A 72,089-nucleotide genomic window follows, 5' to 3' on the forward strand; every position below is an offset into this window, starting at 1 on the left:
AAAAGGGGGAAGCTGTGCAAATGTTTTTTTATGGTGAATGTGAGGGTGGTATTAGAAATGTTCTACTTAAGGGATCATTTTGCAAATCTATCTATTTAAACCCAGAACCTATAGAACTTAATCGAAAATCCTTTGATATACAGTATGCTGGGGCTTACATAGTCAAGTATGGCAAAAGGTTTTTTGTGTTCTGTATATATCTGTGGAACCGTGCTGTTATTGATATGAAGAATGGCCCAAAAGTGTTTATAAACTAGCCAAATCGACATTGTACAGTCCACTCCGATTTTGACTGAAGCTGGTGTTTTATTCTAATAAATGAACTGACTGTCTGACTGAGTTAAATCACAGGAGATATTTTCTGTCTGTCTGACTGTGTTAAATCACAGGGGATATTTTCTAAAAAGATCATTTAAGAACTGAGGAAGGTGATGTGGCGGCTTGGTGTGAGCTGTAGGCTGGGAACTCTCAACAAGGACCTATTCAAAGGCAACACCAACATTTTTTTTTTTTTTTCAGGCTTCAGTTTTATAGTGTGCATTTTAATAATAATGTGTTTTCTAATTGATACCATTAAGATCTCTAAAAATCATGTCACATTTACAATTGTTCTTAGATATACAGAGCTGCAGTCTCATTACAGGTTGCTATGATGTTTAAAGCAGGGGTTCTCAACCTTATTTTAATCACTCCCTACGTTAGCAATTTTTTTTCACTTGGAGCCCACCTGTACACCCCCTCCCCCCCAGTCAAAATAGCTAGAATTATAAATCACATATCAGAAATGAAAGAGTCACAGTGAAGTATGTGCCCAAATTCCAGTCCATCTTGTCCTGTGTACAGATGTCATCCTGTGCTTGGAACACCACACCAATAATTAAAACAAAAAAACACACATTCTGGTATCATTTTTGTAAATGTTAACTTCATTCTTTCTTTCAATTTTGATTTAACTTGACAGTAGTTTCTCTAAAGAAAAAATTGCCAAAATTGTTAAACATTTGTAGCAACACACTTTTCTCTGGCTGCATCTCTATTTTTAATAAGTAGTCTATTAGCCAGTACATCACCACACTGAGGACAAAGCTGAACTTTTTTTTTTGTTTTAAGACAGTGATGCTCCACAAACCAATCCATTTAATGTACTGAACAAGGGTGCAATGCAGCAGGACCAGAACTGTCACAGATTCTTAAACACAGTCACATGTCATTGTGTCTCATAAGTGCGGTTTTCCAGACTAAATGAGTGAAGGTATCATAAGTAAAATAAAAACAACAAAACATTTTTTAAAATTCACATTTAGACTTGTGTAAAATGTTATTTTGATTTGTTTTATTATTGGAACCCTCCCCTTGCCCTCCTAGAAGGCTGGATGCGACCCCACTGTGTGCTCACCAGCAGTTGAGAGGCGCTGGTGTAAAGAAACTCCCATATTGTTTTTCAGTTGTTCAGCCCCTGTCTTGGTTTTGTGTTGAAGTGTTTGTTGCTAACAGAATAATTCTGTAAACCAGTGCCAATCTTTCATTTGCTACATTGGTCTCAAATAAGTTGTTTTGAATAAAACACATTATAGCAAACATGTATTTTAATTTTAAAACATCTGATTTAACACTAGGTTTAAGGAAGTTCTCGGTTTCATTGCCTTACTCTCAAGAAGTTATTGTTTCACTTCCTAGTTTGTTTCATCTCTTCAGTGTCTCCTGGGTTAAAGCATGTAGCTGTCTGAAAGCATGTCAGGCAATATGGAAATGGCTAGTTTGTTAATGACAGGAAAGAAGCTGTTGAAGGTTTTGGGACAATGTAACCCTCCATGTGACCCAAGAAGTGCAACACTATCTAAAGCAGTGCCGGCTAACAGATTTATAAAGCATAGGGTCAGATAAGTTTTAAAATCAAAATACAGTGATTCTTTTTTATAAGATGTCATTTATACTATGGAACAGGTTGTAGCTCCATAATGCCATTCCACTACCTCTTTCATTCTCATTATATGACTGAACACAAATAGCACACTTGTAACTATGGCTGTTGTCTACCATGTAATAAAGGGGGAGCGCTGTATGTGTCTCCTTGAATGTGTTTCTTTCAAAACTACATTTGAGACCTATGTAATGAATAACTGCACACAACAGGTAGTGTATAAAAATGATTTTGTGAGCTGCAACAACGTCAACAGTGATTATGATACTAAATGTTGCTCAGAGCACATGTACATAACAACTAGGTTTTGCCAATTGTGTACTGAAAATACAGCCACTGCTATATGTAACAAATGGTGTACAATAATAAAAGAAGATGCAAGCTTTTTAAGATCGCTTCCTGCTTCTATTTTCTTAATCTACTCTTTGGTGAAGCAGTATCTAGTCTGTATACATTGTTGCACATACTTGTAAAAGGCAGGATTGTTTTTAGTGCACAGGTAGAACTTTGTAGTTAATTAGAAGCTTACTAGCTCTTCAAAGGCTGTTATGGCACATTTCTGATGTGGATCACGTGAATGGAAGTGTGTATCTTCTGCAGCGAGTGATAGAGCCTACGTGCAGATGTTTCAATGAGAGCTTTATAACTTCTGAATGCCTTGTTGGATTGATAGGAAATTTTGCATAGAACTTCATAATAATAGTGGGAGAATAGAACAGACATAGTTTCAGATTTCTATAACAAAGGTTTTCCCAAAAACATATAACAAACCTGTGGACTATGAACATTAACATTTCCAAGCATATTGTGTTCAGCAGACACCTCTCTATTAGTTACTGTTTTATTTTTCATACAAATGTATTTAAATACAATGATCAAGAACAAAAAAATTGAACAAATCATTATTGGGAATAATCAAAATTTCTTTGTAGATCTTAAACAGAAAAAATAGGTTTTGTTTGTGGCTTAAAAAAAAAAAAAAAAAAAAAAAAAAAGCCCAAACGAAGACTTCATATTAATAAATTCAAAGCTGGAAACTGAACCAATGAAAACAGGGTTGTCCTCCATCACAACCATTAAGCCACATTGTCTCTCAATAATTCACCCACTTTGCTGTTACAATGAGCAGAAGGACTAGGGTATTAATGTCACCCCAAGGAGAGAAAGCCCATCTTTACTGTAACCTGAAACACTGAAGCAGGTGTCCATGATGGCGTGTGACTGGTATAGCGAGTTGTTCTTTTTCGAAAGCTTTAAACAGAATCATCTCTATGAACCAGTGTACAGTCAGTGCATATATTATACATTAAGCTTGCATACATGACGTCAGTTACAGTAGATCACTGCGCAATTCCAAAAAAAAAAAAAATTATAACTGCACCCAAATGTGAAAAAGCAGGGAATACAAGTTGTTAATACAGTACTCGCTAAACAAACCCAGTGTGAACTAACTTGCTAATGAAGGCAAGAACCAATGAACATGTCATTAAAGAAACGGGTTTATTAATACCAAGGCATTGTACTTAAGGCAGTGGTTTCTTAACTGGCTAAAAATGAAACCAACCATGCTGTTCAATAGTTAAGCACCAGCTAAAGCTTTTATTTTTTAATTAACACTTTCAAAAGTGATTTTTACACGTTTAAAAATGTATAAGGAAAAAAAGCTTCATGTTGAGGGCTATGATGAGGCGCCATGCCTAGAGGTGATGGAGAAATTTGAGAAACCTAAACTAAACATTGTACACAATAATGCTGTCATTCCATCAAGGGCTTCTGCTCTTATGATAATGATGGACTTCCAGTATTGTAAGTACAGTGTTGGTCTATTTTATTCAGCTTGATTTTGGTGCTGCAATGAGAGAATGAGAGTTGTTTTACAAAGCTGACTGCAGTCTGATGTAGGAACTGAATGATAGTGTCAAACTCTTCATATAAATATAAAAGTTACCCATGTATAATGACCCACTACAACTGGAAAGTCTGATTTATTTAAGCTTCTTATACTTCATTACACATCGTATATACTGTGTTGCTATAGAATATGAGTCAGCTTTAACAACCAAGATTGATGTTAGTACTCCATGTGTCCTGCTTCTATAGCTACTATATGGTACCTTGGTCCTGGGTTTTAATTTAAAAAGCCACTCATGTGCTGTTTGCCTGATCAGTCATTTAGCAGCAGGCTGCTGTGATGTAAATGGTAGCCTTTGTGACATTATGTTTATTTAAACTGTAACGTGACTGGAAGATAACAGATAACAATGAAAGTGAATGGCAGAGATTCCACTTGTCACATATTTTTTGACAACTCATATAAGGGTTACTGGTCCAACCTTCTGTGCCTTATGAAAGTTTTTCATAGTAAAAGTATATCAAAGTGTAATGTAATAAAATCATGACAATTAATAGGTAAGCATTGTAAAGCACAGAGAGGTATAGTAAAGCATTTTTTTAAAAATGGCAAACCTTGGTAAACTCTTAAGCATGGGAAGCGAATGAGGAAACTGCAAAATCATGATACAAATGGAATTTTTAAAAGGAATAAATCTGCAGCCCACAAGCTACAGTGCCATTCCATCCTCCCCTTCCCTCTCGCCTCCTGCCCTCTTTTCTCCCTGTCCTCTTCTCTCCCTGTCCTCACACCCTTCCTCTTCCCTCTCCATCTCCCCTCCTGCCCTCTTCTCTCCCTGTCCTCATGCCCTCCCTCCTCTCCTTCCCTCTCCCCTCCTGCCCTCTTCTCTACCTGTCCTCATGCCCTCTCTCCTCCACTCCTTAATAATAATAATAATAATAATAATAATAATAATAATAATAATAATAGTACTAAGTATTGGGTTTGTTCTGAACACCACGCAGTATTTGCTCAAGTATAAAAGATGTTTCTAACCCACCTCTGTACAGTTTAAACATGCCTCAGTTTTTGCATTAGAATTCATGAATAGGTAGCAGGCTACTTTTTTATTTGGGTTAAAAAAAAGCTAAACAAATAGCAAAAACCAAGTACTTTGATTATTTCAACACAACTATGAAAATGACGGCAGCGCTAACAGAAGATTTTTTTGCTTTTTTTTTCGGTCCACCCACCCCCCCTGGGGTGGGGGTCGGGGTCGGGAATTCTCGAAGTTTTTGTCAAAACACCTGGTTCTGACAAAAATTGACACTCTGAGCCCCTCTCGGGTACTGTCAACTTTTCCATGACAGTCAAAAGGCACTGACACTGCTTTGTATGAACATTTTGAAGTCACTCACAAGCATACCCCTAATTCAATAAACATTATCCCACCCGGGGCCATTCTAAGTGACTGACTGAAGTTCCACATCTTACCAGCAGAGCCATGGTGTGTGGGGTTGGGGTTGGGGTTGGGGTGGGGGTGGGGGTGGGGGTGGGGGGGGGTGATGATATTCAGTGTTGTCTGTACTAGTGCATGAGAAGTCTTCACTGAATCACTGACTGCAGCTGTCCCAGAAGAGTGCTGGCAGTACCATGGTCACCCACAGGCCTGTGTTTGAGATTATAAATCAACCAGTCATTGTAAATAATTACTCAGAATTCCAGCACATCTTGTGTACAGATGTCACCCTGTTCATCATGCAAACAGCAATGTTGTAAAGTGAAAAAACTACAAAAAAGCACAATTGTTTTGTTGATTTATCATACATTCATAAGTTCTTATTACAGTATATAGCAGCACAAGGTGGCATCTGTAACAATAAGAGACCACCTGCACACCACTTATTAACTGATAGAGTGAAAACTGAGTTCTTGTTTCTTCTTTTAGAAATTGAAGAGATTTTAAACTGTGGGTCACGTTTCCTTTTGTATTGCTGGTACTCGAGAAAATCTGGCACTTACTAATTTAAAGATTCTTTGGCTGATCTAGCCTGTGTTACAGATGTCTGTGGCAGGTAACTAGAAAAAGAAACACAGCTTCTGAACTTAGGTCAAAGCACCTCACAGTGATTATAGCGAATAACAGATTTGCATCAGTTTTCCATGCCATGCACATCAATTCGCTATGTGTAGTATGAAAATATGTTCAAGGTTAAAAACATCTCAGTTAAGTTAGCTTTGACACTGCTGAGGTGAAATGACCTAGGAAGTGCAACATATTTGCTGGAAGGCAGGGCGGACAAACTGGGAACTTCCCTTAACCTAGTGTAGTAGCATATACCATGTTTAAAAAAATAAATTAAAACGTGGGTTTGCTGTAACATGGTTCTTTAAAGAAGACCTAATGTAAATGAAAGTGCATGGCTGGTGATAGTTATGCAATTCTTCTGCTATCTGCTATGGCTTGAAACACAGCCTGTGTGCTGCCCAGGATTTCCCTTGTCATCACAGATTGGTCTATTCAGAGAGTTAACAGCAATATTGATTCACCCTTGGGTGATTCCACACTCCATTGTACAGCTGCACCAGGAAGTCAAAAAAAGGACATTTACTGGCAGGAGAGAGCAGAGAGTGGAGAGCGGAGAAGTCTATTGACCTGCCTCTCACATATAACCTCTCTCTCTCTCTCTCTCTCTCTCTCTCTCTCTCTCTCTCGCCCAGACAGTTGAATTTAATTCAGTTACGCCTCACTGGCATGACCTTGAAACACTACCATGTTGACAAAAAATTTCAAAACGAGTAAAAGTATATTTAAAAAAAAAAAAAAAAGCGCTCACAGCTCAACTCCCTTTCTCATCTATGTTGGTGGCTCACTCCCTCTTCCCTCAATCGCTCTATTCCTCTGTCCCTCCCCCCTCTCCCTCTCGCCTCTCAGTCTGACTCTGCCTTCCAGTGTTATTAGCAGCTGATTCAGTCTGTTTGGCTGAGTTAGTGATTTGCTGTCCCTTCTTCTCTCTCTCTCTCTCTCTCCCTCTCTCTCTGTATATCTCTCAGTATCCGACTATGTTCACTTCCAAATCTACCTCCATCTCCCCATCAATGTCCATGGAGCAGACTGACACAGATGCGCTGGACATCAGCACCAAGGTGCAGCTCTATGGGGTGCTGTGGAAGAAGCCCTTCGGACGCCCGTCGACCAAGTGGTCAAAGAGGTACAGTATAGGAGAGCATGGGACAGGAGATGGACAGTACAGGGCTGGACAAGGCTTTCTGTGAGGCTGTGTGTTCGGATAAAAACTGGTTGTGAAGGTCAGAAGCATAAATAACCTTTTTGATTGGTAAATTAAATATCATTGGTTTGGTTATTTAAAGAGGAGCATACTTATAAATATTTTGTTCTATTTATATATATATATTTTTTGTTTTATATATATATATATATATATATATATATATATATATATATATATATATATATCAATTATTTTCTGTTTTGTATTTGTAATTAATTTAGAACAATTTGTAGATTTCATTTTTCACTTTGACATTATTGACTTTTTTTGTGTTGATCAGTGGCAAAAACTCCTAATTAAATCCATTTTGATTCCATGTTGTAACATAATAAAATGTGGAAAAGTCCAAGGGGGTGAATACTTTTGAGAGCCACTGTAATTCAATCTGTTAATATAACATTATTCAACGTGTTTCATTCTTTATGAAGCAAAACGAGCAAAGCAAGCTGAAATACTTAATTCTATAGGGTAAGATAAACTTTTTGGCTACCGATGTATTATATATTTTTGGCTACATATATATATATATATATATATATATATATATATATATATATATATATATATATATATATATATATATATATATGGGCTTCAGTGAGTTACAGGAAAATAATTTCATCCATGGTTTCTGTGATGTCATAAATTACAAGACCGAAGGGCGAATAATTTATAAACTGTCACAGAAACCCGAGATGGAATTGTTTTCCTGTAACTCTCTGAAGAGGCCCATTTATTATTATTATTAATGTTTATAATACATGGATACCTTTGTGATGCTAGCATTAAGAAGACGAGGTTCAGCAGTACAGTCGGTTTTTTTTTTTTAAAACTGAGTGTTTCATTGCTGTACAGCTTTATGTGATTGCCTTTACCTTGTTTTAATTTCCTGTTCCTCTTCAGTTTCTATGAGATACGAATGTACCAGCTTTACATCGTTTTTTTCTTTTAGTTTTTTTTTTCTTTAACGTGTTCTCATTTTTTTGATCATTAATGAACATTTCTGTACTGTGGGTCTTGTCGAGTGATTGAAAACTAGACATTTTGTGTTTGAATTGAAAGTGATGGTCTCCAGGAGTCAAATGGGTCAAGGTTCAAGTATATTTTCCTCTAGAGGAATTATCACTTTTTGACATCATTACTGTGGTATTATACTTTTTTTTCGAATGGCTCAGGATGTAAATATAGCCTTCATCCATATATATATATATATATATATATATATATATATATATATATATATATATATATATATATATATATATATATATATATAATTATAATCTTTTTTGTCTTCTGTTGAATTCTTTGCTGCAGTATCAGACTAGGCTTGTAACATGCAACTTTAGTATACTCTATTCTGATTACAGTGCCTCAGCTCTAACCACTAGACCACAATCCCTCCTTCCCTCCCAGTCCCTGAGCTCTAACCACTAGAACCGCACAGCCTCCCTCCTGGTATTTCACATATTCACTGTATTTCATATAGAATAATATATGGGAGACAAACAATACTGCTTGAAATTATTGGCTGCAAACCTACCATGCCATTAATTAGAAAGGCAGACAAGGGAGCCAGCTAGGCCAAAACAAACCTGCTCCATTTTAATTGAGAGGTGCATTCGCTTCTTCCCTTCCTGTGGAGAGCAGATCCAAGGTCTTGCGAGTGAAAATGGATTCCACAGATGGAAATACTGCAGACTGAAACACATCAGCAAGCACTCTCACAGGACGTGAATCTTATTATCTTGAGAGACAAGTGAGAGAGGAGCAGACATACTGTATCAAATTTAAACTGGATTCACTGTACAATCCCACCTCTCAAATTCGTTCAAACAGGCCAGCGATACTCTTTTAGCATTACCGGTGAAACTTCTACTCAAGCCAGTCAAGGGAAACACAAAATGTGGCCTTAATAGGGAGGTGGTCTTCCTACTGAGCAGATATAGCATTTCTGTTACAAATGAATACCACAGGATTTAACCAATTTATTTCCACTGATTAATACTTTATTGAACAGTTTTTTTTAATTTTTGTTGATATTATTATTTAAAAAAAAAAGTTTTTACTTTTCTAATTCACTGTTTATGTTTTTGATTATTATAGATAGATTGGTAATTGATAAATGAATAATGCACTATTTTATTAATTAGCTACCATGTTTCATCTTCTGTCTTCTTCAGATAGGATGGTAGAAATAGCCAGGTAGACTGATGTTGCTGTTAATGTTTGGAAGTTTGAAAGCTGCACAGTGACTTATGTTCTCAGAACACTGAGACACAGATAGTTCTGAGGGGGAGTTCCAGTCCTAAAAGGATGCATTATCTTCCAGATTAAATCCATAGGGAAATAAAGTCTTGTCTGTGAATCCAGAAGTTTTCCCTTTTATCTAACATGTTAGGATTGCACACTTCTTCATAGCAACCTTGTTTATGGTAGATTTTGCCAAAAATGTAATAAAACAAAAGCGTTAGGACACAGGCACCGCATTATATAAAATAATAGGAAATCACCTCTCAAACATGAGAAACAAAAACGAAAAGGAACCTCAAAAACATGAACATAACATGAATGACCTACAATGTGTAGTTTTAGAAGATCATGTACAATACAGAAGAATAAAGGAAAATATATTGATAAATACACTCAATACCATGATGCATGGAGGTTTAAATAGAACATAATAGTAGATTGTTACATCATTAACTATGCAGGAAATTACATCACAGGCACATTAATAGATTTAAACAGAAATACATGACTGTAGTTACCATGGCATCATAAGCCTAGAAGTGCCTCCATTGTTTGTTTTCAGACACACTTTCCGTTAACAATGGTATGTTAAACATACCGACACATTGGGAAGTTGGCATATCTTTTTTTGGCTCCAAAGCCCCAATTTAAACACTCTCTATAAACACTGTACATTCCTGCTGAAAGGTAACCCATGCACCATGCTCCCTTGAGGAAGCTGTCTACCATAGCAATGCTTTAGAAGCTGAGCATTCAGAAGCAACTAAATGCATGTATTTATTTAATGTTCCAACCAGTTTATTTAACCAAACCAAACCAAACAATGAAGGCTTTGTGAAAGACTGGAGGTGACTGCAAAACACCTCTTCTCCGTGTCCAAGCTGACAAAGTGGTATTGGCTTATCACATGATAACTAAGGGCTAGAATATTTTTTGAGGTACAATACCCTAATATAAACACAGGCCTGTGCAATGTTGCTTGGATTTTAGCAGCTCTGTAATACTCTTCCCAGCAGAATTTGGAATGCTGAGGTAGTTGATATTTTCTAAAGTTAGGCTCAAGGCCTTTTGTTTAGTTTATGATATTAGTTTGTAAGTTAGGCTGAAGGCCTTTTGTTTAAATTGAGTTTGTCTGGTTTTTTAGAGCTCAATTTTTCTGGCAAACAACTCTGAATATTTCAGGACTTAACACCGTGCCTGTGTTTTGTACCATTAACAGCTAATTTCACAGACCCAGATTAGCACTAGTCTTGAACTTCCTTACCTAAAGTAACATATAGTTAGATCAAGATTAGTACTAATCAGGGTTTGTGAAACCTGCCGTAACAGTTTATTTTCACTTTTTCAAAAAATATAGTTTTCATTTTGGTGTCTTGATAATTCTGTCTTATATAATGTATATAATGTACTTCCTGTGTTATAGTTAACTTGAACCCACCTGAGCCTTACTTTTGAGTTCTGTGCTGACCACATGTAACTATGAAGGTGCAGGTAGGAGCCTATTGGCTGCAACACAGAAAGTGAGATGAGGAAACAAGTACTTCTATTCGTAGGGTCATGTTTTATTTATAAGGTATTCTGTTAGTTTATTAATTGTTAACTAGTTTACTAACACATTACCAAATGTTATTCATATTTTGTTAATGGTTATTTAAGTTATTGTAACCTATTTGTAAACTAAGAAAGAAGACTAAAACAGTTCTGCTGATGACAGATTCCTGTTTAGGGACTGTGAACCTCATTATATCATTCAAATGACATTACATGTGTTTTGCATCACTTTTTATAGTGTTATATCTTATTTATTAGTTTTAAATAGGTTAGTACATACAGTATTAACAAACTATTAAACAACATGAACAACATGTGTTCAAATGTTAATAAACTTGTTGCAAACAGTAATATTCACATATACAGCTCTAAATGGCTTGGCACCACATTTCCTAATATAAAATATATATAAGCCTCTGCGTACTTTAAGGTCAGTTAATGCTGAAAAGCTGAGGAGAAAGTGTATTTAGTTGTAATGCCCCGAGATTGTGGAACTCATTTCCCTTTTTTTTATTTTTTATTTATCCTGCAGCTTTGATCAATATTTTTAAGTCAAGATTAAAGATTTATTTTTATAGCCTTTTTAACCAGACTTACAAATCTAATTGTTTTTTTTGTACCTTTTTTTTTGCTTATTTATGTATTATTTATGTGTTTTATCTATCAATAAATTTTATCCTGTTTTAATTAGAATAAATCTACATCCTTATAATAGAAATATATTATTTTATTATTATTATGTTTATTATTATTATTATTTATTATTATATTAGTATTATTATTAATAATATTTACTGATGATATTATTATTATTATTACTTTTCTTTATTGTTGCTATGTAATTTTTTACTGCTTGTTGATATTGCAATACTCCTTTTTGTTTTAACCTGTTTTGTTTTAACCAACATTTAAAGATACTGTGGTATGAAAGGCACTATATAAATAAAATACGTAAATAAATAAACAAATAATAAAAATAATAATAACATAATAAAAAGTTAATTTTAAAATAAAGCATGATTATTGAAAATAAAGCAATGAAAACAAAAAAATCAACAATAAAAACAATCCAAGAGCTGTGAGAAAGGTTATTATAGTGCTCCTTTATTGAGAGGAATTTTTTTTTAACTGACTAGTTAACTGGTAACACTTACAAATTATGGCGACATATTCATAATGAATTCTGACTGAATACCACAAGAATAACACCTGAGTATCTTATGCACTTCCTCTGAGTTCTGAAGTAATTCATTTTGAATTCAGCCCTATTCCTTCTTGTGGGTTGAATGAGTCTGTTGGTCTGTCTGTGTCTCCTGCAGGTTTTTCATCATCAAAGACAGCTTTCTCCTCTACTATGCGGAGAATGAGAAGAAGAACTTTGAGACAAACAAATATTTCAACATTCACCCCAAGGTGGGCTAAACCACTGGGAGCAAGGGACGGGTGGGGGGGTCAAGGAATTCTAAATAAGATACTATAATAATACAACACTATCACAGCTCTATTGCAATGTTAGGGTGCAGGGTAATGGCAGTGCTGGAGAGCTGAGAATGGAGTGTTTCGACTAGTTCTCATTATTAGGGTGCAGGGTAATGGCAGTGCTGGAGAGCTGAGAATGGAGTGTTTTGTGTTGTGATCACTATTAGGGTGAAGGGTAATGACAGTGCCGGAGAGCTGAGAATGGAGTGTTTCGACTAGTTCTCATTATTAGGGTGCAGGGTAATGACAGTGCCGGAGAGCTAATGGAGTGTTTCGACTTGTGGTCACTATTAGGGTGCAGGGTAATGGCAGTGCTGGAAAGTTGAGAATGGAGTGTTTCGACTTGTGGTCACTGTTAGGGTGCAGGGTAATGACAGTGCTGGAGAGCTGAGAATGGAGTGTTTTGGCTTGTGGTCACTATTAGGGTGCAGCGTAATGACAGTGCCGGAGAGCTGAGAATGGAGTGTTTCGACTAGTTCTCATTATTAGGGTGCAGGGTAATGACAGTGCCGGAGAGCTGAGAATGGAGTGTTTTGGCTTGTGGTCACTATTAGGGTGCAGCGTAATGACAGTGCCGGAGAGCTGAGAATGGAGTGTTTCGACTAGTTCTCATTATTAGGGTGCAGCGTAATGACAGTGCCGGAGAGCTGAGAATGGAGTGTTTCGACTTGCGGTCACTATTAGGGTGCAGGGTAATGACAGTGCCAGAGAGCTGAGAATGGAGTGTTATGGTGGTTTATCATTATGTACAACAACGCATTTTCACCCAAGTTAAACATAACCTAGTCTAATTTAAATACATGTAATAACTAAAATCACTTATTAAACAGAACCTTAAATGCATTGGGAGATATGTATTTAGGTACCTTGATTAAAAAAAAGAGGCATTTTCTCAATCTATGAAAAGCAAACCTGTTACAAATGAAAAGCCTGGGTGCAGTTGGAGGTGTGTGAGTGTAAGTGTGTGCAGTGATACCAGCCTGAGGCACTTTCTGCTCTGGAAGGGTCACAGCTCCAAGGACGGCTGGCATGTGCAGGCTGCTGATTTGTTAGCTCAGCAATCCTGCATCATAACCATCATTGCCATGACGACGCAAACACTCCATCACAAGAACTAACAGAGGCAGGAAAAAAAATATTATTGTGTGAATACATAAAATGAAACGTGTATGATGTTAAAAGTAGTTTAAAATAATGAGTTTATTAGCCTTTCTTTTTCTTTTTAAAAAGAATAGGAGTGTATGGGATGTAAACTGTGTGAGAGTTGAGTGCAACTATTCAGCAACAACCATGGGGAAGCAGAAGGCTCTCAGTGGTGACTTCGCAAGACATAGGGTACTTGTGCAGTGGCTGCATTGACCAACTGCAGTTTTCATCAAGACAGTTGTGTGGAAATTATTGTGACCAGCACACAGACATTCTGCAGTAGTCAAAAACACTGGAACATGCTTGTTCACATAGTTAGATAAAGCAACAACTTTTAGGTGTTTGTCTTTCTTAGTTTCTTATGTACTGGGATTTTGGAGTGAAAAGTTTCACAATTCCAGTGTTAATTTTTCCTTCTCTTCCCCTCTTCCCTCCCTCAATGTCTCTCCCCTTTCAGGGTGTGATTCCCCTGGGAGGGTGTCTTGTGGAGCCCAAAGAGCAGGCCAGCATGCCCTTTGCCATGACCATCTCCCATGAAGACTTCCATGTGAGTATTAAAATAATTAGTTCTTACAGTGGCACCAAGCATTATTCAGATAGTACAGCGCAGTTTTATACAGCACACTATACTGCGTTATACTGCTTCCGAAAAGACATTTTTTGAAGTGGTAATTTTCTATAAGATTTTTATATTTGCTAACTCCCTTCAGAAATTCATCTTTTAGTAGAAACCTGGCAAACTTTTCCAAAAAGTAGAACTTATAACCTACTTGCCCTGGTAGATTCAGTTAACAAAACAAATCAACCTGCAATTAAAATGTCAGCAAGTCCAGGTTACTTGTGTTAGTTTTTCTTTGAAAGGGAGATGTTCTGTTTATTAGAGACCTGTGCAAGGGGGTGGGATCTACCTGTCTATCTGCCTGTCTCTGTGCAGCCTCCCTCAAGTCTTCTTCACCTCTTTGTCTCCAGGGTAACATCGTTCTGGCTGCTGAGTCCGAGTCTGAGCAGACACAGTGGCTGGAACTACTGCAGGAGTCGGGCAAAGTGTAAGGGTCCTATCAGTACAGTTTTGTTACTCCGGGTCCTTAATTAAAAAGATTAGAATCAGCAACTTCAGGGGCACCTCATAAAATATGAGTCACTTTCTTATTAGCTTTACTATCATTATTACTGATCCCACTTGTATTGATTTGCAATCTTTTGAGTCTTCACAGCAGTAGCTGACAGATTTTTCTATGTATTAAAATATATATAGAAATACCTGCACTTTAACACGTTCTACAAAAGTCGAATCATATTTAAGTATATATCTTTATACGAACCTCTTTCCAGGGTGCGGAGGAGCTATTGCTAATGATCATCAATAACCTCAGTTATGTAAGAGACCCTGAATCATGATGACGTGGCAGCATCAATCCTGGAGAGCAGTGACACTGCAGTTTTCCGGAGCTCTCTGCAGGATGGGAGGGGAGGGATGAAAGGATCAGTTCATTCAGCTTTTCAAACTGGAGGGCAGGTTATAATGGTGAGGGGATATTTCAGTAGTTTGAAAGCCACTGAGGAAGTGCCCCACCCCCACCCCCAGCCATTATTGAATTATATACTCTCTGAATTAAGGTGAGATCAGCACATGCGGAGATCACATGATTGCCATTCACTTCATTCATAATCACTTGTTCAAAACGTGATCATCGCACATTATATAAGTAGTGTGAACAGGGTCAGTTATATCAGTATTTGTAAGCAGGGTAATTCTACTGCAAACATACTGTAACACCTGCCATGAGACCATGTTATAAGGAGTTTGAAACATTCTGGAATGATGTGTCTCAGAATCACTGCTGAGACTTTCTGTTTGTCTTGGATATCAAAGCCCCTGCTAACCAAGCACCTACTATCAGAGCTTTGTCATTATCAGGTTTGTAGTCCTGCACACGGGGACTTAAACTGACTGGAAACAGGGAGACATACAGAAAACATGCTAGGGATTTCAATTTGTATATGCAAATGCAGTGAGGTTTGCTGGTGTTCAGGCCCTGCAAAGTGAAAGATCTGGATAGATAGATTGATTTAAAAATATTTAAAGGTTAAGCTTTCATTGCACAGAATAAGCTGCTTAACATGGGCTTGAGACCCAGGGTTTGGTGTGTGTGTGTGTGTGTTTGTTCTGTTCAATGCATTAATTCTATCTTCATAAAACCATTTTTCCCAGCACAATTGAGCTGGGTCTGTGGTGTGTCTTTGTGAATGTGCGATTCACAGGTCTGTTTCTATTTGAATACTTTCCAGTCAACTGAAGATAGGGGAAATAGAAAGCCCTAAATGGATGATGACACTTGCACTGGCATGGACACAGGGCTTCATTGATTCAAAGCTATGAATAGCTGCAGAAGAGCACCACTGCTTCAAGGGTTAGTTCTATTCCAATGTACTGGATCAGAACTCCACTGGAGAGGAGGTGGTGCTTCACCGTGGAGCTGTCATGCGTCAGTGCAGGCTTGTAGCGTTGTAGCCCACGCCTCATCTGGGTGTTTTCTCCTTTTTCTTCTGCCCCCAGCACCTGGAATAATGCCCAGCTGGGGGAGGCCATGATTGAGAGTCTGGAGGCCCAGGGGCTGCAGCTCGCTAAAGGGAAGCAGGAGTATCTTGGTAAGGGAGCCAGCATTCCAATGGGACACATACTTCAATAGGAATACTTTCCTTTCTTAACCCTTTCAGCTCTATATAGTTTACATAGAGAATGCTATACAAATATAAAGGTAATAGCATGGTACAATGGCCAAGGAAAGAGGCTGAGATTATCTGCTGGATCTTTTCTTTAAATAACGTGGCATCATGCAGATATTGTTTTCTATTTACTATAATTCTTTTTGTTATTTGACGTAAAGTTCATGGGTAATTCTCTGCCAACATAACCTGACTGTGAATGTGTAATCTAGAGATTTAACCCTTTCAGTCCTTATATCAGCGCCATGTTAACATATGCCATCGGAAATCATGTTGAAACCTCAAGGGACTCCTAGGTCACAGGCAGTGTATAAATATATGTTTAAAAAAATTGTTGTCCTATTCTCATCTATACCAGATAGAGGTGTTCCTTATTTAATTACATAACTTAATTTCGCAGTCTTCAGCTCAACAGAAAAAATTCAGAACTGAATTGAGGAATTTAACCTATTGAGACCGAAGCCTCGTTTACAAGAGGGTCCTGGCAAGACGACACAAACAACAGCAGTCAGGAAAGACACACATTTGAGGTTTTGTGAAAAAGTAGATCACCATGACTTCATAGTATGCCGGTCTCCCTCGTAACTTCTAAAGAAGTTTCAACACAATTGGAATTGGATTCTTCAAGGGTTATAGAAAAACAACATCTACACTAGCAGAATCCCTTCTGTAAAAAAGCTTGTCTATTGAGCCCCCAGAGAATATTTATAGCACACAAACATTGAGAATGAATAGTAGATGTGTAATTGGACTGAGGGAGTGCTTTGTGTTTGGGTTTGTAGATAAATTGATGGAGGAGACTGAGGAGCTGTGTTTACAGAGGGAACAGAAGGAGGTGGGTAATACTGAGACAAAAACTTAGATGAAGATCATTCCTGTTTTATCAATGAAGGTGTGTGCCTTCTTCAGTGTACTAATGTACAATCAAATATCATTCTTTCTACAGTAGTTCTACCTGGACTCTAAAACCACAGTTTTGTACAGTGTGTTGACAAGTGGAATCTCTGCTATTCACTTTCAATGTGATTCCAAATCCTGCTATCCTGCGGTAACCTGACACAATACAGTGTACATAAACAAATGTCACACAAGGTCCCTTTCACAGCACAGTGCAGCATGCCACTGAATGACTGATTCCACTGAAATCAGACTCAAAACAGAACCACCACTTAGCAATTCTAAATTGATAAATACTGAAACATTTATTTTTGTCTTTCTAAATCATAAAATCCAGGAACTTTAAAAAAGGAAAATCTACAGCACTTGTCACATAATAGCTATAACGAGAGTAGAAACTGTTCTATTAACTGTGTGATATGCTGGGAGCAGTGTGTGGGTGTGACACAGGCTATGTTTGCAGGAACTTGAGCGGCTGAACCAGGTGCTGGGGAAGGAGAAGCAGCGCTTTGAGGAGGTGGTGCAGGAGCTGAAAACGGAGCGAGAGCAGATCAAATGGTAACTCCTCCCTATACCCCCTATAGAAGTTTACCATTCTATGTTTGCAAGATCATTTTGCAGTGTTCCCGTGCTTTTTGTTACACTATGCGAGCGGAGCCCTCCCTGTTACATTTGGCATAGTCGGCAGGATCATTCACTCAAGGCATGGATGCAGGGGTAGGAACACCAAACAAATTAAGCATTCACACATACTTTATGCCGTGATTAAACAATAATTCAATTGTGAATAAACAAAATAAACTATTATAATACACAATACATTATAATAATAATCAAAGTGATACTAAATGACAAACAATATTGTGTACGTGCAAAAAAAAAAACACATTAAAGTAACACCGTGTTACATCCTCCCCTACTTAAACTCAGTCATGTACCGATGACTGCCTTAAACCGCTGGTATGGTACTACTGACCATATTTCAGTAGACAGAGAACATACCATATTTATCAATATCTTTTGTGGCCTTCAGCCGGTTACTATCAGGAGGTGTACAGTCTTACGTCCGTCCATATCAAGAGGCATCACCATCTCTTGTGCTTTAATCACCGACAAAATAAAAAAATAAATAAAACACAACCCATCCCTTACAATATTGACCCTTTTAAATTCTTCCACTATACTCCCCTGCTGTTTGATAAGCACCCTCTACTAATGTATCACCAACACCAATAGCTCCAATTATAAACTAACAGGTGACAGAGATGCTTTAATATGCCTGTGTAACCGACCTTCTCTGATGACCTCATTAACCAACAACAATTGGGGTATAAATCTGTAGCGTTGCCCCCCATACAGGGGTATAGATCTGTAGTGGTGTCCCACACGCTGGGGTATAGATCTATATTGCTGTCCCACATGCTGGGGTATATAGCTGTAGTGCTGCCCCCCACGCTGGGGTATAGAGCTGTAACGTTGCTCCCCACATTGGGTATAGAACTGTAGCAGTGCCCCCCCATGCTATAGGGAGGGTGCCGCACTGGAAAAAAAAAGTAGGTTATTAAAGTGACCTTGCTTGTTGACTGCTGATGTTTTTTAATTCCACAGGGTGCGGAAGGGCAAATTTGAAGTTGTTCCTGCTTTTGTTGTTGTCCTTTTGCCACATTCGTACATCCTATGGTACTGTATTTCCCCACTATATATATATATATATATATATATATATATATATATATATATATATATATATATATATATATATATATATATATATATTTGATATTTTTTTTTGTAGTGAAAGCGCACACTAGGGCTGTCAGTTAAGACTCAAAATAGCAATCGATTAATTGGAAACACAAAATATAATCATTCTAGCAAATATCGATGATTGTACCATACATTGTACGTTATCATTTTAATATCATTGCAGTTTAGTAAAAGCGTGTGCACAGCAACTGAATGCGTGGGGTAATTACGCCTGGGTAGAGTCAAGAGAAAAAGAAAAAGAAAACACAACATTCGCAACAAGTCTAGCAGGTTTAACATACTACAGGAGTGTTACTAAAATATTTATTCCAAACAGATTACAGTACTTTGGAATGTAAGCTATATAAACTAGACACGAGTTTACAAAAGACGTAAAAATATTTATTTATTTATTTTTGTTTTAAATTCAGTCACAGCATTGCACTTTGTTAATACTGTCTACCACCTAACCTTCACTATCTGTGAAATGCAATGCGGAAATTCCGACCTAAAACAACAACAACAACAATAATAATAATAATAATAATAATAATAATAATAATAATAATAATAATAATAATAATAATAATAATAATAATTTATTTATTTACTTAGCACAAATTGCATACCCGATAATAGCCGATCCTTACTTCAAAATTGCATTTAACATCACTGATCATTTATTTATTTATTTTGAACGTTATTGAATATTGTTAAAGATTCATTATATAACAGTTAATTTTCAACTGCAATGTGGTGCAAGCTATATACATTTACAGGCTGTTTGCCAGGAATACAAGCCTGTCGTCCTACTCTGGATACAAGGTGTTGCGTTTTTTTGTTTGTTTTTTTGTTTTTTTTTAAATTTTCCACATTGAATGCAGAGGGGCATACTTACAAATAATTTTCAAAACTGATTCGTTGGTAGGATGGGACCAGGAAATCAAATGCTAGTTAACATGAGCAGGAAAACAAGAGCACACCTAATGTTTGTCTGGTAGAAATACTGTAAATAGCAAGGTAGGGCGTTTGTAGCAGCCCAAGTGCACACCCTTATTTGGAAAGAAAAGCATCTGTTCTGCTTCCAGCCATGTTTAGTGAGTAGGTGACTATCGTTTTCTACGATTATCGAATAATTGAAAATGTTAACGATACGATTATCACGAATATTCATAATCATGATATATTGTACTGTCGAAAAATAATTTCATCCCTACAGTCAAGTCGATCACTAAGAAGTGGAAAGTATACGTCACCACGCAGAATCTGCTTAGAGCAGGCCGTCCTCCAAACTGAGCAGCCGGGTATGAAGGGCATTGGTCAGAAAAGCCACCAAGAGGCCAATGACAACTCTGAAAGACCTACAGCGTAGCATTTTCCCTGAAATGGGAGAAACTGTCAATGTGTCAACAATAGCTGAGGTACTCCACAAATCTGGCCTGTATGGAAGAGAAGGAAGCCATTTCTGAAAAAAAACTCATTCAAAATCCCACTTGGAATTTGCAAAAAGGCATGTGGGAGACTCACAGATGTGGCAAAAGATTCTGTGGTTCGATGAAACAAAAATTGAACTATTTGGCCTAAATGGAAATCGTTATGTCTGGCGCAAACCCAACACAGCACATCACCTAGGTAACACCATCCCTACTGTGAAGCATGGTGGTGGCAGCATCATGCTATGAGGATGCTTTTCATCGGCAGGGACAGGGAAGCTTGTCAGGGTAGAGGGCTAAATGGATGGAGCTAAATACAGGCAAATCCTTCAGGAAAACATGTTTCAGTCTGCAAAAGACCTAAGACTGGAACGGAGATTCACCTTTCAGCAGGACAATGACCCCAAACACACAGCCAAAGCGACACTGGAGTGGCTTAAAAACAAGAAAGTGAATGTCCTAGAGTGGCCCAGTCAAAGCCTGGACTTGAATCTGATTGAGAATCTGTGGCAAGACTTGAAGATTGCTGTCTACCAACGATCCCCATCCAACTTGACAGAGTTTGAATAACTATGCTAAGAAGAATGGGCGAATATTGCATGATCCAGATGTGCAAACCTGGTAGAGACTTACCCTAAAAGACTCACAGCTGTAATTTTTGCCAAAGGTGGTTCTACCAAGTATTGACTCAGGAGGGTGAATACATAACTAACCAAGACACTTAAGTTTTTTTTTTTTTTTTCATTAACTGTTGTTTCACAATAATATTTCTCTTGCCTCTTGAAAGGGTTGAGTAGGTTGTTTAAATCAAAGAAAAAAAAAGCATCAAGATTTCAGGTTGTAACACAACAAACTGTAAAAACATCCAAGGGGGGGTGAATACTTACTATAGGCACTGTATATATATATATATATATATATATATATATATATATATATATATATATATATATATATATATATATATATATATAAATGCAGTGAAGGCAGAGTCTCTACGACAATACAAAAGTTCAGAATTCTTTCAGCGAAACTTTCTGTTTTAATGGCTTACCAAAACAGTTTCCATAGAGACATTCATGGTCACACTCTCATCATGTTGCTTCAAGATTTTTGACTCATTTCTATTTTTCATTAAAAATCTCTTTATTTCTTTAAAAACATGGTTGTAAAACAAAGAAATAAAGAGATTTTTGTTGAAGAATACAAATGAGCAGGAGTCAAGTATTTAATCCTTTTGAAGCAAAAAGAGAATATCTCTACGGAAAATCTTTTGGTAAGCCATCAAAACTGAAAGTTTGGGTGAAAGAATTTTGAACTTTTGAGACTCTACCTTCACTGCATGTAATTACCTTATACTGCTCCGCACCTCTTCAATATTAAGCTCTGTAGTGCACAAAGTGGCGTTATAGTGACGGTCAAAAAAAAAAAACACACAACCTTCTATGTTTGCAATAAATTCAAACTTTTTATTTTTTTTATTGTACAATTACAATTACTTTTGAGGAACGGTTTATAATTAAAAAAATAAAACTAATAAAAAAAATAAACACCCGTTTAGTGTCTAACAATTCCATGAAAAACAAAAAGGCGTACTATTATTTATTTATTAATTTTTTTTTACTGTACTGATCATTTGAACTTTGCTGTTTGTGGCACGACTGTAAGCCTGCTGAATACTATCCCCCATTTAACGATGACATCTATTTATTTCACAAAGCAATTTAAGCTCAACAGCATTCCTATTTAAGCATTTAAAAAAAAAAAAAAAAAAAAAAAAAACGTTGAATATGTACAGGCCATCACTTTTTTTAAAACGAAAAAAACTATTCTGCTGTTTACAAAACTGATTCTTTAGTTTAAGTCAGCCTTCATTTGTCTAAAACTTGCGCGTAAGCAAAAAACCTCTTACTGCATTTTTTTTTTACATTTATTGTAGTTGATAAAAGTCACCAAGTACTGCACTGCACTGATCTAGGCCGACTCTTTGCAACAACTGCCATGTGGGCCAGTGCTCCCTCTCGTGACTGGGAACAGATAAACCAGTCGTCAAGATAGTTTATTACTTTGATCCCCTGCAGTCGCAGGGGATCCAGGATAGCGTCCACGCACTTTGAAAACGTACAAGGAGCTAGGGAGAGGCGGAAGGCAGCACGGAAAACTCATAAACACTTCCTTGAAAAGAGAATCAGAGATACTTCATGTGATCTGGACGAATGGGAACATAAAAGTATGCATCCTGTAAGTTCACGGTGGTGAACCAGTTGCCCGGCCAGATGGACTGGACAATGTGATGGCGCGTCAGCATGTAGAACCTCCTTTCTTTTAAGAACCCGTTGAGGAGCCTCAGGTCTAAGATAGGGCGAAAGAAAATACCTCGAGTAGTACCCACCTCTGTGGGAGGCGGGGTCTGTGAGACAAATGTCTTGCTTGCACAGCAAGGTGGCCACTTCCTTCAGAAGTACCGATACCTGGAAAGGGTCTGTCACGAAAGTATTTGTGATGCCTTGAAAGGGAGGAGGTCCCAAGCGGAAATGAAGTGCTTAACCGTTTTGCACCCAGGAGTCTGAGGTGCAAGCGCGTCAGTACTGCAGTTGTTGTGCCGAAAAGGGGGTCTGAGGCTGCCAGCCTTCAGGGGCCCTGCTCGGGCTGCTGAGGCTGAGGTGGGGCAGTTTGGGATGGCTGTTTAGGGCGATGGCCCTGAAAACGCCTCCTGTGATGCTGGTTTGTGGACTGGCCACATCCTGCGTTCCCCCTGCCTGTCGGTTGGGCCCGGTTGTTTGCTGTTGGTGACACAGTGGAGCTGTGGGGACTGCAACTGTCCTGGTGACAGGCTGCATCTGAGGAGATCGCCAGTGGTTCGACCTGCCCCACGTGGAAACGCGGGGGGGGTGCAACACGGCTACCTCCCAGAATGCCCTGCGTTCCTGGTGGGATCTCTGTAAGATATCCTCCACAGCTGGCCTGGTATGTCCTGGGGATATAGGCGCATCAAACAGCTGGAGATCTGCAGCAGAGTGTTGGACAGAAGACGTAACTCTATGGCCACTGGCTCAGGGAGAGGGGCCTCGCACAGTACATTGTCCATATAGGCCGTGAGGACACTTGCCGTATTTGACAGGTGAGTTGCCTGTGCCTCTGCTGCATACGCCCGCTTGAGATGTGTTTCCGTCACCTTGCATTGGGGCTGCAAAGGGGCCTGGACAGAGGCCGGGGCTGCTGGTGCCTGTTTTGTCAAGAACTCTAGGACCTGGGCCATTTGGGCCTTGAGGTCCATAATGTCCCTCGCCTGCTTGGAATGCGTCACACTTCTCGTATGCGAAGATGGGGAGCGACTGCAGGAGGTCTGTGCATTGGGGATGCCTAGCAGGGGGTCCTGGGACAGGTCATGGAGGAGGGGATCTGAGAATTCTTTCACCTGAGGCTAAAAAGCCTCACAGTTGCTGTCGGCCACGTCCATCTCGAGGGGCAAGGTGGCATGTTGAACGCCCAAGCACAAAATGTATGGTGCTTGCTTGTAACTTATTGTACCGAGTGCAGCAACAGTCTCGGTTCCAAACCGTCAGCCGAGTGTAGATATACTATTTACATTCTCGCTATATATGGTCTTCATTATACGATTAAATAACGATTAAAAAACAAGTCTATGCAACCGGCACGGCAAAGCAACATTTGATTATTTTTTTTTTTAAATACGGAACCAAGATTTAAATTAACATTTGCAAATTAAACAAAACTGAAACTTTGTTGATGCGCTTTTTTTGGGGTGGTACTGTGTTCTTCAATGAATAGGATATAGCCAGAATACTGGATGCAGCATGCCACAAATAGGTACTCTACTTGTAATTCTACTTTTATTCACAGTCTCATTGCTATCATCATTATTAGTGCTAGTAGTGACAAATACTGCAATAATAAAGAAAATCAAAGAATAAAAACAGTACTAACATTATTAATAATTTAGCTAATGCCTTTATCCAAGGTGATTTCCTTAACTTACTCCAGCAGCTTATATTGTTCGTTTTGGATTGTTCTTTTACTATAGCAAACAAAAGGCTTTGGACCCAAACAGGGTTGCTATAGCGAGGGTGTACTGTATGTAGTATTTGACTTATATGCTTAATACACGACACTTGCACATTTTAATATATAATGCATGCACATTTGTTATTTTTCATTTTTGTTATTTTTCACCACCCATAGGATTCAACATTTAAGAGGGTATAAAGAAGTTTGGATCAGAATCCAATATCATCCCTTACAAAAAAGTAACATGCTGCAAGTATACTTGTGCCAGAATTGACTGGTTTTAGTATACTATTGGTACCAGTATTCTATCCTATTTTGGCACATGTATACTTGCAGTATACAACTTTGTATATTCTTTTTGTAAATAATGCAACATAGTTCTCAAGTATTGGACATTTCTTAGATTGTATCTTACTTCTCTTTTGCATACCTGCATTGTCTCTTGCTAGATATGCACCTCCAGATTATGACAAATACTTTTAGAAAACCAGGAGCAACTTCTGCTCTAGATCAAAAAGCTATAATGCTCTGCGGCTGCCCTCCTATGAGGATAACTATTAAAAAACAAGTAGAAACTAACTACAACACAAGTCTGGGAAAAAAACAAATGGAAATCTGGAACTTTGATGTTGAAACAGTGTGTGAACTCTGAGATACTGTACCTATTATTGAGTACAGTGTACTTTGTACAAATCACAGTCCATAGGTCAATTATGGGCAACTTGACATTTTTTTGGACATCTTATCTTATTTCCATCCCTGATATATATATATATATATATATATATATATATATATATATATATATATATATATATATATATATATATATATATATATATAATTATTTTTGTTTTACTTACTCAATATGAAACTTGCTGGTGATGAGCAACAATTCTGTCAGGACGTGGAGGTATCTCACATGCATGTCATGGTCAATGTTCATCCTGGCTCAGTAGTTTGTTTTCATCGACGTCATGGCTGAAAATCTGGTTTCGCATAAGTAGGTTGTACTGAATGGGACCAAAACTTTCAGTGCTGCAGAAGAAGCAGTGTTGTATTCATCGGAGCACTCACACCAAAATGTCTCCAGCGGCATTTCACTGAACCTGGTTCTGAGGGAGCTGTCTGATGAAATGTCAATGAGCTCTTCTAACAGCTTTGATGGGACAGAGGGTGGCAGTTTATCTTCAATTTTCTCACTAATGTGAGTTCAGGAAAGTAAGTATTACGTTTGTTTAGACCAGATGGATGCGCTGCCAGCTCCAGTTTGATTATATCAAAGTCAATGTTTCATTCCTGAATGAAAGAAAGCGCTCAAACATATCAGTAGTCCCCCCATAGACATGAACTTTCCAGAGTTGTAGTTTCCTTTTGAATGCATCAACTCTTTCATGTTGGGCAATAAAATGAGTGCTCCCACCTTGCATAGTTTTATTCAGCTTATTCATTTCACTGAATGTCTGCGAGGTAACACAGTTTTGCCAGCCTCACGTCTTCAGCACTTCGGCAAGTTTGGGTTTCTTATCAGCTAAGAAAGTACGTAACTCTTCCTTGAGATTAAATATACGGGCTAGCATTCTGCCTCGAGATAGTCATCTCACCTCTGTAGGCATGAGCAAGGAATGGTGCAGTGCAGTAAGGAGCACCATTTGTGGCAAAACTATCCAGCCGTTAGTTTGTCAATTTGTTTGTTAATTCGTTTGTCAATTCGTGAATTTGTCAATTTGTGAATTGGTCAGTGTATCCAACAATTTGTCCATAAATTTGTCAATTCATACAGTAATTCATAAACGCATTTGTTCATCTAATAATTCATTAATTAATTTGTCAATTCATTAATATGAAAGGCTGTACGGACCTGCAAATTTCCAATCAACCAGACAAACTTCCAACTGTCAATCTCACACTGTGCCGAAAACACTGCAACCTTTCTAACCAATGGGACCACAGACTAATATTTTAATTAATGAAAATCCAGCCTCACTTAAAACTGCTTCAACCAGTTATATTTAGAAGGGTGTTTCAAAAGATATTCTATTTAACAAGATGCTCGACTCTGGATAGTTTTGTCAGAAATGGCCCTCCATAGTGCAGACCCCAATGCAATTAGTACGGCTGATTTCTGATGAAGTCATAAAATCATCCAACAGTTTGAAAATATCGTCTGACTTTGTTGTTGTCTTGAGCTCCTTGCAAATTTTTACTTTAGCAATTTTCTGCTCCGCTATGTACAATAAAACTACAAGCTTTTTATCCACGATAGTTGTGGATTTCATTATGACTTTAGTACCAAGCAGGTACCTTTAGTACCATTCGCTCAAAAAATGAATTTTGCTTGTTTTTATATATTTCATGCTTGGTAATTAAATGTCTGTAACTTGGAGGGTTTCAAACATTCATTGGGCAGTACTTGTGCACAAATGACATACTGCGGATGAGGTGTATCTCCACATCCAGTACAAATAAAACTGAAATTCAGGTAGCTGTCTTCATATTTCCTTAATCTTGCAGGGTTAATAGCGGCTTTATGTTTTTTACTCACATCACCACCCCCTCGTTGTTCTTCAGCCCTTACTGTTGAACTTGTTGAAGGAAGTTCTATGTCACCATTCTGTGGGTTTTGTTGATTTGTTGCTGATGGTCAAATAAAAAAAATGTTTCTAGATCTGGTATTTATTGTGTGTTTCCAATGATTTATCCTATGCTTTGTAATCTGTCTTGCTCCTGCTGAAATAGCTCTATTACACCATGCGTAATCTCCCCAGACCCTCTACTTTACCCCTGCTTTACTACACTTTTACAATCTCAGTGCATTACCCTGAACAAAGCAGAGCTCAAAATTAACAAATCTTAGCAAAAATAATAATAATAACAAAACTAACACAGTGTCTATCCTGTTCAGCGAGCTGGACCTGAGTGGCCAGTCACTGAAGGTGGTCGAGGCTGAGAAGAAACAGCTGCTCTGTTTGACTGAGTCACTGCAGAGCACTCTGGAGGTGAGCGCCTGTCAAACACACACTCTGAAACAGGAGAGGTCTTTTGAGGGTGTCCCACTATGGACACATTTACTGTAACAAATTTTGTATATAAAGGATATACATACTGTATATAAACACCAATGGCTTACAAATAAGCACAAATTATTTATAAAACATGTTTCTTTAATGATGAAAGGTTATACTTCAGGGGTGCCCAATCCTGGTCCTGGAGGGCTGCTGTCCTCCTGGCTTTTGTTCCAACTATTCCCTAAATTAGTTAACTGGACCAATCAAGCACTTATTAAAAGCTTAATTGGTCCAATTAAGCAATTTAGTGTACAGTTGGAACAAAAACCAGGACGGACACCGGCCCCCCAGGACCAGGAATGGGCACCCCTGTTATATTTCCTACCATCACTGCCTTCTGAAACAGACTGATTAGAAGATCTCAGGGAAAGCCAAAGTTGGCTCTTCCACTCCTGGTCTTTGTTCCAACCCTGTTCTAAAGTGTTTAGTTAAACCAGTTAAACCTCCATTCACTGAAGTAGTTAATTATATAGTAGTTAAACCTGGAGTGGAATGGCCCTCCAGGAGAGGGGAGGGGAGCGAAAAGGGGCAGTTCTGTCTTTTTTTTTTTTTTTTTAAAGGATATAACATTTTAAATAAATACATAAATGACAGCTAATTAGTCCAAGTTCTTACCTTTCAAAAGATGTTTGAAGTGGCGCGTGTCAGTGAACAGAACTGAAACGACAGCTACCACGTATGGGTTGACAAGTGTATTTGTTAGAAACCCAGGTTTAACATGTCAGCTAAATGTTCACTTGCTAAGTGTAAAAATTTGAAAAATTTGCACACCACTGGTCTAACCAATCTCTTCTTTTCTCTAGCTGGAGGCTGCCTGGAGTCATTAGCCACTTGACCAGTAAGGGTCACTGTAGCACTAGTCAGTTTCTTCCCTATCGTGCAGGACCACAAAGGTCCATGTCCCTATCCCAAAATGACAATTTGAATTCCAACCAGCAAGATCCTGATCAAAACTTTATGTCCAATGAAAACAAGACAGTAAACTAAGAATATCTGTCTCCTGAACTGTGTTCCCTTGCCAGGACCTGTCCCAGGAGAAACAGAGGACTCTGACCCTGCTGAAGAAGAACGATCAGCAACCGCAGCCCCGGCAGCACCCGACCAATCAGAGCTGCACAGGCGGGAATCTCCACGGCAACCTGAGGCAAATCGAGGAGAAGATGCAGAAACTGCAAGAGGAAAAGGTCCAGGCCGAGGAGAGGTGAGCTAGAGGAAGAGGGAGAAGGAGAAGGAGAGAGGGTCCTGGAACTGACCAGGTATAAGAGATGGACAAACAAAAAGAAAAAAATAATAATCTAGAAAAAGTTTTGAACCATGTGGTTACTGGGTCATGTCCAGCCTTTGCCTTTCCATTCATTTCAATGGGCTGATATGCCAAGTCATTACAAAGTGTGAAAGGTGCGTAATGGTTTGTGGCAAAGTGGTTGGTAAGGGGAACAGGTGTAGCGGTGATGCGATGCAGGATTGACAGGCAGACAACAGTTTCCAGTGAAAAAGGTGCTTTTATTTATAATCCAGGTCTGGTGACCGTTAAATAATAAATCCCCGGCTATACACAACAATGTGTAAAGCGCGGGGATAGCAATAATAGGGCACAGTCCCGAACAAAACAAACACACGGTCACCAGTCCTGGGTGAGTGCAATTGTGCTGGTGGTCAGTGCAAACACAGGTATTTCGTGACGGTGGTGCAGTAGTGATCCGGATCGTGCTGACCCTCGGCGACAGCTCCGGATTTGTGCTTCAGCTGTCTGGTGGTGCAAAACACGGACAATTACAAAACAGACAAAACCCAAAACACAATACACAATACGCTCTTCTCTTTCTGCACGAGAGCTCCTCTCTCGGTCCTTCTCTCTGCTGAGCTTTTACCCAAACGAAGGAAAAGATCAGCGTTACCCTGGCCCCTATATGTAATCCCGCATGATATCTAGGTAAACGGTTGCAGCTGCCTTATTACTTGCAGCTGCCTCTCGTTTACCTTTCAAATCAATACAGTCTTACAACAGAGTCGCGCTTCTTTCCAGGCTGACCCACTTCCCTGACCCGGAAACGAACTGTCAGGCCAGCCCTTCCAGATACTTCTCCTCTCGTTCTTTAGCGCCCTCACAGGTCGGGAGGAAGATTCATCACCAGAACTCATCTTTCCGTCACATGGTTCCAGAGGGATACGTAACAATTCATCATTGATTGATTACCCAGTCCACTTTGAAGTGTTATTCAGTGTTGAAAGGGGTAATATCCCATAGTGTAAAGTTGTGTCTGCGAAGGCAACTTGATCAATTATCCTATCTCTGTTAAAGCTAGTGGCATGTATTTCATCAAAATAATCATGTTCAATGTAGATTGTAATTTTTGGCATTTTGAACTAATAAAGAGACAACACTGTGAAGATTTGAAACATGGTCTGGTCTCATCCTTAATTCCGTTTACCTTAATTTTGAAACCTTTAATCCCGTCGTCACTCCTCTCTCTCTGTTTCCAGGCTGAAGCACAAAGAGGAGCAAGCCCAAGCATTGCAGGGAGAGCGTGAGTTTTATTCCTCGCAGTCAAATGCACTGCAGGTCTCCCTCCATGAGCTGACAGCCGAGAAGCAGCAGACTGAGGCCGAGCTCAAGGTAAACAGCCTGCTCAGCTAACCTCAACTCCTCCCACAGTGTCACGCTTACCTTGTAACTATTTCTACCCTTTCCTCTCCCATAACTTCAAACACTAAATTTATATCCAGCTATACAAAACTGCCATTAAATCAGGGTGAAATTCCCACCTGTATAAAAATCACATCACCTTTTTGGGTTTGTCATTACAGTATATTGTTTTTCATAATTCAGCAACCAGTGTGATAATGCTCATGAATCTGTTAACAGCAGGCAGAGTAGGACTGGAGAAAAAGAAAAACGGAAGCAGACAAATTAAGCAGAAGCAGTACCTAATAGTTAAGGCTGTATTTTTTTCATAGTTTCTGTGAAATTGTATCCACTGCTGTGTAATGTGTAGTTCCTTGTGAAAATTCCTATTTCTGAAAGAGTAGTGTCAAGATACATCTTTTTATATCACTTAAAAATGAATCCAACAAACATGTTACACTGCATTTAGGAGCCTGGCAGCTGGTTTAGTTTGCTTAAAATATCTTCAATGAAAAGACAACAGCTGCATGAAAGATCGGAAATCTTTCTGCTAAAGATCACTTATTCCAGTACAAGGAGAGGACATTTCATGTGTCTGTTGTTGTTTTTACATTTATGTTTTTATTTTGTTTGATAATTCACTGATGATGAAAATAGAATGTCTTTTAAAATATTATGTTTAATTGTGAAATATCTTGAAATACCTATTTTTAGACTGTGAAATGCTGTGAAATAAGCAATTTTTTAGCATAAAAAAACCTTTGCTACTGTTGTAGCTGCCGTAACCCTTAGTAAAGAACCACCGCAGTGTCATTGTAGTGCCACTGTCTTCCTGTCCGCTTTACCATTGAAAATCATTTGGGATATAGTTAACATACTGATGGTACAACTGTTGTACCATTCCACTAATTGCTGCCTCATAGCATTGTAGCTGCCCTTGTGCTACCATTGTCCCTTGGATGACAGCAGTGCCACTGTCTAGCTGTCTGATGGTCACTGAAGATCAAGTCACTGTCTGTGTGGTCACTTGATAACTCCAGGATCAATATGGTTAATGTTTTCTAGTTTATAAACCCTGGACTGGTGCCTGAAACATTAATGGCAAAGTGGTCTTAAACACAAAAAGATTGCTAGCTTGCTCTTTCGAAAATTGTCAGACCATTTGCTGACATGCCCCTATTGATCTGTTTTGAAAGGCAATGGCCCAAGGACACGCTAATGTAATCATCTATAAATTTATATCCAGAGTAGAAACAGAACTAAGGCATCAATAACACATTGACCAGATTCTCAGTATTGAAACATTTCCATGGCGCCACCCATTGGTCTTCTGCAAATCCACATTAAACAATGCCAAACCATGGAACATTCCCTCACTGGTTTCATACTGGGTACCAAGCAGGTTTTCAAAACCAGTGCACACCACTACAAGGGTCATCCTAATCGAGGAATATTTGCACGGTACCTGTAAGGTTACAAATATTTGTATGAAATTGAGAGTTTATTGGATTATAGCCAAATGCAATATCAAACTTTGGTGAAGTTTGGGTCAAAATCAAGGCAGTTAACCATGTAGAGACAGACAGACACAGGCTGATAGTGATTAGACTTTTTAGGAGTGCGAACAACAATCGATTGACTTCAAAAGTTTACAGTAACAGCACTTTAAACTGACTTTTTAGTTTATAGAACCTGATTCGTCAACTTGGTAACAAACTTGAACCTGTATGACCATCAAACTACCAGCTCCAATCCAGGCAGACCAGCGCTGGACATTGCTTTGACTAGATTAGTTCCACTCAGTTCCTAGAAAAAAAGATCGCTGATCGTTGATTGATGATCGTTGATCACTGATCGCTGATCGTTGATCGCTGGTCTCTGATCATTGATCGCTGACCGCTGATCGTTGATCGTTGATCGCTGTTCGTTGATCGCTGTTCGTTGCTCGCTGTTCGTTGATCGCTGTTCGTTGATCGCTGATGGCTGATCGTTGATCGCTGGTCGCTGATCATTGATCGTTGATTGCTGATTGCTGATGTTGACTGCCCATTGCCCTCCTCCCTCCAGACAGAGATGAAGGCTCGCATGGAGCTGGAGCGCAGGCTGAAGCTGGCGGAGGAGGCCCTGAGGAGTCTGGAGCAGGGGCTGAACTCACTGGAGCGATCCCAGGAGAGAGAGGAGCGCATGAAAGGGGACGTCAGCCATCTCAAGAGTGAGGAGGGCATTGGGGCGCTGTTTCATATTAAACACGTTTAAACTCTGACATATTTGGAATATTGCTAACGCCAAAGCAAAAAGCACTCCAATAGTTGAAAGAAATTAATACATTGTTAATTAGACTAGATATGGACAACACTAGTTCATACTTTGGTCTATGAATAAATACTGAATATTAAATTAGGAACCTTTACAAACATACATTTCACATGCATATTTTTATTAATGTTTAAACGTTTAGACGAAATGTGAAGTATTTAGAGTTTAATCTCTAAACTCTAAACACCCCTAGTTTAAATAATATTGGCAGATACTAGCAGTAAACCGATGGTGTAGGACATTTCCATGTACTTACACACTTTCCCTAAGGCTAGAAGCTTTAAACTTCAAGCATTCCCCATTGCACTTTGCTAAAACGTGCGCTGGTGTGCCACTAGACGAATTGTGGAATATAGGTAGAAGCTTATTGTATATGTTAGGATCCTAAGCAAAAATGCGATTGGGTCGACATCATCGTCTTGGAGTTGATATTTTGGCACAGGTTTGCAATGTATTTATTAACACATTAACTGCATAAAAAATGACCATGAAGAATAATTCAAACTAGTCTCACTTTGATATGAAGGGATGATGGTATCTTCTTCTAGTATCGGTTCTTCTTATTAAGATCGGCTATGGGTGTTGCGATTGGGTCCTTCGCAAGACAACCCCAAGCCGAACACAAAAAAAAAAGAAAGGCTTTCTAAAAATGTCAATTAATCACAGGCCGATGGGGTAGCGATGGGGTAGACCTGACCCCGATGGGTAAATATCTTCGTCGTACATTTTTTAGTTATAATAGGTATATTATATAGTATATATATCCAAATAATATATAATATAGCAAAATATATATCGTTACCTAGTCGTAACTATGTATCTTTTTTTTCAGCAATGAACAGCATGATACAATAAAAAGAGAAGAAACAAGAATGAAATGCTGAGCGAATGACAGTTAGATCCCTACAATGATAGAAAAGGGATCAGGATATTTGATTTGATTCAGTTAAGAAGTAAAACATTTGTAAAATAGTTTTTGAATAAATGATCATATGTATTATCATTATGTCTTATTTCTCCACTTTTGGATATTTAGCGGGTGTAATATAGTTACCAGCATATTTAACCTTTGGGGCACAGCCTGGTTAAGAACACATATCCCGAATAGTATAAACAAATATAAAATGAAATATTATGAATGAGGTATTCCTTTAAGTATCTATTTTAAAACTCAAACAGTATTTGTGTTCTGTTTTGGCAGGGTTCTTTGAGGAGTGCATCAGAAATGCTGAGGTCGATGCCAAGCTGCCAGTCATCATGAAGAACTCGGTGTACATCCACAAGGCTACAGCCCGTCGGATAAAGAGCTTCAGGATCCAGCGCAAAGCATCCGGGAACTGGGGACTCAGTAAGTACAGGACTGGAGAGGGGGGCTGACATACACTGCCTGGAGAGAGGGGAGTGATATACACTGCCTGGAGAGAGGGGAGTGATATACACTGCCTGGAGAGAGGGGGACTGATATACACTGCCTGGAGATGGGGACTGATATACACTGCCTGGAGAGAGGGGAGTGATATACACTGCCTGGAGAGAGGGGAGTGATATACACTGCCTGGAGAGAGGGGAGTGATATACACTGCCTGGAGAGAGGGGAGTGATATACACTGCCTGGAGATGGGGACTGATATACACTGCCTGGAGAGAGGGGAGTGATATACACTGCCTGGAGAGAGGGGAGTGATATACACTGCCTGGAGAGAGGGGGACTGATATACACTGCCTGGAGATGGGGACTGATATACACTGCCTGGTGGGAGGGGCTGATATACACTGCCTGGAGAGAGGGGAGTGATATACACTGCCTGGAGAGAGGGGAGTGATATACACTGCCTGGAGATGGGGGCTGATATACACTGCCTGGAGAGAGGGGAGTGATATACACTGCCTGGAGAGAGGGGGAGTGATATACACTGCCTGGAGAGAGGGGAGTGATATACACTGCCTGGAGATGGGGACTGATATACACTGCCTGGAGATGGGGACTGATATACACTGCCTGGAGATGGGGGCTGATATACACTGCCTGGAGATGGGGAGTGATATACACTGCCTGGAGAGAGGAGGACTGATATACACTGCCTGGAGATGGGGGCTGATATACACTGCCTGGGGATAGGGGCCGATCTACACTGCTTGGGAGAGAGGGGCTGATATACATTGCCTGGAGAGAGGGGCTGATATACACTGCCTGGAGATGGGGGCTGATATATACTGCCTGGAGATGAGGGGTAATATTAACTGCCTGGAAGAGATGCTGATATACACTGCCTGGAGAGAGGAGGGCTGACATACACTGCCTGGGAGGGAGGGGCTGATATACACTGCCTGGGAGAGTGGGGCTGATATACACTGCCTGGAGATGGGGGCTGATATACACTGCCTGGGGATAGGGGCTGATCTACACTGCTTGGGAGAGAGGGGCTGATATACATTGCCTGGAGAGAGGGGCTGATATACACTGCCTGGAGAGTGGGGCTGATATACACTGCCTGAAGATGGGGGCTGATATACACTGTCTTGGAGTGAAGTCCTGATATACACTGCCTGGAGATGGGGGCTCATATATACTGCCTGGGGATGGGGGCTGATATACACTGCTTGGGAGAGAGGGGCTGATATACACTGCCTGAAGTTGGGGACTGATATACACTGCCTGGAGAGATGGGCTGATATACACTGCCTGGGAGAGAGGGGCTGATTTTCACTGCCTGGAGAGAGGGGCTGATATACACTGCCTGTAGATGGGGGCTGATATATACTGCCTGAAGATGGGGGCTGATATACACTGCCTGGAGAGAGGAGGGCTGACATACACTGCCTGGGAGAGAGGGGCTGATATACACTGTCTGGGAGAGAAGGGCTGATACACACTGCTTGGGAGAGAGGGGTTGATATCCACTGTCTGGAGAGAGAGGGGCTGATATACACTGCCTGGAGAGGGAGGTGCTGATTAGAGAGCAGGATTAGAGGGCAATAATAACAACTTTATTTAATTTTCAATGCACTTGACCCCCAAGGCTATGCACCTTTTATTACTTTTTCCTTGGAAATTTTGCGATATTTGAGGCAGGGGTTTATAATTATAATATGTAAAGAAAGCTTGTAATTAAAGTAGAGGATTCAGAGCCTTTAATGTGATTATTACTAAACTCAATATAAAAACAGCCTATTATTCACTACACCCTTACTAGTGATAAGTCATTTTTTTTTGCTTATGTGTTCATTATCCACAATCAGTTGATAACACTCATGCTTGAGAGCCTGTGCTGTAAAGAAGGCCTGGGTGTCACCCTTGTGCTGTTTGTTGGCAGTGAGACACTCGCAGTCCTTCATCGTGTCCCAGAGCGATGAGGACAGTCTGGAGGAGCTGAGGGACACGGCGAGGAGGCTGACGAGAGACCGCTTCTTCAGGGAAAGTGTGTACCAGATCATGACCCGCAAGGACTCCACACAGACGGGGGAGCACGACTGAGAAGAGCCACCACCTTTTGTCCAGGACACTCACTCACACTTCACAATAACAGTGCTTTCACACTAGGCTTTAGCACGGTAGTAAGAGAATGCTTGGATTCACTACAGAAAGTCTACAAACGAAGAGGAGGGCATTCAGCCTATCAGCACTGCTCCGGTTCCTTGCAGGTGATTAATCTCACACTAGAGCAGAATCAAGGAGTGAGTTCATCTCATACTGAAATAACTAACCCTAACCTTTTCCCAAATAAATTGCTTTAAAGTATAACCCCTTAATTTCCCTTTAGTTAGAGCTATTATAAGGGATTTGATCTTTCTTGCAGTCGTTGATTTATGTAAAACAGTTAGTTAGGAGTTGCTTGTGCTCTGACACTTCTGTCAATGGGATGTCCTGTGTGACATTAGTTTATCTAAACTGTACTGTGTTTTGCTATCGCAGGATAACAAGATTTGGATACCCAGTGAAAGTGAATGGCAGAGAGATTCCACCTGTCATATAATATGATTTTATTGCTGCACTGCCAGTGTTAAGTCAAGTTCTAACAGTCAAGTTATAACAGGCACTGCTGTAGGCTGTGATTATTAAAGGCTGACTGTTTGTAACGGATACCTAAACTATAGGGTTACTTGATTTTCATCTAATATGTCTTACTAAAAGGAATCCGACTGTTGCATCACAAACGTATTGGTTATTTAAATTTTTTAAAAAAATGGAACTAAAAGTGCAAGTAAAACCTTACATGTCACATGGACGCACTCTTTTATATCTTCTTGCTGGAAAATGGCTTTGGAGGAGGGAACAAGTGAGTTCGATAGCTCGATCTTAAAGACTAAAAAAAAAAAATAATAATCTCTGCAAATTTAAATTGTCTTGAGAAGTAATTATTTGTAACTGTAACTATAACTAGTTATTGTACTTATTTGGAATTTTGTTCAAGTAACAGATTAATTTTTCAAAGTAACTTCCCCAACACTGCTTAACAACCCCACAGATCCTGTTTTGTGAGAATTAAACTTAGAACTTTGAAGGTTTGGAAAAAAAAAATTGCTAAAACAGAATTGGCCATCAGTTAAAAGTTAAAACATGAATCTCAAATGGCAAGGCTTACCGGTTTGTACCTGAATTCAGACTCCACAACATGGAACATGACTTAATTTGTAAAGCAATGCAATGCTAACCCCCAGGGGTCATTCTGTTGCTGAAAGTTTTGTTCAGAAAGGAGTCACCCACAAAATTTGACTTGAACAATTCTTTATTTTATTTTGACAAATGGCTATGCTCATAATGAAACATAATATAATGTGAACCATGGCCTTGTCAGTTTGAGCTCGACAGCTGCCCCTATAGGCTGGCCGAACTAGTATGTAATGTATATTGATTGATGATAATTAATGCCTCTGGTCTGGTCCACATTCCCCTCAGGACAAGGCACGTTGCAAGGTGAAGGCAGGGGACCAAACAGAAGGTCCAAACAACGACAAAGAGGCATAGACCAGAGGGCTATTAATAGGAACAGTTTGATTACATATGTGATTAGAGGGTGGAGTCCTCTTTCAGAAACACAACACGAGTTATAATACAGAGCCAATTCACAACGTCTGCAGTTCATGAAGCCCTTTTCAACTGTTTTAGAGAGGGTCTGATTTTTTTTTCAAAGCAAAGTCTTGAGAAAACTGATGACAGGAGACATTTGTATACATCTATCTTTATAAATGTAGGATGATCAGAGCACAATGAGCTACGGGCACATTATTCCTTTCAATATCTCAAGCAGCGTTACAGGAATACCTGGACGTGACTTTCCTTGGTGGTGCCAAGATCCTTTACAAGGGGGGCACAAGAAGACCTTTTGGTGCTGTGTAACCAACCTGGCCTATATTTCTATCACAAATGAATTGTAAAAGACCAGTTAATCTCTGACTGGCACATTGCATCTAATTGAGTGAGCTCTCTGTTTGTCTGTCTGTGAGTTCTCACTCGGCAGGCTCTCATTAGTAATCTAGGGCAGGGGTCCCTGGAGTGCGGTGCAGTGCTAATTATGTGGTGCCTCATTCTCACTGTGAGATCCAAGCTGGGGTCCAGAGCTCACACAGGCTGCTCCCTGAGGAATGCCAACAGCCTGCTTCAAGCACACAGCATGCAAAGGACTTCATTAAAGCTGTCGATTTCCTCTCTGCAGAATTTCATCCAGGAGCTGTTAAGTCTCTTGAACCGTCCCAGCTTTGCTTTCTGGTGATTTATTTCATTTTCTTGTATGCTTTTGCGTTCAGATTTAAGTTCTGATCACCTATGATTTTATTCTACATTTTCTCTATCACTCTATACACTGGGGCTTACTCAATATTTTCTTTAGGAAGCAATTAGCAACAAGTATTCAATAAATCCACAAAGTCCTTCCTCACATTTCCAATTGAGTCCCAGTCAATGGTAATTAACTTCTGCATTGAGTGTTTTAGAAGCTGATTGGAAGATGATTTTTCTCTCATCTGGGGAGCTGACATTTTACTGCCATACTGGTGGACCAAGGCTGTTTACGGTACTGCCAGTAAATACTTCTTAAAGACAATACTGAGTAAGAATAATGAGATTCAAAAAAGTGCTTCAACAATGCAAATCAAACCATGTTAACGTGCTCTTCATATCATCTTGCTAGAAAATTAAATCACAGGAGGAAAAAAGTGGATTCAATAACTGGATCTTCAAACAATATAAAGAAAAAAATATCACTGGAAAATAAATGGAAACTGCGCCTGAGAAGTAACTACGTTATTTGTAACTGTACCTTGTTACATTTTTTTTTTCAAAATAATGTTACTGTAAATAGTTTGTTTTATTTAAGTAATTTGTATTTGTAACAGATTACGTTTTAAAAGTAACTTCCTCAACACGGCACACTACCTAAAATAATGAGACCACATCATTGCCATTCACTTTATGTAGAATGTCCAATTAGATTCCCTCACTCCAGCAATCCCCACAACAGCTCAGCAGATCTGCAGGTCAGAGGGGGGCGCTGTAGCACAGAGTAGAGAAACAGTCCCTGCAGATTTTGCCTCTCTGACCCAGAGGTGCCTGTGATTTTAGGTAGGAATATAAATGCCTGAGACTTTTGGTCATTTGTTAATGTGTTAGTATTCTGGTTGTTAACAATAAACACATTTAAAAGAGCGACCCTTAAAAGAAAGCTTGACCATGCTTTTTCATACGTATAGGCAAGTTTAATAAAAGAGTTACTGGAGCTAAAGGTTACATGTAGACTCTACAATGCCCTTTCCTTTTACATAATGTCTCACCAAACTGATCTTTAATTGCAGTGTGCTGGTAACACAAGGGCAGCTACAATGGTATGAGGATCTCATTGGTATAATGGTGTCCTTATGGGGATATCTGCACAGTCATTAATCAAACCCATGGTCCCCTATTTGTACGACTCACCCTGCACACCAACTAGTGGTGCCTTTACCAGGGGAGAAACTTGGGAGACCCCTAGGCTCCTCTGACTGCACGACTCCCCCTGCACACCATGTGGCCGTGCCATTACCAGAGGAGAAACTCGGAGACCCCTGGGCTCCCCTGACTGCACGACTCCCCCTGTACACCATGCGGCCGTGCCATTACCAGGGGAGACCTCGACGGCCCCCAACGTTTTCATATGTTACTACTAGGGCATGAAACACTGCTTGTACTACCAGACAGCGTGCTGCTGAGTTACGACAGAGTTCATTGTGTTGCCAATGCTGTTAGTGCGGTGCTCTGCTAATGGTGCGGCTGGGGCTTTCATTAGAGAAACAGACTGGACCCCAAAGTTACCTGTAAGTGATAATAACAATAACAAAAGATAATGATACAGACCAACTTTTGGACACAAAGAACACCTTTTTATTAGCAAAATAATATATATATATATATATATATATATATATATATATATATATATATATATATATATATATATATATATATATATATATATGCCTCAGAGTGCCATTATTATGACAATCGATTTGAATACAAAAACTTGGAAAGGACCTATCCTGATACTGATTTACAGGCAGTTACTGAGAGAATACATAGTGTTGGTTAGTGGGAAGGATACAGGTCATTTCATGGTATAGTCATGTTATTGTTATACTGCAGTTGCTTAAATACTCACACAGTTACAGAGAGGGAGGCCCGTACCCTCAAACAGGGCCCAAGAAACAGTAGTACTGGTAATAAAAGGAAATGAGCAATAAAATAACACAAACATTTCCACAGGAAGTTGCACGTTATACAGTATGCAAAACAAGAAACAAGATTAGACAAGGTTCAACATACCACTAAAAGGGATTTAACAATATGATACATTTCCATGACCATCAGTGTAAACTGCAGTAAGAAGTGTATTAAAGGAGTGCTAAACCAAGTCTTTAAATCCATATTCTTGCCTCTTAGCACAAGCAATACTGTCACGAGTCCCCTTTATTATAATTTTCTCTTTATCTGCCTAAAGCATCAGGTACAAACCAGGTAGCTTCAGCAGTCTGAACATCCAGATTAAAAGTATTAAAAAAAAAAAAAAAAACAAGCAAGAAACCAAAATATCTTCAGCACAAGAAAAGGGGAACCATGTGACAATGTTTCAATGAGTATGGATTAAAATAAAAAATCTTGGTTTGCACCCCGTGATCTACAAAGAAATGATCAGGTAGCTGATACTGTAGCTGCTCATTTCCTGTGTATGCAGGTTTCAGTCCAATGGTCTATCTGCAATCAGACCGTGTGACCTACATCACAGGAAGTAATTCGTTACAAGGCTAATTTATAGCATTCTACATTGTGAATTAAAGGTGAAAACTGATTTACAGTCCTTTAAAGGGAAGGAAGTTTACTACACATTCATAATCATGAATTCTGCACAGTACATCTATTGTGAAACTGTAAGGTGTTTTCCTTTTGAGTCTAATGACATTTTTAATTAGTGCCACAGACTTAGAAATCTTGTGAAATGGAGAATCTCTAATGGGCTAGTTTTTTTTAGCTGCTAGTTAATAATACTGGAAACCTTAATATTATGGGGTTCAGGTACTAAGCCATTCTGGGGCCAGTGATTCAGTCATTTAAGGGCCCAAATTACAGATCTGCATGCAATCGGAAAACAATTTAAAAACTTTTTTTAAAGTTATTGCTATGGGAAGTGTTGCCTTTTGGCCTTCCTACACATTGCAATAGTGTTTTATTTATTTACACTCACAGCATTTCAATTCAGTTTCTGAATCTTGAAAATACATTCCCATTGCTTGTTGAAAACCTGCTTAAACAACACCACTGCCCCTAAACACCTGCTTCACTCCAGTCTGAAATGTAAACCCTACATCCAAGCTGCCCAATAAGAGTACACTGTTAATTGAAAACAGACATTTAGCTGAAACCCAGTTAGAGATCACCATAGAGAAAAATATTGAAGCACTCAGATTGATTGACAAACGCTTTAGCTAGTGCAGGGCTTCCCAAACCTGGTCCTTATAGTTAACTTGAAGTCTCCAACTGTTTAAGAGCAGAAAACAATTCAAATGGTCTAATTAAGTGATTAAGTTCAACTAAGGATTCAGTTAAGTAATTGAGAGCTCAGCTGAAGCGAAAGCGGAGGACAGGTTTGGGAAGCCCTGGGCTAGTGCCTTCCTCAGTGTACCATACCAGAGGTGGCCAAGTTGGCCCTTCTACTCCTGTTGTAAATTGAACCAATTAAACCTCATCCAGACCCTGAAATAGCCAATTATATAATTTAACCTGTTAAACCTGGACAGGTGTGGCCTTCCAAGGACTGTGATTGGACACCCCTGTACTATACAGTGCCCTTAAGAAGGTACAAGCCAAAAAGTCTGTCTCCTTGACTTTCTGATTTTATAATTTGGATAAGATAAAATAATAATAATAATAATAATAATAATAATAATAATAATAATAATAATAATAATAATAATAATAATAATAATAATCTGCTTTCAAAGCTGGATTTTGTGTCACTAATACTTTCAATGTCATTTTTTCATTCTGGAATTTTTGCCTTTGGATAGGTGACCCTCGATTACAAAAGTAATATATTTTGCATCTGAATATGTTATTCCAGCAATGAGGAATACCCAATATATTTAGTGAGCAGGCAAGGCCTCTGAGTGGGTTCAAATGGGCAACAAATTCACCCCAGCCGTTCTGCATACAGTCATCTGTCCCGTGATTTTCTGGGCCACCCTTAAAAAACTGTTGGCTTGCTGTATCCCAGCTTTCTAAAGCTGGGTTGGCAGACAGGATTTTTTATATTAATAGTACAAAATAAACAGTTTGCTGGTTGAGTTTGTTGTTTCATATTTATGGATTGACTGTTCTGGGATAAACTGCCTGCACATGTTGTTTATCTGATTCTAATAAAAAAGATTAAATATATACAATATACTGTGAATGCATGAGAAAATACTTGCATATTATGAAAATCCTGGGTAAGGGCGGGTTACAGAAAACCAACAGGTTTGTATTACGGTCTTAAGAATAAACATTTTGCTTTGAACTTGATTTTGCCACTCTGTTTGGAACGTCCTCTGAATACAGATAGTATTTTTGCATCTTCCCTAGCTTGCAATTTGAGAAGACAGACTCAACACATGCTGACTGTTTGCTGAATCGTGCATTTCTCTGTGCACCTGGAATACAGCCGAATACAAACTAGCTATTAAAATCTGGAAATGTACCTGGAGGTGTGCACAAAAATAAAAACACTGTCCTCCCCTTGATGGTGTTACTTGTTGGCTTTGATTCTCTATTAGATAAATGGCGGTGCCATAACACCTTTAAGATGAACTTATAAATGAATTAATTTAAATTAGAAACCCTTCCTGTGTGGTGTTATATGTGAAAAATGGGTGAACCTTGAATAAAAAGCAGAGTGAAGTATTGGTTGGGTTTGTTTTTGCACACCTGCAGCCTAACTGTTTCTTTATCATTGTGTTTTTGCTTCCTATGAGTTGTCTCTCTGGCTGCCCCTCTAAGTACCTTAGCGTCTACTCAAATTACAGTGCATCTTTCATTAAAGTGTTCCTGAATCCCCTGCAGTGTTTAATAGAAACGCATTACAGCACTTTACCTTTGCTGTGTCCTGTGTTGTTTGTATCGCAACAATGTATTTTTAAACATAATTCCAATTGTTTCAATACATTTCTCGGCTTTTACTTTGAAAAGCAGTGAGGAATAGAGTATTTAAATAAATACACTGCCACATTGATAAAGGCAACATGGGCTCCAATAAAGAAAAAGCAATGTGTTTCTTTAGACTCCTTAGAAAAGTTTACCTTAACAAAAGTATAAGAAAGTGTAATAGCGAAAGCATGGTGAAGCACAGGTAAGCTTTTAGGTATGGTAAAGCATATTAAAAACCATTAGCAAATCTGTTAGATGAACATCACTTGAGTTGTTCATTTGATGTTTTGTTTAACTGGTCCTATGTGTATGTTGTTGTCCTGCTGCAAGGTTACTGCATTCCCAATACTGCAGCAACAGTACTCCAGTACATTCTGAACGGGTGTTGTCAGGACTCAGTTACTGGGTGAGATCAATTTCATCCATAAATTGGGATTATCTGATACAGACTCTTTGCTGTAATGTCGCCCATGGTATGAACAATAGGGATAGTGCATTACAGGAGAGCACCTCAATCTTGACCTGAACTCCCCCTGTCTGCTGTTCAGCCCCGGGCCTCTCCTAAACACAGTGACAATTGTCTGAATTGTGTGGTGCTTGTTTTGTGAACTGATGTGACCTGTCACACACAAACCCAGGCCCCCAGAACTGAAAGGCAGGCAAGGCTAGTGAATTAGTCTGGAGTGCCATTAGTCCCCATTAAAAATAATATTTGAACAAGTGAATTGTAAAACCTCACCTGCGCTCGATGTAATACAGTATAATCGTAAATCTCGAAAAACTACTCACTTCTAAATCTTTTGTAGTCATTTTTGTATTACTTTAGTATAAATATATGTTAATTTGGATTCATATGTTGTTTTTTTTCCGACTTTATGTGAACGAAAAGACACACATTTGCCCGTTTTCCCATTGGAAATAGTGATATTTTGAAATATCACTGTCCTGGTCACAAAAGCAAAGTTTGTGGGGAATAATAGCCATTTTCTATACTTTTGAGGCATAAGCAATTAGGAAATAACACTTACTACCCAGGAACAAAAATTGTGTTACATAGTGTAATTATTTTATATAGATATATCAGCACCTAATATCCTCTAAACAGTGTGCTTTCTTTTCTGTTGTCAGTAGTAAAATAAAGTGCTCCTTCGATATTTCACATTACAATAATTCACTAATGTGGTTAATTCTTCACTGTTTGGCCAGGTTGACAGTAATAAGTCCTCTATTTTCCTGAATTAATATCTGAAGTTTTGTTTTTATGTGTAAAACAGACATTGAAATATTGTCCAAGTTTAATTGATTAATAATAATAATAATAATAATAATAATAAATAATAATAATAATAATAATAATAATAATAATGCCATACCTGTGTAATGAATTAATCTCAGCTCTGGTCCCTCACAATGTCCAGTGTCAAACTTTTAATTAAAATTCCCAGTGGTAAATTCATAAAGATGGGCACTCTCATTGTGCCAGAGTTCAGTTTCAATGAGGCATTTGGCAGAGTCTGTAAAGCTGGTCCCTTTGCTCTTTCTCAGGCTGCCTATTGGTTGGCATTGTTTCTTGTGTGTTCTCTTTCTCACAGACGACGAGCCAATGGTCAGCATGGGTGCCCTTGGTCTGAAAAGGAAGTAGGGTTGCTGCTTCCCTGCTGTGGTTAATACGATACGACAAAAATACTACCTATCTAACATGACATGGAAAACTGGCCATCGACATTCTGGTGGAGCCCTCTGTGGACATCAAGTACTATTGTTTCAATAATAATAAGGCCTGATAGAAAGATGCAAAAAGCTTTGTTTAAATGAACATTAAGGGCTGTATTAAAACAATGGCAACAGTAAAACAAATACACACGAAAACTAGTGAGCAACATTAGTTTCAAAGAGGAACAGTTTCGATTTGATTGCTAATTACCATTCAAAATGTTGTATTCCTTCCACAGAAATGGGTCATTGCACTTAGTCTATATAGTGCCTATTATGCTTCAGTTCCAAGTAGTTGTCTGGAGCTTGACATGAAGGAACTCTCAAGCCTTTTATTGAATAGTTTAAACATACAATATGTAGACCATACATTAAAAAAATAAATAAATACATACATTTTTCATGGTAGACTTCTTGTTTTACCCCACAAACAATATTTTTGCCAGTCTATAGACAAAATATCCCAGGGCCATTCAGCACTGGTTCATGCTGAGAAGAGTAAAACTCAAATCAAGGAGTGTTTGGTCTGTTTTTTTAATTAAGACCATTGTGATTAGTTAAAAAAAAAATCCAGTACGCAATTTACGCCTCTCAATTGTTTCAGAGGCTTTATTAGTTTATGCTGTTTCTGCAAAGCACTTTGAAAAAAAAAAACTGTCCTAGGGCCCACCAGGCTGCCAGACTTCAACCAGTATAGGAAGCAAGCTGCTCCTGTCTATTCGGAGGGTTATGAACTTGACTAGAAAATGTATTGCCTTGGAAGAACAGAAAGATTCAGTTTCAGAGCTTCACCTAAAGTAGCGCTCTACTAATTTTATATTCCCACTAGAACTTCCCAGATACCCACCTAGATCTCTGGCTGGACTGCTCAATGCTAGCTGAGTTGTGGACAGACCTGGATATTATTTCTCATTCAGGCAGGCTTGCAGCTGGGCCTCGAGGGCCATCTTGTCAAAGGTGCGCATGTTGGTCTCATCTCGCACCCGGTCTCTCACATGGAAGGAGGCACGTGCCACGGAGCGAGCGCTCTCCAGCACAGCCCTCTTTTCCCGAAAGATCTGCTCGCTCTTCTCCAGCTTCTTCTCAATGGACATCAGGAGCTCCTGCCTCCTCTGCCGCTCCTCCTCCTCCACCCTTTGCCTGTTCAGCTTCTGGATCTTCTCCTTCTCCAGCCGGCTCTGCACAGCCTTCAATGCCTTCTGCTGTGCCCTCTCCTCTGCCACTTGAGCTGCCTGCTGTGCCCTGCGCTCTGTCTCCCTGGCCAGGCACTCCAGGTGCTCTCTCTGTTCCTTCTCCTTCCTCTCTGCAGCCTGCCGGGCCTTCTTGATGTGCCGTTCTTCCTTCTTGGCTTTCTCTCTCAGCTCTTGGTTCCTGCGCTCCTGGATCTGCTCATAGTTCTCTATGGACCTGCTCAGCTTGTCCTCCATAGTGCGTTTGGCCAGCTTCCTCTCTTCTGCCTCCCTCCTGACAATCTCCCTGATCAGGGCTTCGTGCCTCAGCTTCTCTGCCTTGTTAAGGCCCCTGAGCTCCTTCTGCTGCTGATGCTCGCTCTCCTGCTTCCTCAGCTCGGCCATCGTGAGCTTCTCCTGGAGCAGCTGCTGCTCTTGCTCCAACATCACCCTTCTCTCCTCCTCTAGGGCTTTGAGGTTGTGCTCCTGGTGGCTCTTTTTTTGCTTCTTCTCTCCGGCTGCCTGCCTCAGTCTCTCCTGCCTGGACTGCTTCTGCCTCTCAGCCAGCTCCCTCCACTTCTCCTCACTCTCCTCTGCCTGCCGCTGCTTGATGGTAGCCGTCTCCTTCTGTTCCTGGCTGAGCCGCCTCTGCAGGCTGGATACTTGGGTGTGCCACATGCGCTGGCACTGCAGGACAGCGCGCTGCTTCTCCCGCTCCTCCCTCTCCCTGCTTAGCTCCTCCAGCCGCCGCTCGCTGTCCCACTGCAGGTGCGCCATGTAGCGGCTCTGGCTCATGATGTGCTCCTCCTGGTGCTTGGCCAGCATTAGTGCCGCAATCTTGCGGTCCCTCTCCGGCACTTCACTCAGACCTCGGCGCTTCACCTCCTTCACGATCCGCTCTACCCTCTTGGTGGTCTGTGGGGAGTGGCTCAGGTCCCCCAGACTCAGGCTGCGCCCCATTAGGGAGCTCAAGGTGGCCACTGTCCGCGCTCTGGGGCTTGATGCCTTCGGCCACTTGTTTTTGCTGTCCCGAGGGCTGTCCCGGGGGCTGTCCCAGCTGAATGAGGAGGCCCCTGACTCCGAGGAGGTCCGCATGGTGGTGCTGGTTGTTGTAGAGTGGCAGGGTTCCTGTTTCTTTGGTTTAGAATCCAGGGAACGGCATTTCCCTTTTTTCTTGGGTTGTGCTGCATGTCCATTTGTCTTAACAGCAGGAATGGCACCATTAGGCGTTGTTGTTGCAGCACTAGTAGCAGGAGCTGGGACAGCCTTTGTGGAAATACTAGACACTCCTCCCCCTGTTGGCCTACCAGCAGAAGAGCACGGTAGGTTGCTGCTGACCGAGTTACTAATGCGCCTCTTTTCCTCCTTGATAATCCGCTCCCGTTCTTCACGGCACTCCCTGAGTTTTCCCTGCCGCTCTCTCTCATAGACCTCGAACAGCCCCTCCGCTACCCGCATGGACTGCCCGGGGGCCTCCTTGGCAAAGTCATTGATGGAGCGCTGCAGAAGCATTATAGGCTTGACCCCGCAGCGCGCACACGCTTCCAGGGAGCGAGGGCTAGTCAGGACATAGCGACTCCCTTCAGCTTCGGGGGAGTCGAAATTAAAGAGATCCAGGTGCAGCTTGGGGGACTGCTCTCTCTGTCTGCCTGGGAGGGATGGTTCCGAGGCAGGGTCTGGTCCATTTCTGATCTGGGGATTGGGAGCTCCTGTGGCAGCAGCGGCAGAGGCTGTCGCAGCTGAACAGTCAGGCCCTGGCTCTTTGCTTCTGCCTTCCTCCTCAGCATCAGGCTGATCCACCATGTCAAAGACAAGCTGAAAAACGATTCATGGCTGGTTTTAATAAGAAGGGATTATTCTCTACTATGCTTAAAAGTGAAGCAGTCTGTAGCTAAGGAAACTGGACATACATAATTGACGTGAGCACAAAATTAGTATACATACAGTACTGTAAATTAATAGATGACGGTGGCTTTGGGAATTACATAACAAGCCACACGTAAATAGCATTACACATGACAGGTGTTGATGCTGCTGCCTTTTAAATACATTATTTATGGCGGACGGATAAAACAATATATTATTAATGTACATACACGTTACAACAACTATTTTTATTTTAAATCACAAACCCTTTAGAGTAGACCACAAGTGCAAATCTCGTGCAAATAAAATCACTCCAGTCTTGCGTTTCTCTTGCAACATTACTGCCGCATTGTCTATCTAAAACAAAAAGAAAAATCTCTCTGTGTCTAAGCTAACATACCTTAGGCAAAACCGACAAATCATATTAAATAAATTACATTACTGTGTGATGACAAAGGCACAAAGTGAACTGATATCCGCACACCGACCTTCCAAGTCGTAGTTCTATTTCAGCACCACCAATCTCTGTTTCTGCTGGTCTCCCCTGTTCGCTCCTCCGCCGCTGCATATCATTACTGTAACAGAGTGTCAGTGTGCGTGCAGCCAAACTCGCAGCACACAGACCTGCCTGTCGCGGTGCAATGCTGCTGCTGCTGCTGCTGTAACACTGACTGTAAAGAGCCGAGAATGTAACCCCTTCAACGACGTGGTAATTAGCTACTGTTAATTACTTATCGAAATGATTAATACCATTATTCTCATTAATCAATGAACCCCGTTTTTTTTAAAAAAGAAAAGCAATTTGAATAAGTTGAGAACTTCAGAAAGACAGCAATAATTAACTGAATGCATGCCGACAATGGGTCGGAAGTGGAACCATGTAGGCCCTAACTAAAAAAAAAAAAAAGTAATACACATTTTTGTAAATCTTTGCATTTACTGTTGCATAATAAAAATGTTACTAAATTCTTAGACTACTGCGAGCATCTTTATTGAAGTAGTTAAGGCTAAATTGTCATTGCACGTTGACTTATTTATTGACATATCTTTAAAATAAACATGTAACAAATAGCATGTTGACATGACAACATACTTTGGGATTTCAAAATAAAAGGGGCTGCAATACCCGTGGCTACCACTAGGTGGACTGATGACCAGCGTTACAAATGGAACACATTCTAAAACATTTCTTCTACAAAGGGTTTGGGTAAGATGGATTTAAGTACCAAATTATTTTCTCTTTTAAAAAATCGGCACACAAGCTGTACTGATGTAATTTGATACATTAAATTTAGACTTAACTTTTGTGGTCAACAAAATTAGAGTTATCAATCATAACAATATAGTTAAAGAGAAAATTAAAATAACAGGCGGATGCCAGTTTAAAATGCCCCCAAAAATTACAAATTAGCTTATCCTTAAGTGAGTACAATGGCACTTAATGGTTTACTCGTTGCTAAAACAAGGACGAATCACTTAATGACGTGTAAACTAGAAAAAAATGTGCTGTTTGTTTTAAGCAAATTCTCCGAGCTTCAGGTATGTTTATTTCTATTATGTTGAAGTACCCTTTGTTTATGTGGCATAGGGTGACCATGTGTCCTGGTTTGACCATCACCTTTTCTCATCAAGTGTCCCAACATTTTCCGCCAAACCTTTTGTAACAGAGTCAGATAGCTATCTTCGTTACACAACCAATCAGCAATTATATGAATGGTTTCAGGATAATTATTTTTCATACAGATTACTACACTAAATTAAAAGTATGCAAAACGATAGAAATTAATGGTTCAATTAACAGTAAATACAGTTCTAACATGTAATCAAACATGAGCAGTAACTGGAAATGGAAGGCACGATGGTTGTGCAGCAGTCAGAGGCTGTTGTTTTTATTGGTTTAATGTGAAAACAGTAATGGTGATGATGTTGCTAGTGCTAATAAGAGGGAATAAGCTTTCAAACCATTGGTTAGCACTCCTTTAAGTAAAGGGGTCCTTTCAACCAGTGACCAAGGAATGCGGCCCATAGCTTTCAAAGCTGTTTATGACATGGTATAATGTGTAGTATAACTGGGAACTTTTTTTTCGAGGCGTTATATGAGATGTATTTTGACTCACTCCCTTGGTTCTTTGTTGCAGATTGTAACTCTTCTTTTTTCCGTGGCTGGTATCTGGCAGTCTGGTGTCTGGTAGTTCAAACAGTCCTCAAGAGGAAAGGGTGAAATAGCAGATTGGCTATAGATCGTCAGGGACTATCCAGTCCGAAAACATGACCTTAGCAGAACCTTATTGCAGAGCTCTGCAGGCTGTGGGCTTCGCTGTCGATACACTGATTGGGTCCTTCTGGTATTTCACAGCAACAATTGAAAAAGACCATCATTCCTTTGACTGATGTGCTCTTTAGAAAGACAGAAAATGGATTGGAAACAAGTGCAGTAAATGCAATTCCTTACTGCTCTCAACATGTACAAGACGTGGGAATAAACCCCACACCACCAACATGATCAGGACAGGAATAGACACGTTTATGGATGTGACCCTCGTTATCATGATTGCAGCTCATTATTTGTGTGTGTTGAGTAATTTGCATTACTCTTAATCTTACGTAGGCCGCAGTGCAAAATAATTGCCTGGCCGCAGTACAATTTAAGTTTTACAGCAATACGCCTATCCTACATCAGCCCCTTTGTGTGCATCCATATATATATATATATATATATATATATATATATATATATATATATATATATATATATATATATATATATATATATATATATATATATATATATATATATATATATATTCGAAACCAGTGACTAACATAACTAGGTGCTATTGAGAATGATAGCAAACACCATAGAAAGTAAAGAGTGGTAAAGCAATATTTAATTGCAATTTATAGCTTGATGTACTTGATGTATTAGCTCTTGTATGACTAAAATGTACCACCAAGGAGTGCTAGAGATCCATGACTATTTCAGTGCAACTCAAGGCATAAGAAGAGTGCATCAGGAACTAAATTGACTTTAATTCCAAATGGAAATGAGAGCAAAATCTTTATTTTAAATAAAATGTAGTTAGAAAGAAAAAACTGTTGCTTATAACTTGCATACATGTTTATACATCAAGTGTTGATAGGTCTAACGTATCTCATTTTACAATCTATCTTGCATTCATTCAAATCCAGCAACAGAAGCCTAACAACTGAACACTGTGAAGTATACATGTGGTGTACAGTATATACCATTCATTTTACCTCCCTTTCAGCTCCCCCAACACTTTGAATGTTTTTATTGTGAGATCAGGCTGTGAGATTGATGTCCCTCAATACTTACAAAGACTATGCAGTGACGTCCAGGTACTGCACTTTCCTTCCAGCAGGTGGAGTATTACTGCAAGCTGTTATCAGAACTTAAACACTCACTAAAAATAGTTCCTTTTCAATTCGAACGACAACCATTACCGAATGGGAAGAGCCTCTCTGACTGTCAATCAGTGAGCATATATAAAAAAGCTGCCCTTTCAGAGCCTTGCTGTGAGTGGGAAGTTCCTCCCACCTCGTGTTGAAGAGGGACATCCTCACAGTAGCACATTGTCATTTTCTCTCTCATCTCACTGAGACAGGTTGTAGATAGCTTTTGCTTTCTGGTACTGAATTTGGCTGATTTGTTTGGTTTGACCGAATAAATTTATGAATCCATGGTAAATCACGCTATCGAGCTTTGGTAAGAGTACTCGCGTCAGTTTTCTGACTAGAGCTGGTTTTGACCCCTCTTGAAGGATTGACGAGCGACCATTGCTCTTTTTCACTGCTCGAGGCCAAGTGTAGTTGATACACCATGCAGAGAGCTGTTGTGGTGCTGTAAGGAGACTCCGTGGGCTCACGGCGTCGTCCTCTTCACCGATTTAATCAGTCACAACGACCAATAAAAAAATAACAAGACAAAAAGACAAAAAAGCAGCTCGGGCCTAATGCCCCTCTCAAGCCTCGGGCTTTCCTAGCGCGGCTGTGCTTGCCCTTGGTGACCACAGCTATTGAATTGGCTGCATACCCCGTCACTGCATTTTCCCGCCGACTTGCGAGGCTGAGTCAGCAATCACCACTAGGCACGGACAGCGCTTTCCTCGGCGCCATTCCCAGCACTGATTGATTCATCACCAGTGAACCCCTTCGGAGCTGTCTACAGTCCGGCACCGACCGCGCTACCCATCGGCACTGACCTCAGCACAATTGACTCGGCACCGATCTCTCGGCACCGACCGCACATGTCTCGACGCCAAACTTGGCACTGACAGCGCTCGTCTCGACGCCGATCCCAGCAATGAGCTGGACTGCTCTCCATGTAGGAAGTTCTCGAGAACAAAGTGACGGAGAGCAGCTCTATCCCCAGCAGAGTCTCTCTCCTCAAGCCATGGGAGAATGAGATCGGTGGTGCAAGAGCCTCTGCAGAGGTCGTCCAGGACTCCCCCTGCTACAGTGACCAGGGCACTCTCCAGCACAACTGGGTCACTATCTCCTTCCACACCACCGGTACAGAGGCACAGACACCTCTCAGGAGATGTGAAATGGTCACCGCCGAGGTGGTACCACTCGAGGGGACGCTCACCAGAGGACAGACGGTTGCCGTGCAGGCACCGCTCCCCATCCGTACGCAGGCACAGACGATCACCGTCGCAGTCGCCTCGAAGTTGCTCGGCCGAGTGGCGCTTCACAGAGCTAGCAGAGACTGTAAGTGCTCAGCAGACCATGCTGGAGACCCTATTGAAATCACAGGCAGACTGCCCCCTACCATCGGGAAACCCCAGCCACCACATTCTCGTTCCCCATCCCTTCTGCCTAGACCCCCTAGCCCAGGCAAGCTGTCCTTCATGGCGTCCAGGTTGGATGTCTCAGACCCAGCCACCCCCGTCAGGCAGGCCACAGTGGGGAGCACCTTGCCGCCCTTGCCACATGCATCACAGAGGGAGGAGTTCCAGGCGCTAATACAGCGTGGATCTGCAGCCACGGATGTCCCCTGGCCGGCAGAACAGGAGGGAAAGGGAAACCGCTTCCTTCAGCAGAAAGGACACCCACAGCATGCTCTCCCCTTATGCCAGGACTTCCTGGATTTGGTGCGCTCCTCCTAGGTCAACCCAGCACCTGCACCCTCAGCCTCCAGAACAGCAGAGTCACTGCTTCTGACTGCAGGAGCCCAAGAAGTGGGCCTAGGCACATTCCCCATTAGTGGGGACACGGTCACGGTGTTGGTGCAAGGTTCCACCTTCACAAGGACCCAACCTGCCCATCCAAGACTTACAGGACAACGGACACCATGCTGAAAAAGGCATATGCGTCGGCAGTGTTGTCAGTGCGAGCATGGCCATACTGGTACTCTATCAAAACCAGTTGGTGGAGGATCTGCAGGATAGAGCTACAGAGGCAGACACAGGGGAGCTCCAGGCGGTGGCTAAAAGCGATGGTGACTGACCTAATGGGGGAGTTAGGTCAGGCATCAGGGAGGTCACTGGCGGCGATGGTGGCTGCCCGCTGCCATTTGTGGCTGACACAAACCAAGGTAGTGGAGACAGAGAAGGTGCTGCTGGATGCCCCCATTACACCGGGTCAGACTTTTGGGGCGACTGTTGATGTGAGGCTTGAGAGGTCCCACAAGGCCACGGAGGTCACCTTGAAGTTTTCGCGCCTTCCGGCTTACAGTCAGCGCCCAAGGTGGCATTCGCAGCCTGCCTGCGTAAAAGGGTCTGAACACCACCCTCCACCCCAGAGTAGGCAAGCAGGCAGAGGCAGAGGCAGGGCCAGCGGCAAGGGACCACCCCAGGCCAGGGGTAATCTGTTTTCCGGATGGTGACCGAGGCCGGGGCATAAGAAAGACCCACCCCATCCCAAACCCAAGGGAGACCGCCCCTGAGGGACCCCGGCTGCCACCCCCCCCCCCCCCCCCCCCCCCCCCCCACAAATGGACTGACCAATGGCAACGACCCATGGCAAGGCTGCACCCAGGACTCCTGGGTGCTATCGACAATGAGACAAAGATACGCTCTACAATTCTGCATAGGTCCACCACCCTTCAAGGGTGTGCACCTCACCATCGTCAAACCAGCAAGAGCGATAATCCTTCAACAGGAGATCGTCAATCTTCAACAGAAGAAAGCTGTATGCTTGGTAAGTCCAAGCAATACCCTCAGCAGCTTCTACTCCAGGTACTTTCAGTATCGGTTTCAGACCAATTATGGACCTCAGGGTCCTCAACTTGTTCTGCAAACAAAGGAAGTTCAACATGTTGACTGCACAGCGTATCCTCCAGTTCGTCCAACCTGGTGACTGGTTCACATCGCTCAACCTGCAAGACACCTATTTTCACATCCCGATCCGTCCCGCACACAGAAAAAATCTGCACTTCGCCTTTCAAGGCAACATGTACGAATTCTGCGTGCTGCCATTTGGCCTCTCGCTGGCGCCCCACACTTTTTCAAAGTGCATGGATGCAGCACTGGCTCCACTCAGGCAAAGTTAGGGCTTTCAGTCCACAGTGTTCCTGAGGATCAAACTGAACTCTGTGAGCATGCTTGCCTCACTGTTGGAAGACAGGATTTCGTCGTTGGAGACCACACTCTTCCTATTCAGAGAGGACGCTCTCCTACAGGTCAAAGAATGTCAAAGGTTGTTGGGGCTGATGGCAGCCGCCTCGAAAATCCTTCCACTAGGGCTGCTGAGAATGCGCCCGCTTCAACCCTGGGTGAATACGCTCAAGGTTCACCCAATCCGAGATTGGTACCAGCTGGTGCGAGTGTCCAGACAATGCCAAAAGACACTGGAGTGGTGGCAGCGTCCCGGCAATCTCCGCCTTGGATCTTCCCTCGGATCCCTTCACAGAAGGGAAGTGGTCACTACAGATGCCTCCAGCGTGGGCTAGGGAGCGGTCTGGAATGGGAGAGGAATAAGAGGTCAGTGGAAGGGACATTGGCAGCAAGCGTACATAAATGCGCAAGAGCTGCAAGCAGTGAGTCTGGCGTTATTCCATTTTCGCCAGCAATTAGCGCACAAACAGGTACTGGTCCGGACTGACAATACCACAGTGGTAGTCTACATAAATCATCAAGGCGGCTTGCGCTCACCAGGCCTTCACCATGCAGCGCACAGACTCATGTCCTGGACGCACAGAAACTTGTGTTCCATCAGGGCAGTTCACCTCCCCGGTGTGGACAACAAGGCAGCAGATCTCCTGTCTAGAAGAGCTTCTCACAGCTCGGAGTGGAGGCTGCATCGTCAAGTGGTGAAACAGATTTGGGAGAGGTTTCGACCTGCACGAGTCAACCTTTTTGTCACAGCCGAGTCCACTCATTGTCCCCTATGGCTTTCCATGGAGAGAGACGGGGCCCACTGGGAGAAGACGCGCTAGCTCACCCCTGGCCACAGGGGCTGTTGTATGCATTCCCTCCGCTACCATTACTACCCCTGACATTAGAGAGGATCAGGGTGGAGAGAGCACAGGTTTTGCTGGAAAGTTTCCATCCGGTGACTTGCCCAATTGAGAAGATATTAACCTTCTTACAAAACGTGTTTGACTCAGGAAAATCAGCATCCACTTTGAATGTATACCTGGCAGCAATATCAGTGTGCCAAGATAAAATTGACTCGGTGTCCCCTGGGGCACATTTCCTGGCAGTGCAATTTCTTAAAGGGGCTCGGAGGCTTCGAAAAGTATGTTCCCCAAGTGGTACTAGAACTGGTACTGTGGGCCCTTATGGGTCCCCCATTTGAGCCCATGGTGTCAGCAGAACTGCGCCCTGTTTCATTGAAAGTGGCATTTTTAATAGCCATTACGTCTGCCAGACGAGTAAGTGAGCGCCATGCGCTGTCCATTGATGACACATATATGGCTTTTTCTGGGAATGACTCACAGGTAACATTAAGAACAAATCCATCCTTTTTGCCAAAGGTGGTATCCTCATTCCATATTATCCAATCAATGGTTTTTGAAACTTTCAGACCTCTCCCGCACGAGTCAGAGGAGGACCGTAGACAACACATGCTATGCCCAGTTCGGGCTCTGCGCTGTTATTTGGTTAGGATGGCATCCTGGAGCCAGTCCAACCAGCTATTTGTCTGCTACGGGTCCTGTTCTAGAGGTCAGGCCCTATCGAAACAACCTCTAGCGCACTGGGTGACAGATGCAATCTGCTTGGCGTATGAACAGACGGACTCCCCGTTACCGGGGGGACATTACGGCCCATTCTACCAGGAGCCAGGAAACTTGGTGGGCTTTCCTTCATGGTACCTCCTTAGATGAGTTATGCAATGCTGCTATATGGACAAGTAGTCACACTTTTGTGTGTTTGTACCGAACAAGACCCTCTCTGGGCTCTAGAGTGTTGCAGGCGACATGCCCTTAGGCTGAGGCTATCGCCGGGGGGCTGTACTGTCGGTAATCTGGAGCCAAGACAGCTTTGGTACAGCTTTCCCATTAGGTAATGGTTGTCATTTGAATTGAAATGGAATGTTAGGTTATTACCATAACCATGGTTCCCTGAAAAGAGAATGACAACCATTACCCTTTGAGGTCGTGTCCCCAGCTGTTCTCTGTTTTCAAAAGAAAATGGCGATGTGCTACTGTGAAGACATTCCTCTTCAACAGGAGATGGGAGGAACTTCCCCCTCACAGCAGGGCCCTGATAGGGCAGCTTTTTTATATATGCTCAGTGATTGACAGTCAGAGAGGCTTGGTAATGGTTGTCATTCTCTTTTGAGGGAACCAGGGTTATGGTAATAACCTAACATTATCTAACTATTCTTTTTATTGCAGATTCAAGTATATTCTACAGCAGCAGTTAGAACAGCAGACAATTAGACTGTAACCCACCCTGTTTCATAGAGAATATGGTACTGGCCTGATTCTTAAATGTTCAGACTGTCTTGAAAGAGGTTTGCATTGGTTAAGAGTGGGTTTACAAGAAAAAGGGCAGGGTGGGTAATGTTACTGTATTTAAGGTGCATTGGCAGTTATTGCTGGAATAGTTAGTAAGCATGACAGATAACAATCTAAGCAGACACAGCAATAGAGAATCATACAGAACACACATAATAGGATATTAAACAGACTAAGAAATGAAATATTAAAATTCACTGTAAGTCACTGTAGTAACTGTAGTAAGCCGACAGTAATAGGAGTGATACAGTGCATGAGTGAAGCAGACAGAGATAATTGTAATCCAGTTTGGAAAGGATTTATTTATAGTTTGCAGTTCTGGCGACTAAATAATAATCGCCCGGCAAGACACAACAATATTTACTGCATGGGGTAAACAATAACGGGATTGCAGTCCCAAATAATAAACACAATATTTCTCCCCACAATAATACTAACCAGTCCTGGGTGCATGCAGTAGTGTTCGTGGTGGGTGATACAAGTTTATTTAGTGACAGTGGTGTTCCGGCTTTTTGCTAAACCTCTGAGACAGCTCCAGAAACATGTTACCCATCTAGTAATTCACAAGACAAGACAATTACAGACAAACAAACAAAATACTCACAGTACACAATTTCTCATGGGGTCTCTCACAGTCCTTACAGGTTTAATGTTCAAACCAAAGCGAAGGAACAAATTGTGATTCTCCAACCCCTTTTATGCTGTCACACATGACCCCTTGGTAAACGAATGCAACTGCATCTCCAGTCTGCAGCTTCACGTCATTTCCCTTCCTGGTCAATGCATTATTGCAACAGAGTCCTGCCCCATTTCTAGCTCTCCGACTTCCCTTGAGCCCTCGGAAAGAACTATCAGGCCAGCCCACCCAGGGAACTCTGTTCTCACTGCTTAGCGCCCTCATAGGTCGGGAGGGAGATTTCTAGCCAAAAATCATTGTATTTGTGTTCCAAAGCCCCACATTTTAAGTAAGTAATTCAATTTTTCCTTATCTGTCTGGTAGAGCCTCTCCAGCTATAATACATATAGCATTAGATTTTTCCATTCTGTAAAAGCTGGACATTGCTGTCCTTTCCATTATTTAAGGATGAACGTTTATATTATTGTATATTTTTTATATTATTCTATATGCCTGTTGTTTGTCTCAATAGACTAGCAGTAACACGATCCGGAGCTGTAGCTAAAGCAAGCATCAACCCGGACATCACTTTCACCCCAGCATTTCACAGAGAACTGTAAATTGCACCACTAGCACGTAATATCACTTCACTGTCTTGTGTTTTGTCTTTAGTGTTGGTGTGTGCAAAAACTGGACTTTTGGTTACAGGTCAAACCTGGGGATTACAATTATAATTGATACACGCCGCTGTGTCACTCCAACATTTATTATTTACTGCTGTTTGCCTTCGGGCTCTGGACATTATCATTCATTAAATAAAACACCCTTGCACCTGAAAGCAATTGTCTGTGTGATTAGCTGCTCTGCACTACACTCATCTGTATTCACTCACCACTTTGCCACAATGTCACACATCTTATTCATAGATTACTTGCATATCTGATTTACAAAACTTTTCACAGAGGCCCATTTTGATCAAATAACTCAAGTGTACAGGTCACAAAACTTTTCAACTGGTTTTGAGGAGGTTAGAAGTTTATTCTAAGTTGTCTGTTTAAAAATAAAATACCTTTGTAAATAATAATGTGATACAGTACAAAGAAGACAAGACTTATTGTGAGACAGATACAAAGTCTGGGACAGAAATGCACGTGCATGAATGAACCATCGCTAAGCTGGCAGAATGAGGCATGAGACCTTCAGATCAAGCCCTGCAATCGTGCTTTTCTCAATTACAGTGTGTGTACAACTGTGCTATTAACCTAACAGGATATTTTTTTAAATGATAAGACAGAATTATTTTTAAAAATGGCAATTAAATAGTACTCCTCTGTTAGTTTGTTAACAGTGGGTATTCTAGGCTACATAAAATGGAGCAAAATCCTTTTAATATAGTGATGATATAATTAGTTTAAGGATTAGTTATAAGTACGTATTCATGCTCTTAATGTGTTCTGAATGATTCAGTTACTTAAAGATGTAATTCCTTTTACAACTGGTTTCAGTTGCATCTTTACATTGTTAAAATGTTGGCTTTGTTATCATCATTAATATACCTGTTGCCCAGCAGAATGTTTAATGTTTAATTTCATTAGGAAATTAATCTGACTAGATGGCGGTTTGTTGACACTTTTTTTCTGCGTTGACTCTGGTGGATATAGACCTTTTCACAGCTGCACACATGCCAATTGTTTTGGTTTGAAGTAACTGCAGAAGTCCTCCTGTTTGAGGATTCAGATCTAGTGAAGGTTGTTGTTTAGTTCCCTGTTGCAGAGCTGGCGTTGGACTCGTGGGTGCCCCGGAAGAGGCTAAGGTATGGGCCCTTCTCTCCTCCCACCTCCCACGTGCACATTGGATGACTTCCACTGCTTGGAAAATAACTTTCACATAAGAGATAAACAAATCACTTTTCAGAAAGCAAACTAATTATTGTTATGTACTGTTTAAAGTTAATGGTACCATTTTATATGTACAATAGTCGTAAAATTGAACAGTGCCATGAAAAGGACTATGCCACTTTAAGGTGATATATGCAGCACTGTTATGAATTTTGGAATTAAATGCATGTTTTTCACTACTCTGTAGTTAAATTGACTGGGGCCCTGGGCAATTGCCCTGATTGCTAGCCCCTAAAATCACCTCTGCCCTGTTGTAACAACTAAACAAATGCTCAAAGAAAGAAAGAACAAAGGGCAACGAGTAACAAGCAGCAGCACAACTAATAACTGATAGTCCAATCGGAATCAACAAAAGAACACCACTGTGCCAGAAAATATTTCCCACTTAACACCTCACACTACGAACAACCCTCCCCACTTTCTCATCTTTTTATTGTACTCCCCTCTTGTACCAACTTTTGTAATTCTCACATTTTATTTTCATGTTACTTATTTCTTCTTATTTCATGTCTTTCCATTTGTGCCTATGCAACTAATTAGGCATACACCGCTGCAAGCTTCATCTCCTTTGTAGATAACTAGCACACAGTGGAGTCCACACTCTAAAAGAATATACAGTATATAGTGAAACAATTCCAGCATTTGAAGACATGAAAAACGGCTTCTAGTCAAAATGTTAGTCACTGAATTTAAGTTTCTTCTCATATTTCTAAATTCAGCACTCTAGAGTATTAAATAGTTTAAATATTGAGCGAGATACAAGCATTGGTTTTAAACCTTACCCTGGTGTGATCCCTAAATACTGTTTTTTTTCTTTTCTTTTACTAAATTAATGCCCAATTTATGGCACAACAATATTTCCTGAGAAACCACCCTCCCTAGTTTTTTCAGAGCAATAATATGAAGATCAGTTATTTTACACAACTCAACTTAACCCTTTGAGTCAGATTTCCTTTGCCACTGCTGCCTGATGGTCCTTGCACGTAATTGCTATGCCCATTTATTTACACCAGAATGAAATCCCAAAAAACATCAATTAAGGCTGTATTCGGAGAGCATTGCTAGGGTTACTACTGTAAATGTATGTGAAGCTGAGCCAATCAAACGTGGAGCAAGCGAAGATGTTTTTTTTTTTTTTCCCCTAAACTTCATTTACAGCACAAGCAAAAGAAGCATTCTAAAGGTAAACACATGAAATGTTATACATAATTCAAAAAAGAAGAAAACACTGTATTTGAGTTTTAGCAATGAAAATGCAGGGTCAGAAGGGATTATGAAAACAAAATATTTGAATTCTAGCAGTGACAATGCAGGGTCATTGTGCTTGTGTATTTAGTTTGGGTTTTGGCCAGGGGTGCCCTTCTGTGTCGTAGACTGTCACCCTCAAGGAGATGAGACCTGGCATGGCCTAGCCTCCAAGGCGGGGTGGCGAGCTTCGCCTGCTCCCAGAGGGAGATGCAGAGGGGAGGATGGAGAGGCAAAAAGGGAGCAGACAGGGAGGAGTGCTTGAATTAAGGTTAAATAGCAAGGCTGATTGAAAAGATAGGATAGGGAGGAATAAGAAGCGCTCAGAATGATTGTTTAGGGAGAAAAACTAAGATAATTTGTCTATTAAAATTTTGAAAAATACAATAGTAGTTTACCATAACATACATCTTCTATACAGGAAAATGTGAAACTTACAAAAAGATGATATTATGTAGCATGTACTGGGATTATTTAGCGAACTCTGTGTTAAGTCGTGTGTGTGTGACTCTCACGCTTCACCTCTTGAGTCTTGTCTTTAACTCTGATCAATTTGACTCAAGATGGGTTACAGGTGTGTCTGCCTGGCCTTACATCGAGCACTGAACTGGAATAAACTGTGAGTCGCTCCACCATCGCAGCTTGGGGTTTTTCTGTGATTGAAACGGCTTATTGCAACAGTGCAGTGGATCCTGCCATATTGCCTCTTCCTGCTGTTGCTGTATTTACAGAAATCACCCAGGCAAAGCAGCACTGACCTGTGAAGAGTACTGAACAAAACCAATGGGGTGCTGCACTTAATGACATTTACACACAAGGTAAACATAGCTGTTTTTTTCATTTAAATGAATGAGGAAAAATGGAGTGAAAGAGTGTGAGCCAAAGGAAAACAGCAGCGACTAGTTATTAAAAAAGAAACACAAAGCAAGGGAGTTGCATTGGCTTCTGGGAATTACTCCTTGTAACCGATAAACAAAACCCACATTTTTGTGTAATTAATGACCATATCAACAAAGCAATGAATTTCACATTATACATAAGAGTTTACTAGCAGTGTCATGGTGAAACCCACAGCTTCAGGGATACAGTGGAGGTGGTGGAACTCACACCAGTAATTCAATTGAGATTAATCTGGTTTTAACATTCTTTAGCATAAGCTATTGTGAGCATCAGATAGAAGAGTAAATGCTTCATATATCATTTAAATATTTTTTCACGTTTCCCTTTACCTTTTATAATGTTTACCATTATTCTGGGTTTCATTGCAAAAATGAGTTCCTTGCATTTTTCTTTAAACCAGCATTTACCTGGCTTTGAGCTTGACATTACTTTCACAAGGAATACAAGTTTTAAAAGGCTTCATATTAGAGATGACATCTGCATCTAGAAAAAAAGGATAAAGTTCGAAAATAAAATATAAACAAAACACAGCCGAAATGTCAACAGCTAACCTTTACCCGACTTTCACTGTGGGACAAACTTGGCTTTGTTCATTTTGCAAGATATACATTGTCACAACAGCTCACCCTGAGTCTGGATTGGAGGCATTCTGATGGTGGGAGTCTGATCAGTACAAGATATCTTTCTCCAAGGACTCATACATTACCACTGTCATCTGTGTATCCAGGGTGCTTGTGTTGTTACCATGGCGTAAGCACTAACTATGTTTGGTTGGAGTTGTACACACGTCAAGTGTGATGTCTATCGTATCCACCTGGAAACTCCTTGCATGGTGAACAGGGCTCTCCAGTTCCAATACAGTCAGTAGGGATTAACAGTAATTCTCAGATCTGCGCTAGAATATCTCTGAGGTTTAACAGTTCGATTCATGTCTTACTTTAAAATAGCCACCAGTTTTTGAATTCCAGTGTAATTCTTTTTTCTGTTGGGGAAGCTGAAAATCCCTAGGGCATAAAACATGCAAAGGGCTTTTGTGTCAAACAAGGGCATTCCAGTAAAAATATACTATATACTAATAAATCATTTTGAATTCTGTTGTGATGGTTTAAATCTTTTTTTTTAATATCCATTAAGCTGTTCTACACTGTTGTTGGATTATTTAACTACAGTTTAGAAAAGTTTGACATATAAAAAAGGATATTGAATTTCACTGTCAAAGCTTCTAGAATTGGGTCCATAATAGTTACTAGATATGTATTATACATTAGAATCCATGTCCATATTTAAAAAGTCAAATTGGCTGTAGCCAAGCACAAGAACCATGTAATAAATCAGACACGAAAATAAATGACAAGCCACTGCTCTAGAGTTGGGATGAATGGCATCCATGAAACAAAATGAACATCTGGAAATTAACATGGAGTCTGAGCATCCAGTCTGAGATTCTATATCATCTGCTGGTACTCCCCCAGCTGATTTCTTTTCTTCATTATTGGGTGCTGTACTGGATCTCATCCTAGTGGCTGATGAACAGTGCTTTAGTTTTTTCACGGTAGAAAATGATTTATTTCACGGCATTTCATGGACTAAAAATAGGTATTTCAAGATCGTTTATGATTAAACATAATTTTATTAAAGCAGAAAAAATAACGCTGATACATTCAACATTTTTCTTTTTCTCTGGTATTTCCAAAATATTTCAATGGTTACTTGAAAAGCAGTAGATGCTAAATTGTAGAATATTTATGTCCACCTTTTAAAGACTTTATTTTCACCATCAGTGAATTATCAAACAATAACATAAATAAATGTGAAAATAACAACAGACACCTGAAATGTCCCCCTTTTGTATTGGACAGAGCAATGTTTAGCAGAAATAATACAGCTGGTTTCTTTTTTGTTTAAGACGTTTTAAAGAAATCGTCAATAATGCAAATGTTTGCTGTATTTATTTTTTAAGTGGTAAAAAAAATATGTATGCTGTATTTAACTATTCATTCAGCAATGGGAATCTTCACTGGGATCTTCATATTACACAGCAATGGATACATTTAATGAAAATTGTGAAATCTGTGATAACCGTGAAAAAAATACATCCTTACTGATGTGTTAATAATACTGACATCAGCAAAAGAAACATGCTTACCTCTCTACACAGAGCTTGCTCATTAGTTGAATGGTAAGCCGTTCCTTTTTGAACTGTGAGATGAGTGGTTCACATCCAGCCCTCTCCTCTCCATTCCGTTTAATAGGCTGAGATGCCACTCAATCAAATTGACTGCATCCAGTATTAAATTAGAACTTCACATTCTTCATCACCACTGGAGCTACTCAAAGATACAACCTCAGTCACCTTTGTTCTGAAAGTTCAAGTACAATAATCCCTCAGGTGTGCAAAGTACCTTTAGCCATAGTTTCCTAGTGCTAGGCTGTGCTTCTCTGTTCTTTAGCTACATTTTCATTCATTACCTTACTCCTTTGCAATGTTTCCAGTCCTTGTGAATGGTTTGTATTATTGTAGTTACTCAGATAAGGTGTGTAATTTAAGTTTTGATAATGTGGTAAGGTCATTTCATTCGATACCTCAACTGTCCCTGAATACTAAAACTGCCATATAAATAGCATATTTGTTATTTGTTGTTATTCTTTCTAAGTTTCCTTGGCAACGAAACCAAGCGTTTTTCCTCGAAGAATGATTTTATATTTTGATGGTATATTTAGATAGCAATTAACATGTGAGGATTTTAATAAGTATTTAGTTAACCTTTGCTAAAATCTTTGATAAAACACAAAATAATTATGTAGTGCAGTTTCCTTTGATATAGCTCATTCTCATTAAAACTCTGAATCAGTAAATCTTAATTTTGAATTACTGTCCTTTCATAGGTCTAATTTTCCTTTATAGAAAATGCACAAATTGCAGTAAACGGGAATTAGATTTTTTTACGGTATTTTATTGAAGCTGCTATTTAACAAAATTTGCTGATCACTCCTTCCAGATATTTCAATACTGCACTTCTGTCCCAACGTTCTACTGCAACTTTTCCAGTGACTCATGTGACCTGTAGTGGAATGTAAGGATTCAGTAGAAATGCAGTACTGAGAAGTTGTCAAGGAGTGATTAGTGCATGTAACGTATTTTTAGCTTCGAAAAAAGAGTACTAAAAAAATCAAATACACATGTTCACCATGTTTATTTAAAATAGTAAGATTCAAGAAATGTATTTCGATTGAAGGTGCTGCTATCTCTTCATGTTCTGTAATAGACCATGCTCTGATTCTGTCTCTTTCAATTACATTTCAAGCCCAGTGTTACGTGAATACAGCTGTAGCCACGAAGACCACCTGCTTCTCTTGTTCAGACTGATTTACCCATTCACAAGGGAGTCATTCTGTAGAACTTTAGATTCCAGAGTGTGAGTAGCCATGTAACTAAATTGTAAAGACTGTGTACTTATCAATAGTTCCTGCTCTCACATGGTAACTACTGTGTAATATCATGGACATGACCATGTGAACAGTTGTTACCATGTAATATCAGAAAACACATATAGTTACCTAGTTATTACCTTGTTATTAAATAGTTATGTATGCTTTGCAATCTAGTGAGAAATCATCCGTTCACTGTTAATTATCTTATCCTGAGTGGGAAAAAACAATACTTTTATGTCCAATAGTAGTTCCTGAGTAAAATTTTCATTGTTGTAATTTATAAAAAGCTTGGGTGTCTCTAATTACTGTGCATTTACATAGTATTTACTTAGTAAATACATGGGTACTTTGACATAATTACATTGTTTTATGCATAGTTACAATGTACTTAATATGTAGCTTTATTTGTATGCTATATCAAACCCTGAACCCCCTAATAATATATAATATATAACATCTTTATTTTTATATAGTGCCTTTCATAGTGGACCACCAACACAAAGTGCTTTACAGAGGTAGGCTGTGAACTGTGCATTATATGCAGAGTCTTACAATAGGACACTGATTTAACATTTCATCCGCAGGATGGAGCACAATGAAACGAGAAGGGACTGGAGTTAAACCTCAAACTCAACATAGTGTGTTTGAACAGAGTGTGTTTGTAATAATAGCAGGGAAAATATTGGGAATTGGGCAAGAAACATGTGAATAGGAGTTACACCCAAACGTGATGGAAGCAGCTTAGGCATGTATGCAGCCACAGACTCATATTGGGATGAGAGGAGAGCTCAGCCTGGGTTTATGGTTCAAATGGAAAGTGGGGGTTTTACTTCACCTTTATTTAACTGTGGAGTCACTACAGATTAAAACTCTCTTTTACAATTAAGATCTGGCCAAGAAGATGGCACATTCACTAACATTACATACATCATCCAATAAAATATTTCAGCAGTTCAGGACAAACCCACAAGACACAGAATTTGAGAATAGTGATATTTTTACTGATGATTATGGGGTGCGATACAGATGAGTTAATTGGCCTCAGACCAGGTTGGTTTGAGGGGCCACTGCCTGGCCGGCTGGTTTATTTAAAATCTTCTAATTGGTTAATAGATGGTGATTTAATGAATGGGGGGCAGTTCTTCCTCCGGAACTAAAGTTATAAACTTTTATTACACCATCAAAACCATTCTCTACAAGTTCACAAAAAAAAAAAAAATTTAAAAAATCATTAAATAAAACAGGAACAACTTTTTGTTATATAATTATCAATTATGTGCTCCAAATCATGCAGAGATACCAAGGTATCTTTCTGCAAATGGTTCCTAGACCAGACTGCAATGTAACTAAAAGCTTTATGTATCTGTTTCCAGTGTGACTTAGGAAATGTAACATTAAAAAACAAGTACGTTTATACATTTATAGGCACTGTTATTAATTGTCAAGTGTAACAGGGTGAGCAGCCCTGTTCAGTTATTTATTTAGAAAGGAGTTTCCCCCTCCACCCCCGTGCAGTTTATTTTGTGTTTTGTATTATGAGTTATTTATTTGTTTATTGTTTATATATATGACGACAAAGCACAGTGTGCTTTTCTTATTGTTTTGAAAATGTGTATTTTATAAAAGCGAGGCCGTGTTAGTTTTATTATTGTTTGGTTTTTATTTAGACGTGTTCTGGCAGAGGCGAGGGAGTAACTCGTCCTCTGCCAGGAATGATTAAAAACCTTGTGCAGAAGGTGGCCATCTCCCGAATTAATTAAGTGATTAATTTGATGCTAATCAGAGATGGTCACCTGTATATAAACCTGCAGCTCTCTGTACTCCGGGTGTGGGGTGTTCGACATGCTGAACGAGAGCAAGGAGCAAGAGAGAAATAAGATATAGGAACAGTGAAGGCGATCACGCAGCCAGACCTTATTTTTGTGCTCCTGTGAGCAGTGTTTGTTTTTGTTGAAATATTTATTTTTGTTATTTGAAAATAAAACGGAGCAAGCGCCATTGCACCGTACCTGCAGTGCTTTGATGTTCTTCTTCATTCTGGCCTGATGTCACCGCTCAGCCATTGCCTGCCACATCAACCAATTATGAATATATAAAAATATCAAATTTATAGCAAAGCCATTTTTTTTCAGGTGCTGGTAATGCTAAAGATACCTGTGACAGGGTAGCTGAGAGTGATGACGTACCAGACCAGATAGCTGACAGAAAACACAGACAGGTACTGCGGTAAAAGCGCTCTTGTTTTTATCGCAACAAAAATAAATAAAATATTTTACAAAAACAATGCTCACAGAGCAAAGTTTAAACCAAAACAAAATTAAGAAGCACTGACACAAAATAAACAAGCACCGTGCTTCCTGCACGTGTAGCAATTGTAATTATTTTCTTACTTTTAAGTCTTTCTTTCCTGGCTCCCTCTTGGTCTTTTTTCTTCCAAACACACCCACCCAGAACAAGGAAAGCTGCAGACTTTTATACCAGTGACTATCTCCAGACTAGCAATACATTTTATCACTTAATGAATCTGAAGATGGTCACCACCTGCATAGGGTTTCTAATATTTGCGTGGTCGACAGCGACTCTGTTTATAATTAATCTGCTGCCGACCATACATTTTCACAAGATGTCTGCCAAGGACGAACTGCTAACAATTGCCCCTGCCAGACCACAGCCAAACCAATAATAACAAAGACAACACTAATTTTTACATAATCACCACACCGTACATTAAAATTACACCTATACACTAAACCATTACTTTTAAATCATAATACATTCACCCCTGCTAAACTAAACAAACAATACATTTCCCTTTTAAATAATAAACATAATACTTTTAAATCAGCAGGCCTTTGCCCTGCCCCCTTTTATTATGAGTAGGGCTTTCTCCTACTCTGCTACAATAACTTTCTATGAGAACTTTTTTGACTAGAAGTCTTTCTTAATGAAATCCATTGCGATACCATCTCCTGTGTAAATACTTGGTTATTAAAGTATTAAATTAGCAGGTCAAGTAAAAATGTTACTGATATCAGCTAGAAGGCAATCCAAACCAGGTCCAGATAAACTAAGCTGGCAGCAGGAGTGTTTGTGATCAATCCATGTGACCAGCAATGATTGAGGTTATTGATCCTGGTAATTGAGCTCTTCCGCTGCACAGAACTCCTCTGAATAGATTCTCGAGACGTTTACAACTGGCAGCTGATACTTGTAATTATAAGCCTGTATGAATCACAGTGGAAAAACTGCAGACCATCTGTGAGTGGCATCAAATGCACCATCTCTTGAGAATTCACGATTGAATATCAAGCAGATTTGAAATGTCTGCACAAAATAACAAGCTTTGCCATACCAGTGATGCTGTCTTTTGTATATAAATATTATTGTTATTGTTTTCAAATTTTTTTTAGAAGTACAAAACTGTATCAAGTGTGCTCAGCAAGTCAACAGCAAAGTAAGCTTTTAAGTTGTGTCAGCGGCATTAAAAACACAATAAACAATCTAATGGATTATTTGTTTAATAATTCTGATTATGTGAATATCATATTAAATGGTAATAGCAGATCTCTTTTTGTACATGTAACATGTTTTGATTATATGACAATACAAAGGAAAGTTGTTATGATCTGCAATAAATACACCGAAATTATAATTGTGTTCTTATATACAGTTATTTTAACAGCTTCAGAGTTGCTATGGCGTCAGTGAATTGAAGAAAAAATAAACTTCTGGGAAACTCTGGAAATCTGGCAAGCCCATGCAAACTTAACACTAGGGTGAGTGCTTTTTGAATGTGGCCCTTTATAAACACACTGTGTTGGGACTTCATTAGGATCTTTGTGCCTGATTGGATTTGCACACATCAGCAATGCCAGAATTGTATGCAAATGGTTTGAGGAGAATAATGGAGACTTCAGGACTCCCCCATAGCCAATTACTATGGGCCTCTCAGCACAGTTAGTGTAAAATATTAATTCACTTTCAGATCCCTCGAGATCACAGCAAACGGTGTCCCAACCCGACATTAGGTACAGGTCCTAATAAAGTGGCCAGGCAGTGCATTACCAATGAGGAGTGCTAGTGGGTGCTTAAAAGTCACTTCAAAGCAGAAAGAGCTGTCAATGCAGCATTGTGCTTGCTCTTACTGTGAGGAACAGGCAAGTGGTTAATGAGTCTAGGTATTGCATTTTCAAGTTGCTTAATGGAACATCAAAAATATCAACGATCTTTGAAAGAGAAGTCAGCATTGTGATGTCTGCCACCTCCATCACCCTTATGAAAAGGAACTCACTGAAGCTATTAGTTCACTTGTCATTGGGCAAGCTTCTAGCTGCTGCAGGCAACCACAGTCAGAGAGCAGCTGGTTCATACAGTATCGAATCAAAGTTCAAAACTACAGGAGTGAATATTTAGCTTTGGAACTACAAAATTGTTTTGGGGACTACTGTGATAAACTGAGCAAGGGCGAAGTCAGATTTAGTGTTGCTACTATTACATTGAAACACAAATGTATGAGAAATGACCGATTAGTGACTCTGAAATGGTAAATAAGAAAAGAGAAAATAATAATGAGACTTTGAACAAGAAGTCAGCTCACATCTGGTCACCAGGTATCATATTATTCACAAAGACACCTTTCATTTTGAGTGATCTCACATACTCTTTAGTATTGGAAACCCAGTTTCACCTGTTGTAAAATAAAAAAAAAAAAGTGTTTTATTACTTGACTTTCAATAATATCTTGTAGCTGTTTTCATACTTAACAACATTATCACTGGTCCCCCATTAAAGGGATGTTAACCAAGGCTTTAAAATACATGGTCTTAACTGTTGTTACTACTGGCATCAATCTCACTGGCCCCCATTGAAGGCTTTCAAATACATTGTCTTATGTGGTTCGGAATTTCATTCCATTGACATATACAGCCCTAATAAAGTATATACACTGGGGGTTGAAAGCAGTGGTCAGACTCCATGCTTGACGAATTGTGTTTATCCAGGCTGGTTTCACTTTGTGACTGTGGCGCCCAATGTGAAAAATGCAAATAAAGAAAGCAGAAGGGAATGTCTGGTGTATGTGTGAGCTGTCTGTTGGCGTCTGTCTGTGCTTGTGATTATGCCTCAGGGCATGATATGTGAGGGGGAGGATGTGAGAGACTTTCTAACAACTGACAACATTCAGCTACTCGACTTTTACTAAAAGAAACGTAAAATCACAATGACATTGATAAAAACTTTTAGAAGCTATTTTAGTACTCCTATATTTCCGATATAAACTAATACTGGTAATAGAAATAATAGAAATTACAATAAAACCTTGCTTGAGATCACCTCACTATGTTCACTTTTTGATGCTCCTGGTTTGCCCCTATTGTAGACACCTCTGTATTCAGCATTAAGCCCATCAGCAGTCCCAACCATATTAAGGAACTATTAAAGGACCTCGCTTATAAAACCAACATGCTGTAAACTAGCAAACCATCAGATAACTTGTATGAAACACGAAATTACTCACTTGCCCATTTGATTTTAATTTAATAAAATAACTCTTAGAAACTCAAAGAATAAATTAGACCCCCTGACTTTAATAGTGAGGATTCTTTGCATGCTGGGAAATGCCTATATGCAATTGTGTCAGTATAAAAGAAGACAGAAAAGATTGTAACCACCAGGTTTGTTTTGTATTTTCCACAGCGAGTACTGTGAAGGTTATTTTCACAATGTTTTAGTTCAGTGTTTCTAGTGCTTTTGAAATCTTACTCACTCAGATTGTACTATATCAGGGCTATAGCCAGCCATGAAAAATCAGAGGCATTTATGTATAGTAAGTTACAGTGTCTATCGAAGACAAGCCCCCAAACCCCTACCTAAACTACTTAAATCTGCATAAGCTGGGTCTGCTAAACTGCAGTTTACAAGCAGCTTTCACTAGTGGTTTAGCATTGGAATATTAAAAAAGTCACTAATAACCTTGATTGTTTCGAAGCCATTTGAACACAGTTATGGTGGTATGAGCTGTATGGTGTCGCTATAGTCTGCAATGACAGTAAAATAAGATCACAGAGGCTATACAGTGCCGAGAAAAAGTTTGTGAACCCCATTGATAATTATGGAAATTCGATAGTTTTACCATTCCATAGTTTGCCCCTTTTCCTGGGCCAGGACTGCGACCGGGACTTTGGGGCCTGAGGGAGGAGGTGGCCATTGAGGCTAGGTGTGCTGTGCACAAGGGGCATATGTGGTGGAGTGTCCCGCCCCTTTATGTTTATTAAGTGTTTTATGTTGTCTGTAGTGTGCTAATGTTGGTGTTTATGTATAAAATACACAGGATATAAATATAGGTTACGAGCACAAGTGTTTAAAACGTGTATTTGTATTTAGGCACGAGGATTGCACAGCACTTCACGTGCAGGTAAAATGTAATATGTGAGCACAGGGAATTACACATTAATTCACATGTAGTTGTAGCGAGACTCTGATTGAATGAGTGATTAGCAATCGAGTCTCGGTACAGCTGCATAATGACAGCATGTTTTCACTCACTCGGGGTTGTGTGTTTGTGAGTGGAGAACGGGAGAGAGAAGGAGAGATTCAAATAAAAATTGCTATTTTGTGCTGGAGGCTTCAGCACGGTACTTGTTTTCTGTCCATCCACCTTGTTTGTCTGTCTATTTATTTTGGCCAACGCGCCCTTTATTTTCAGTTGTGTGTTTTCTTTAAATCTTTTGTTTGTATTATTATTTAATAAATAAACTGAGCTCCACGGCTCAGTTTTCACCTCCAGCAAACGTGTTTTGGTTTCTATTCCCGTTTCTGACGTCACCCCTGCAAAGCCATCCTTTCACAGTTTGTGTCTAGGATTGGGATTACAGCACCTCCAATCGTCAGACCAGGAGTGTTTTTTTTTTGTGTATGGGAAAAAAAAAAAAAAACTGAAAAAGCGGCCGGAGAAAGCAGCAACCTCCCCAGCAGCCAGAGCAGGTGCTCTGGTTTGAGATGACTGCATCCAGGGAAATTCCTGACGAGGACCTGGATGCATTTGTGGAGGCTTGGGAGAGCCAGGGGGGATGGTGCTTCCTGTGTAAACGCTATGGGCATGGAGTGGCTGACTGCCCTCTCCCGGATAAGAAGAGGGACAGTCTCCATGCCAGCAGCTGGAGCCTGAGTGTCTAGAGGCCCAGGAGAGGGAGGTAGGCAGAAGGAGGCAGAGAGGAGAAAAGGTGAGGAGGAAGCAGAAAGAGCCAAGGTGGTGCACCCTGTGCATTGCCTATGGGCATGAGGACGAGAACTGCCCAGAGCAGGAGCCGGAGGATGGGGAGCCTGAACGTCCTACGCCTGAGTGGGAGGAGCCCGAACATCCTAC

General features: G+C 40.2%; 3 protein-coding genes across 4 annotated transcripts in view; 2 read left to right on the forward strand and 1 right to left on the reverse strand.

The window, feature by feature from the left end:
• LOC121330162 (zinc transporter ZIP9-like) overlaps positions 1-339 on the forward strand; it is a 13,285-nt gene extending 12,946 nt beyond the window's left edge. For both annotated transcript variants that reach the window (XM_041276470.1, XM_041276471.1), the window contains exon 7: positions 1-339. This exon is cut by the window's left edge and continues 507 nt beyond it. The gene's annotated coding sequence lies outside the window, so the exon portion shown is untranslated.
• Positions 340-6,529: 6,190 nt separating this feature from the next.
• LOC121329770 (pleckstrin homology domain-containing family D member 1-like) lies at positions 6,530-36,101 on the forward strand. Its single transcript, XM_041275546.1, has 13 exons — positions 6,530-6,964; positions 12,169-12,262; positions 13,932-14,021; positions 14,444-14,520; positions 16,032-16,123; positions 16,984-17,036; positions 17,562-17,656; positions 27,212-27,305; positions 28,397-28,575; positions 29,859-29,991; positions 32,068-32,212; positions 33,518-33,664; positions 35,631-36,101. Exons 1-13 carry the CDS (start codon positions 6,816-6,818, stop codon positions 35,789-35,791), a joined length of 1,509 nt encoding a protein of 502 aa, XP_041131480.1. The 5' UTR covers positions 6,530-6,815; the 3' UTR covers positions 35,792-36,101.
• Positions 36,102-44,333: 8,232 nt separating this feature from the next.
• Positions 44,334-48,278, reverse strand: LOC121329767 (coiled-coil domain-containing protein 177-like). The gene is made up of 2 exons (XM_041275543.1): positions 48,198-48,278; positions 44,334-47,658 (listed from the first exon to the last, which is right to left on the reverse strand). Exon 2 carries the CDS (start codon positions 47,644-47,646, stop codon positions 45,577-45,579), a length of 2,070 nt encoding a protein of 689 aa, XP_041131477.1. The 5' UTR covers positions 47,647-47,658; positions 48,198-48,278; the 3' UTR covers positions 44,334-45,576.
• Positions 48,279-72,089: the final 23,811 nt, after the last annotated feature.

Source organism: Polyodon spathula, chromosome 17 (genome assembly GCF_017654505.1).
Source record: "Polyodon spathula isolate WHYD16114869_AA chromosome 17, ASM1765450v1, whole genome shotgun sequence".
NCBI classification, from domain to species: Eukaryota; Metazoa; Chordata; class Actinopteri; order Acipenseriformes; family Polyodontidae; genus Polyodon; species Polyodon spathula.

Excerpts from the sequence above, each read along its gene's own strand:
- LOC121329770 (XM_041275546.1), top strand. The coding sequence starts at position 6,816 with ATGTTCACTTCCAAATCTACCTCCATCTCCCCATCAATGTCCATGGAG. Across the intron at positions 27,306-28,396 it reads CACTGCAGAGCACTCTGGAG|GACCTGTCCCAGGAGAAACA; the intron begins GTGAGCGCCTGT and ends TTCCCTTGCCAG. Across the intron at positions 32,213-33,517 it reads GGACGTCAGCCATCTCAAGA|GGTTCTTTGAGGAGTGCATC; the intron begins GTGAGGAGGGCA and ends CTGTTTTGGCAG.
- LOC121329767 (XM_041275543.1), bottom strand. The coding sequence starts at position 47,646 with ATGGTGGATCAGCCTGATGCTGAGGAGGAAGGCAGAAGCAAAGAGCCA.